This window comes from Trachypithecus francoisi, unplaced genomic scaffold, assembly GCF_009764315.1.
Source record: "Trachypithecus francoisi isolate TF-2019V2 unplaced genomic scaffold, Tfra_2.0 Lachesis_group0, whole genome shotgun sequence".
NCBI classification, from domain to species: Eukaryota; Metazoa; Chordata; class Mammalia; order Primates; family Cercopithecidae; genus Trachypithecus; species Trachypithecus francoisi.
Window position 1 is genome coordinate 13,032,882 of NW_022681453.1, and position 72,089 is coordinate 13,104,970.

At 41.3% G+C, this 72,089-nt stretch overlaps 1 protein-coding gene and 1 long non-coding RNA gene across 2 annotated transcripts; one reads left to right on the plus strand and one right to left on the minus strand.

The window, feature by feature from the left end:
* The first annotated feature begins 7,659 nt into the window (after positions 1-7,659).
* On the plus strand, positions 7,660-43,013 carry MINDY4B (MINDY family member 4B). The gene is made up of 12 exons (XM_033204460.1): positions 7,660-7,772; positions 8,010-8,037; positions 9,693-9,860; positions 19,001-19,120; positions 19,878-19,969; positions 22,202-22,367; positions 22,921-22,986; positions 27,975-28,045; positions 29,640-29,712; positions 30,346-30,507; positions 40,077-40,257; positions 42,209-43,013. Exons 1-12 carry the CDS (start codon positions 7,660-7,662, stop codon positions 42,349-42,351), a joined length of 1,383 nt encoding a protein of 460 aa, XP_033060351.1. The 3' UTR covers positions 42,352-43,013.
* On the minus strand, positions 41,908-48,005 carry LOC117080009. The gene is made up of 2 exons (XR_004435676.1): positions 47,911-48,005; positions 41,908-42,995 (listed from the first exon to the last, which is right to left on the minus strand). It is a non-coding gene; the product is annotated as an uncharacterized LOC117080009 (long non-coding RNA).
* Between the last annotated feature and the right edge of the window lie 24,084 nt (positions 48,006-72,089).

Below are 72,089 nucleotides of genomic sequence, written 5' to 3' on the forward strand. Positions count from 1 at the left end.
CAGAGAGGATAAGTAACTTACAAAAGATCACACAGCAGATTTGATGAACCCAGATCTTGTTACTCACTGCCTCATAACATTTCTGATACCTAAGCAGCTTCTAAAACAAGGCAGAAAATATCTCTAAGCAGGCAGATGGACAGATGTGAAACGCCAACATGATGAATCAATGCAGAGTCTTCGCTTCCTTCTGTCCACAAATTTAAATAGATAATTATGTGTCATTGCACAATTATACGAAAATAGGAGAAAAGGTAGCATTTGTTAAAAGAATAAGGAACAAAAAGAGACCGGGGGATCACAAGTTGATGGAGGCATCCAATGGCTGCCTCAGACACATTGCTTGTAGAATATAGTTCTTAGGTTTAGTGGCTCAGCTGGGGCTCTGGAAGTGCACGCGGGATGTCTGTTCTTTGGAAGAAAGAAACAAGAAATCACTCAGGAATGTTGTATAGTTTGTCTGAAGCAATGGTTGTCTTTTCCCCCATCCTAATTAATGATGTAATAAGATTTGGGGTGTATTTTTTATTATATGAATACATACAGATACACGTTTTAAGTGAAGAGCTACGTATTGATTATAAAATAATCTGTTATTATTTTTGGAGCAAACCAAACACTGCCCTTTCAATTTTCCACCAAGTGCTTTTCCCTATAATACCCCACGTATACTTTAGGCATGCAAGATGGATAATGAGGTCCAAGGCAACAAGGACTAGAAGAGAGGCTTCAGGAAAGCTGAGCAAGCAAATGCACAGACCTGAGATGCAGGACAGCTTTTGTACAGAAGAGTAAAATAAAGCAGCTGACAGTATTCCAGGGGTGCCTGGCTGACCATGTGTTGAGGACATGGGAGGGGGAGGTTGACTAGATGGCTTCTGTGATCCCTGCAGCAGCGACAGTCTGATTCAACAGGAGAAGACCACACGTATTTTCAGAAATAGCTCTTACATTGTGTTTATGCTTTATTGGCAGAGAGTTCTAGTCTTGGTGTTCATACTGTAAGAGTACAGTGAGCCTTTTAAAAAATATATATATATTTTTTAAAAATATATATATATAAGCAAACATCCACTACCCAGGCTGGTAACAGCTTTTCCATTTTCTGTTGGAGAGCTATTCTTCCTCACCCTTGGTCAGGGGGTCTAATGTTATCCTCCAGCTCTAAGAGTGAGCACAAAAGCCAGGCCTGGCCAATTAGTGCTTCCCATTGCCCTGGTCACAGAGATTGGGCAAAACACTCAATGAGAATCAATCCTGGGATTTTGCTAAATTTTCCAATAGGAAACAGGGGTATTCTTGCTGGAGTGGCGTATCTGATACAAGTAAGCCTGGAGCTGTCGTCTTTCCTGTCATGGGCAAGCCTTCCTAAAAACAAAGTCCACACAGAAGCAAGCCAGCCCAGAGGTGGAGAGAGACTAGATTCCAACAGCGTCATTTGAGCATGTGTGTTCAGTCATATCCAAACTGAGTTTCTCCTTTGAAATCACATCAGACACTAAATTCTCTTTCTACTTAAACTAGTTTAAACTGAGTTTCGTCCTTACAAACAAGAGTCCTGGTTAAACAAGAAAGACAAAATAAAATGAAAGACAGACCCTAAAACAATAATCCATCTTATTTGCATAGTCCTTTTCAGTTAGCAGAGACCCCCCAGGCCCCTGGAAGATTTATAGCAACCCCAAGAGGCCAACCAAGCAGGAATTGTCCCTATTTTGAAGATAAATAGCAAAAAGTAATTGCACCCTTGCTATGTGCCGCTGTTCTAAATGCTTCTCTGGTATTAATTAATGACTCCTCAAAGTGACCTAGTGAAAGAGCTGATATTGTTATCCCCATTTTATAAGAGTAGAAACGGAGGCAAAGAGGTGAAATTGTTGGCCCAAGATCGCTGCCAGTAAACAGATGTGGTGGACACACTCTAGGGTGACCCCACCCCAATGCCAACCAGTGATGCTTCTGTGGAATCCTCTCCCCTGAGTGTGGGCAGGACCTGTGTGTGTTTCTTGCCAGTGGAATATAGCAAAAGTGAGGAGATATCACTCCCATGATTACATGTGGCAAAGATGAAGGGATTCTGCTGATGTAACTAAGATCCTTAATCAGTTTGACTTTGAGTTAATCAAAAGGGAGATTATCCTGGGTGGGTCTGACCTCATCAAGTGAGTTATAAGAGCACAGAGGTTTCCCCAGGATCAGAGGCTTTGAGCGGCAGAGATTCCCTCTTTCCTACTGGTCCTGAAGAAACAAGTTCTATAGTCACAAGGAAATGAGTTCTGCCAAGAACCATGTGAGCTTAGGAAAGGATCCCAAGTCTAGACATGACTGCAGACCTGGACAGCACTTTCACTGCTGCCTTGTGAGACCCTGAGCTGAGGGCCCAGCTAAGCCTGCCCAGACTCCTGGCCCCTGAAAGCTGTGAGGCAACGTATGAGTGGTGTTAAGCCGCCAAGTCTGTGGTAATTTGTTACACAGAATGGACAACTAACACAGAAGAGGAGCAGAGATTCCCACCCAGTGTGACTCCAGGAACCGTGTGACAAATGCTGGTTACCAGGTTCTTTTGGATACCAACAGAGAGAGGTATTTTACCACAACAACCAGTTTTCCAATCCCCAATACTAAGTAGGTGTCCTACAATTCAATTCAATCTGACACTACCCAGAGTTAGTGTCGCACTCCCCAGGTGTGAGGGCTCAGTCCCGCAGACTGACTTCACTTCAGATGCCAGTTGCAAGGATCATGTCACCAATACCTCTGACAGACTGGCTGTGAATCAGGGGTTCCCATGACCCCCTGACAATTTGTTAATTTGCTAGACTGGCTCACAGAAGTCAGGAAGCCCCTTTATTTACACTTACTAGTTTATTATAAAGGATGCAAATAAACAGCCAGATGAAGATGTACACAAGGCAAGGTCTGGGAGGGTCCTGAATGTAGGAGCCTCTGTCCCTGGTGGAGTTGGGATGCAACACCCTCCTAGCATGTGGGTGTGTTTGCCAACTTGGAACTTCCCTAAACCCTGTTAATGGACTTTCATGGAGGCTTCATTACCTAGCCATTACTGATTAAGCCATCGGCCATTGACGATTAACTCATCTCCACCCCTTCTTTCTTCCCCACAGGCTAGGGGCTGAGCTAAAAGTTCCAAACATCTAATCAAGGCTTGGTCTTTCTGGGGATAAGACCCTGTTCTGAAGCTGCTTAGGGGCCCACCAAAAGTCAGCTCATTAGAATAAAAGATGCTTCTATCACCTTCATCGCCCCGGAAATTCCAAGAGTTTTAGGAACCAGGGAGAAAGCCCAAATATAGATTTCCTATTAAACCACACTAATCTTTAAGGCTTTTGAAGATAATGACTGGGATCCATACCAATGACTAGGGGACCAGCCAAAGGTCAATGACTGAGGTACTGAGTTGGGACCAATGCCTATGTTTCTTCACCTCAGGACTTCTGACTTCCGACCCTGTCTCTGACTCATACTGCCACCCCTAAAGTACACAAAGGCATAAAAGATAAAATGGGATTTTTTTCTCCAGAAAAAATAAAATGTTTAAAGGAGAAGTTTAACATATAAGAGCCAAGAAAATATTGATTAAAGGTTAGGAGTTTTTATATAAGTCGTATACATCATGACTCTATAAGTCAAAGAAGTGTGGAAAGTGAAATTCAGAGACCCTAAGTGACTTCTCCAAGGCTACACAGTCATGGAAGAGGAGCTGGAATTTTACCCTGGGTCTGACCTCCACCTTCTTCCTCCTCCCTATAGCACCAAAGAACAAAGGGAGAATATTTCAGCCATCTTCTAGTTTCCAGTGGATTGGCAGAATTCCTTTAGGAAGGGATATAATCAGGAAATTTCCATCTCCATAGAAAGTACTACTAAAGAAAATGCATGGTAATTAAAGCATAAAGGATTTAACTTAATCCTAAGGAAGAGCTTTCCAGGGATAAGGTTAATTAAACGCTAACGAGATTTTGTTTTAAAAAAATCAAAAGCCTCGAAAATTCTGCTTTCAGATTTCTGTTTATGAAACATTACATGAAAACAGCAAGAAGAAAGGTTGGGGATGATTTTGTAAGCTAGTCAAAACGCTTGAAAGCCCAAGGTTTTCAACTTTGACTATAAGGCTGAATTGAGTAAATAATTGTAAAGATCAGTCAGAGCTTTCTGGGAGACTATAGCAAATGTTAATGGCATTAAATTTTACATATTAATTTCCAGGTTTGAAATACATACTAGCTTTTCTGATTATATCATTCATATTTTTTAAAATTATCAACAAAGAAAACAAACGGACTCAGCTGCAGATTTCTGCACTCACACAGTGCATTTCCTTTATAGGTGGATGATTTCGGACACTCCACTATCCCCCATTGTGGGGTCACAGAAACTCTCCTCCACCACGGCCTCTGCTTTGTACTTGTGCTTTCTTTTTGCTGCTGCAGGCACTTTGCTGCCTGATACCCCGTATTCAGTACCAATCCTTTGCTGCGTCAGGAGCAGTCTTGGGGCAAAAGCTTTAGATGACTTCATATGCTGTGAGGAGGGAGCAAGGGCATAAAAACAGAAGAGGGAAATCTCAGATTCCACATATTTCTGTACCCTCCCTTGCCCCCTCTCTCCAGACTTGGTCCAGGACCCTCCAACCCCACCTCTGCTTCCCAACCTCTTTCATAAACTCAGGATTCCTGCTCTAAGTCTTTTAATAAAATGCCCCCAAAGAATGTCACTTTTCTCTGGATATGGCTGAATTGCATGCTTAACCCTTGGTGTATTCCAGAGACCAGCCCTTTCCATATGAAGGACCTAACTGAAAGAGGAGAGAAAGGTGGGCGAAGGAAAGACAGCACTTTATTTATTGAAAAGTGAGATCATGAATTCCACCCTGGGATAAAAGTAGTAAGAGGGCTGGGCAAGAGATGATCACAAACAGTGTTGAAACCTGGTAATTTGTGTCAAATGTCTTTAGATGACCACATTATCTGATTCAGTATTTCACCCCTGGGGATTAAATCTAAATAAACAATGGGAAGATAAATAAGATCTAAACAAATAGAGTGATATACAATGCTCATAAAAGTCTCAATATGGTAAAGATATGAAATTATCCCCATTTCATAGATGAATAAACTGAGGCATAGAGAGATTACATAAACTGTCTGAGGTGATATAGCAAGTAAGAGGTGAAACCTAAGCAGTTTGGGGCAGGCGCCGTGGCTCACGCCTGTAATCTCCGCACTTTGGGAGGCCAAGGCGGGCTGATCACGAGGTCAGGAAATCGAGACCATCCTGGCTAACGCGGTGAAACCCTGTCTCTACTAAAAATACAAAAAATTAACCAGGCACAGTGGCTGGCGCTTGTAGTCCCAGCTACTCGGGAGGCCAAGGCAGGAGAATGGCTTGAACCCGGGAGGCGGAGCTTGCAGTGAGCCGAGATGGCGCCACTGCACTCCAACCTAGGCAGCAGAGCGAGACTCTGTCTCGAAAAACAAACAAAATAACTAAGCAGTTTGGGCCCAGAGCCCATGCTCTTAACCACCCCGCTCTCTTGCCCATCCACTGTGCTCCCGCTGTTCCACCGCATTTTCCTCCTGCGTGTTTATTTCTTGCACTAGGAAGACCAGGAACCACATCTGTTTCACCTTGGGACCTCCAAGTCCCTGGTATGTAGGGAAGAGTCAAAATACATTTATTGAACTCAACAGGACGGTTTATTGGTAAGTTATCTAATCATTGGGATTTATGCTTCTATCTTTACAGATTTCTCTGTAAATCAGGGCACAGACGTAGCCAAAAATACAGATTTAATAATGAGTCTTAAAAAAATAGCTTATTTAGCTGCTCCGCTTTTCTGGTTTTGGGTTGTTAAACAATTTAAATGGCAGATCCAGAATTTATTTTTTAATATGACTTTTTAAATAGGAAATTCCAGAACATTTCTCATCATTATATTATTTGAGAACAAGAATTACGTAATTTCTTATTTTTTTCTACACTGTGGGTGCCCAATAAATATTAATACTGATGCCACCATTAAAATTATAAAACTATAACAGGAAAACAGTAGTGAAGTGCCTTTTTTTTAAAAAAAAAAAAAAAAAAAAGAGGTTTTATGGCTAGTGAAGGCAAATAAAAACTTATTTAGGCCTCTTATGTTTATAATAAAAATAGTAAATCTGACGGACATTTATGAGACCTGTGGAAATGAGGTGGTTAAACCACCACCAAAAATTAGTTGAAGGAACCAGTGGTGGAGCACTCCTAAGCAAGACTGTGGACACCTAAACCCATCTCTGGTTTCTTTAGTGCCTTGCTATGTTTCAGGGTCTTTGCAATAGTATAAATAACCAGTCCCCTCAACCCTGACCACTCTACTAGTCATAATAAATCCAGATAGCCTCTTTGTCTTGACCTCTTGGCATTCCCAGGATTTTATATAACTCATGATTAGAAATGTTTATAGAGAAAACGACCTCCTGTTGAAGAGGTCCAAGATTTATATTCAACCAAGGCAGAAGGAGCAAGAGAAACTGTTACTGGTAATCAGTACTGTTTTTGAAAAACACCATTATATTAGGGTTCTCCAGAGACATGGAGCCAATAGGCTATATATACACATATATACGTGTATACAATTATGAGTGTAGTCATGCAATTGTGAGGGCTGGCAAGTCCAAAAATGAAAATTGCAGGGCAGACCAGCGGTCTGGAGTCCCAGGGAAGAGTTGATGTTTCAGTCTTGAGTCCAAAGGCTGTCTGAAGCATTCTTTCTTCCTTGGGGGACCATTTTTAAGGCCTTCAAATGATGAGATAAAGTCCATCCACATTGTAAAGGGTAATTGACTTTATTCAAAGTCAACGGATATAAATGTTAATCACATCTTTTAAAAAAGACCTTCACAGCAACATCTAGATTGGTGTTTAGATGGGTGCCATGTAGGCAACTCAGCCTAGCCAAGTTGACACATAAAATTAATCATCAAAACCATCAATATTCGTTATTATATCAGTGACTGCAGCTACAATTCACTAAGCCAACAAGAAGAGATATAATGATATAACTTTTGGATTTCTCTTTGAAACAAATCAGACCAGTTCTTCGACTGTGCAAGATTTCTGTGTACTAAACTCTACAGCAAATGCCAGTTGGCCAGTGTCTTTTTTGGCCTATGTATTATCCAACAGTAGTTGATAAAGTTTTCTGATGTCAGCAGGATGGTTTTTACCCACTTTGGCTATGTATTTCTGCTCCACAAACACTTCCAAGAAGGCATTACAGCATAAAAAACCATCACATTCCACCACCAGCATAGTATCTCTCACCAATTAAATTATCTCAATTGCTCTGATACAGATAATTGCAATCCCTTTGTTTATAAATCTGTGTCTTGGATTAAACATTCATGGTCCCTATATAGTGAACAAAAATACACAGACTATTTTACCTCTAATGAAAGTTTAATCATGATCTGAGAGCAGAGGCTTACAGTGCACTCAGAGCAGCCATTGTGTGGAGTGATCTCTTTGCTGGTCAAAAGAAAGGGTGGCACACTTCCTCTAGCCATCTGTTTCAGCCACCTCACTTGCTTCTCTACAGCCTGACCTCTCTCCCATCATAAGAACTTCCCGTTTTCAATTCATCCCATTATCCAAATGGATATGGAGGTCTCGGGCCAGGAACAAAGCTCCAAACAGCTGGATTTAGAGGAGATCTCAAGGAAAATTTCATTCCTTGACAAATGGAGGGAAATCTTTAGTTTTCACAGGTAAGGTGTTCTCATTTTCTCATTTCTTTAGAAACAAAGGGATTTTCCGTGTTTAAGTAATCAATTTATAAGCTTGCAACATGAGAAATTTCCTTTATAGATTTACCTCTAAAATGCTTCAGACATAACTATTTGTGGACAGAAACTTCCCTAGCAAGGTTGGGGTTTGGGAGGCTTGTGGATGTGAGGTTTGATGAGAGTGAGTAATTTACTTGATGTTTTCTCTTTCATTTAAAGGTTGGGAACCAATAATACAACTCCTCAGGTAATTACTTTTCCCAAAGCCAATGTGTTCTCCTTTAGTTGCTTCTTCAAACAATCACATTAACAGCATAATCTGCATTTATTCTTTGCACATAATGTCACTCAGGCACTGGCATTTAACGTGTGAAAACATAAAACTAGAAAGCCTGTCGAAGATTTTTTTCTTGTGCTTTTTTATGGATTTCTCTTTCTACTTCTAAGAGCTATGTTTTTATCATTAAGAGCATCATATGGTTATTATTTTAGAAAAAAAGGTAGTATCAAAATCTAAAGTTCCCACATTTGTGAAATAACACTGGATTCTGACAACGAAGTGCTTCTGTGTCCCTGAAGAAAAGCAGTTTTGAAAATAGTTATCATCTTTATTCAGCTTGAGAAAAATCATTTTCCTTTACCATTTTAAAATAAGAGATAGATGACTGAATTCTGGTGCTAAAAAGGTATTTTAAAATCTGATATACAATATAAGATGAAAGATGTTTGTACCTCATGTAAACTGAAAAGGTTAGAAGGTAATGGACTTTGTATTTCAGGTATTACTTCAATCACTGAGCAAACACAGGATAAAATATTAAGGTGGTTTTCATGCCAGTAGTATATATGATCAAGCAATTGAATCATTAATATTTTAACTAGAATGCTAAAGCTTCTTGCCTCAAGTAGCCTATGATCAAAAGTCTTATTTACGCTAAAACTCTCTTAACCATAGTCTACATTGGAATCAGAGCAATAATGCTTCTATTTTAGTCTTGGAAGTATTAAATGGAGATATCTATCATTTGGGGGGATAGAACATTAAAAGATAAAACAATCTTGAAAAGAAAAAAAGTCAAGTTATGCTTTACACAAGGTGGGGAAAACCCATTGGCACAAATGTAAAGATTTTCCGTTTGATTTACAAAATGCATCTTAGCTGATCAGTAGTCTGTGACTTGGATGCTGTGCTTCTGAGATAAGAAAGAATCTTTGCCTCTAGGAATACAGAAAAACTAAGAAGGCAGTTTCCCTCATGTTTCAGCCACCAATAGGACAGATTCATTTCATGACATTAGTATATAAGCTAAGTAAATTTGAAGAAGAGTTGATGCTAATTTATAGTGACATGTCATGAGAATCAGTCAAGAAAAGTGAAAACAAATTTTTTTAAAGGTAGAGGGTGGATTTTTTTTTTTTTTAAGGAAAAAGAACTATTATACTCACTTGTTGGGGAGTAGGAATCTGAAAGAATTAAAAAGAGATAAGCTGACTTCATTTATTGGCCAGTTAACAATGTAATGAGAAACACTTTGTGTAGACTGGAAAGATTCCTCCAAAGTTTATAAAATGTTGTCTTCTCAAAACAAGAGACAGTGACATTTACATTCTTCTCTAAACATAACTTCAAGTCAAGGTCTTGATGGCATTAATTATGTTTCCATAGTTACATTTAACCTCTCCAAGTCACATAAACCCTTATGAGAAACCCCTTTGACACAGACACTGGGATTTTTCTGCCTCTTTTATTACTATTTATCACAATTTTCAGACATCTTTAAAAGTGAGACAACATTTTCTGAACACTGGTATTTCAGAGAGACAGAGAGAAAGAGAAAATTTAAAACAAGGTCATCACCAGCTCTGTTTGCTTTGTCTTTGGTGGGGGTGGTATTTGCACAGAATCATGAAGGCAACCATATATCTACTGATGAAAATGAAGATGGGACAGGAATACCTCAGCCCAAAGGACAAGGACATTTGCTATCAAGTGGCCTTTGTTCTATTCCCAACCCTTCTATCATCTCTTCAAAATTGGGCGGCCTTCCTATCTCCCTAGCAATGGCCACGGTAAGTATAGCTTGTCAATTAAACATGAAATGAAATGTAATCTTCCCAAAACAACAAGCCTAGGGAATCTTATCTGCTGTCATGTGAGAGTATTATTGAAGATAAGACTACAGATGGTTGTTATTGGTAAAAGGAGAATATAATTAAAATGACTTACTTATGGTATTCTTCAAGGACACTGGTGGTAGTACAGCCCTTTCCTCCCAAACTCTGAGTCTCTCTTTATTCACTTCCTCAGTTTGACAGTGAAATTTGAGGGAGTGAGTGAGTTACATTCAAATAACTCACTATAGAAGGTAGGATAGGATAGACTCTCTAAGTGGCAGACTGTGGAGTGCTGTGGAGTGCAAATGCATAAGACAATGTAGATGTGTAAGAAAGTACCCCGCCTGTATGCATGCAGGAAGAAGAGAGCTGGGGGAACTTGCCAAGCCCTGTCCTGGGCAAGTAGCTAATCTCAAGAAAGAAACAAGTTTTCTGGGGTTACCAATACGCAGATTTGAAAAGAACATGACATAGTGGCCGGGCGCGGTGGCTCACGCCTGTAATCCCAGCACTTTGGGAGGCTGAGGTGGGTGGATCACGAGGTCAGGAGATCGAGACCATCCTGGCTAACACGGTGAAACCCCGTCTCTACTAAAAAATAGAAAAAATTAGCCAGGCGTGGTGGTGGGCACCTGTAGTCCCAGCTACTCAGGAGGCTGAGGCAGGAGAATGGCGTGAACCTGGGAGGTGGAGCTTGCAGTGAGCCAAGTTCGTGCCACTGCACTCCAGCCTGGGCGACAGAGCAAGACTCTGTGTCAAAAAAAAAAAAAAAAAAAGAACATGACATTTCAGGATCCAAATCACCAGGATCTGTAAGCTACTGCTCCCGGGGACCATTTGCTCAATTCAAGACTTCACCAGGGTGGGGGCCAGGGGCTGAGGCAGAGATCCAGCCAGGAGGCAAAACTAAAGTCATCTCATTGGGTCAAATAGGCCAAAGCCGGAGGCAATGCCTTGGCAAATGTCCAAAAGGACCAGCTGTCATGGGCAAAAAGATGCCATTGGAAACTGGGGAAGCAGAGGCAACAGTCAAGCCAAGGCAAAAGTACCAGAGAGACTAAGATGCCCCTCCCATTGGATTGCCCTCCAGTGTAGCCCTTGAAATCATAATGAAACGCGGGGCTTTTCAAGACAATTTCCCCATCATCACCCTATCTCTTAAACCTCCACATTACATCCTAGAAGCTCAGGCAGGGACCTCTACTCAGGGCCTTAAGAATGAGAGTTGGAAGAGGGACCTCCTTCCTGAGGACGTGCTGCCACACATGCATGTTTGTAGAAACAACCCAGGACCAGCCTAGGCATCTGGGCAAAGACCAGCAACATTGGCCCTGCAGTCAGGCCTGCATTGTACATTGAGTTGCACAGTTTGTGCACTGCACACAAGATCCCAGCTGAGAGGATGCGTGGGGACTAAAACCCTTTCTGGGGAACCCACATGAAGCCTAGCACAGAGTCTCCATCTGCTTTTTGAGCATGAAGGCTGGTGACCTTGACTATGGTATTTCCAGCTTCGATATAACCTTTCCTTAAGCGCCCTGAGACAGGACACAATCAGATGCAGGGACCACACAGCCCCTGGATTCCTTTTTATCATACAGAACCTCCCAGGCTTCACCGAACAACTTTCTCCACTGTCACACTTGGAGTACAGATGCACTGGGAGGCCTCACTTGCTCTTTCTTGTTGTCGAAAATCTGTCTGGAATCCCAGCACTTTGGGAGGCTGAGGCAGGTGGATTGCTTGAGGCCAGGAGTTCAAGACCAGCCTGGCCAACAAGGCAAAACCCTATCTCTACTAAAAATACAAAAATTAGCCAGGCGTGGTGGCACATGCCTGTAGTCCCCGCTACTCAGGAGTCTGAGGCAGGAGAATCACTTGAACCAAGCAGGCAGGGGTTGCAGTGAGCCAGGATCCCGCAACTGTACTCCAGCCTGGGCAACCGAGTGAGACTCTGTCAAAAAAAAAAGAAAAGAAAAGAAAGAAAATCTATCTGCCTCAATCCACCTTGCTTCCCTCTTTTTGTCCAAATGCCAGAAGTCACAGGAAGATGGGCAGGTCTGCAGAGCTCCTGGAACGCTGCACTCAGCTCAGTGGCCTTGAAGCCTCTGGATGGAGCCTTAACTTGTATGTTATATAGATACTTAATCGCTGTCCTTTCAAGCAATGAAGACAGATAATACGTAATCCTGCCAGGGCCCCCAGGCCTCAGTGATTCTGCTGCCTACACTGTGGTATAGACCAGAAATGAGAGCAACTGTCTGCATTTTACTTGACAAGGAAATGTTTTTAATGAAAAACTTTATGGCTTCTGCAATGAATTTCTTTGGAGGATGTCACTTTAAAATGTACGTGTATCTGAAAAATCGGCTACCTTTTATGTGAAAATGAGAGACAATTATGATTCTATATTGATACTTGCCTGTAAAAGAAGTAATTCCAGAAGGCTTCCTAAAACACAACAGTGGGTACAAGGGAGACATGGAATGGCAGGGCGTCTTCACTGCATACCTTTTTTGTCTCTCTGGATTTTGAACCACAAGAATATACTATTTTTTAAACACACACACAAATTTTAAAACTAGAAAAAGCATTCACAGATGTTTGCAAAATCTTCTCGTCTTTCTCTGTATTGGGGAGGCAAAAAACTCTCAGTCTGAATATTCCCACTTATCTACAAACACAAACATGATGCAACTGGGGACCGCCCTGTGACTACGCCAAGGTAATGTGCTCCCTTTGGAAAAGGCTAGGAGACAAAAGATTTAGAAATGAAGTTGATGGAGTGTTAAGAAAGTCCCAGAAATAGAGATAATTGATTTTTCTTTAAAAAAAATAAATTTGGATTTATTCCCATTATATGGGCCAGATGATCGTGAGTCCTTGAAATAGCAGTAGAATTAATTAAACACATCCTGGGAATTCAGGATGACGAGCTTGGGATTCTAAATATGCTTGTTCTAGGGAGGCAATTTGGAAGCTTGACCAATTCTAATCGATGTTTCAGCAATGCAGCCACCTGGCAAATTGTCAGAGCTATTGAATCCTAATACCACTCCAGAATGCCTTTTGCTGTCATTCTGCTATTCTTTTCTCTTCTGTTTGGATTAGGGATGCATAGCATTTCCTGACATTGGCACACACTGTCTCTTTGCTGGGAGTCTTCTCTGAAAGTGGGGGTTGGGTAAAGCACCCTACGCACCTTTGCTTTCCTTAGCTCTCCTGTTTCTCACCTTTTGCTGCCCTCTTTCCAATACTAAAGCTTTCTTCCTTCCCCTAACCTGACATCTTTGAACATATGTGGTGGAACAAACTCTGGCCAAGGCTGCTGGCTCAGGTGAAATCGTGGGAAAGGTGAGCATTGTCTCTAGGCTCTTCCACCAGCCCCACCTAATGATTTTCCTTTTCTCCAGGGCAGTTTTGCACCCTCTCCCACTCCCAGGCCCTTTTCTGGACTCAGCCTTGAACACATTTCTGTAGCTGCAATATCATCCAGAAGAATCACAGTAAAAATGTAATACCAAGAGACCAAAATATTCTGGAGAGACTCGAATGAAGCTCTAAAATGGGATAATAGGCAGGGTGTGCTTTTTGGGAGAAAGAAGCACAGCCTGGTGAACCCCCATAAGGTCTAGCTCATAGATGGGTCTTGATAGGTGCGAATTAATTAATTCAGTGCCTCTGGATAATCCTCTAGTGCACCTCAGGCTAGAGTAGGGGTGTCCTTCGTGTGCCCCTCCAGATGCATGGTCCACTCTTCTCCAACCTACTTTCTGCCCAGTAGAGAGGCTGACCTGTAGCAAGACTAACCTCCATCATCAGGGTGCCCTCCTCCTTTGTCTTCTTGTTGAGTTTGAGCAATGGTGAACCCCGAAAGTAAACTGAAGGGAGGGAAGAGAAGAGAAGTTGGGTTGCTTGTGGCTAACTGAGCTCCTCTCCTCTCATGGCAGTCCTTTCCCCAGGACTCTCTCCTTTCTGGTTCAAGTCACCATTCCTTTATGTGCTCCTTCAGATCTAGGGGTCATAATGACTTCCCACTGTTGCTGGGACACTGCATTAGCCATTGTGGTGTCACCACACCCAGCCCACATCTTTATAAATAGTTGCTGTCTTAAATGTTCCTCAAATTAATTATCTGACTTGAGAATGCCATCTGTTTCCTGCTGGGACGCTGGCTGGTACAAGTTGAAAGGCTTGCATTTGGGTCCTGGCACTGTCATTTACTATATACGTGACCTTGCATGTGCCACTTAGCTGATCTAGGCCTCTAGTCCTTTCACTGTAAAATGAAAGAGTCAAATTAGAATTTTAAAAATTCAACAAATAGCTATTTTGAGCCTACTACATACTAGGCAGTATGCCAGTTGCTAAGAAATTGATGGTGAACATGATGGAACCAAGAGTCTACTACTCTGTTAGTTGGTCTAGGATAGAAATGTCTTCTTAGAACATCTTGGAATCTCTGATTCCATGATGGTCTAGTAGTTCCTAAGGCAAGAAGAGATTTAGGGAAGGAGCTTTAAAGAGGATTAGTCTACCTCAAGTTAGGCGTGGGCAGGTGGTCACAGGGAAGCTCTAAACCCAGGGACAAAGTACAAGGCAGTCAGGGTAAGAACATGAAACCTGTTGGAAAGAATGATTCAGGGCCTCTATCTATGAATGTGTGTATAAAATGTGTGTGTGTAAATTATGATCACCATCACTGTCATCATAGCAATCAAATGGAACAAAGTGCCAGGAAAGAAAGGAATTCTTCACAAATATAGAATACTAGCAACGCACAAAGAGAAAAACTATAAACCATGCTTGATTATGTTAATAATAATCATGGCAGCCACTTATGAGGACCATTTACCATCTGTTTCTAGTTACTAGACAGCACAACAGCACATGTAATTATGTGTCAGGTTAATCTCATTATAAATAATATCTGATATTTGAAAGTAAATTTTGCACAAGTAAGTTGGGTCATCTTTGTCACACTGGCCAATAGGGCCTGGCCAGACAGACCTGCGGCTTCTCTGTTCTTAGGCCTCCTCAGAGGGACAGTTGGAGAGAGAAGCTTCTAAGTTGGAGGTGGGAACTGGCAACAGAAACAAGAGTGTGGTTTGGCTTGCAGAACTTTTAAAATTGAATTAAAATCTAAGCCTTCTTAGTCTCAACGGTCTTAATCTTCCACATTTATACACAGCTTTTCCTCTCTTATTGCTGCCAGTCTCTGGTCTTTTTCCATCTGTGTTGGGACTTTCTTCCATACGGCACAAGATGTTCCTGCATAGACAGGCTGTGTTTTCACAAAGGTAATAACACCCTACATTTACTTAGCACTTATGGTTCCCAAAGCCCTTTGCCATGCTTCTCTTTCAATAATAGCCAGGATGTGGACCAAGCAGGGGTTACCCCATTTCTGGATAAGTAAATTAAGTCTTAGAGAGGTTCAGTAATTTGTCCAAGTTCACATGGTCCGTAAGGAGCAGAACTGGGGCTTCTTTGCCCTTGAGTTGGGAGCAGTCTTTCTGTGCTGTGCAATCTCAATGTCAGGGAAACATTTTCTATTAGTTTTCAATGCCTGTCCTGGGGATGTTCTGGGTCTAGGGCTCTCTTTGGCCATAGCACACACCAAGTCTGTGTCCTCCAGAGCAGCCTCTGTGCCTGTTCGCTGTCTCTCCTTGAAGTGCTGTTGCATTGAGACACAGAACACGTAGTTTTTCTTCAAGTGGGTTACTCACCCTGAAATGCACCTGCCCTCTTTTCTGCGTAGAGACAACCTTTTCTTTTGAGGGTGGAAGTAGAGATGGCTGGGAAATAAATTCTAATCTTAAACCAGCCCCTGGGCCAACATAGGAAGAACGTTATAGGTGCATGCTTCTCCTGCGTCCTTCCTTTTTAGAAACCAGTAGAGCCTGCTCTCGGGGCCGGCTCCATGCACAGCTGGGAAGAGGCACCTCAGCTCTGGGCCTATTGAGCTCCATGTTCCATTTGTCCACATTCTTTGAATGGCTGCAAGTGCCTGAATATGATATTCAGAGTCATCCAGGGTCAGGCCCAGGGTACTTTGCAATCTGAGCTTCTACTTTTCTTCCTACCCCTTGGCCTACACACACACACACACACACACACACACACACACACACACACAGAGAGTTCCAGTCACATTGAACACTTACTCCTCATCCAAGGACACCCCAGGTACTGATGTATGCATGTTTGCAGATCTTTCTCTCTGTCCAGCCTCCCCTCTGTTACAGGTAACAGGCTGGTGTGTGGCATGTTCCAGAGTGTGAGATGTGTGTCTGTGCTGGAACAGGGGATGCTTCTAGGGATATGGCATTAAGTAACGTGTTACATATCCTTGAGTTACCTAGTGAGAAAGTGATCCCCTTCTCCACTCTGACAGGTCAGAGAGAAGGACAGTACAGTAAAGGGCAGTACACATTCACACCTCTTTAATACTTCTTACCTCCCTTTTAAATTAATAAGAGTACAAGACCCAGTCAGAGCTTTCACCGGCAGCAGTTTCTAGCTGTAATTTATAACATTGTTTTATTTTCATTATATTTTTATCATGTGTGGCAAATGATTTTGATTTCCATTTAAGGAAGTTATAGAAAGTGTCCTTCTTAAATAAATAGTTTCTAAGTTACAAAATGTGTCCCAAGCTAGTGAAAAGTATTAATTAGAGACATTTCACCACCCTGCCACCTCCACCAGAACAGGTGCTGGTATCCACGGCTGAGACACCCACAGACAGTTCACGTCACAGGACTTTTGTGCAGGCAACCCTCAATACCGGCCAGGAGCCTGGTAGACTTGCTGGGTGGCAAGAGAAATAAGAATCACTGCAGCTCTCAGGAAGCCACGTCCATAGGAAAAGGGGAGAGCACTATATCAAGGGAACATCCCGTGGGACAAAAGAATCTGAACAACAGCCTTCAGCCCTAGACCTTCCTTCTGACAGAGCCTCCCCAAATGAGAAGGAACCAGAAAATCAACTCTGTTAATATGACAAAACAAGGTTTTTTAACACCTGCCCCCCCAAAAAAATCACACTAGCTCACCAGCAATGGACCCAAACTGAGAATAAATTCCTCATTTACCTGAAAAAGGATTCAGGAGGTTGGTTATTAAGCTAATCAGGGAGACACCAGAGAAAAGCAAAGCCCAATATAAGGAAATCCAAAAAATGATACAAGAAGTGAAGGGAGAAATATTCAAGGAAATAGATCACATAAACAAAAAACAATCAAAACTTCAAGAAACAACGGACACACTTCTAGAAACGCAAAATGCTCTGGAAAGTCTCAGCAATAGAATTGAACAAGTAGAAGATGTCTTAAGCTCTCGAAGACGAGGTCTTCAAATTAACCCAATCCAACAAAGACAAAGAAAAAAGAATCCGAAGATATGAACAAAGCCTCCAAGAAGTCTGGGATTATGTTAAATGACCAACCCTGAGAATAGTCAGCATTCCTGAGAAAGAAGAGAAATCTAAAAGTTTGGAAAACATATTTGGGAGAATAATAGAGGAAAACTTCCCCAGTCTTGCTAGAGACCTAGACATCCAAATGCAAGAAGCACAAATACCTGGGAAATTCATGGCAAAAAAAGCATCACCTAGGCACATTGTCCTCAGGTTGTCTCAAGTTAAGTTGAAGGAAAGAATCTTAAGAGCTGTGAGACAAGGCCAGGTGTGGTGGCTCACGCCTGTAATCCCGGCACTTTGGGAAGCTAAGACAGGCAGATCACCTGAGGTCAGTAGTTCAATAACAGCCTGGCCAACATTGCGAAACCCTGTCTCTACTAAAAACACAAAAACGAGCCAGGTGTGGTGGCACACACCTGTAATCCCAGCTACTCAGGAGGTTGAGGCAGGAGAATCACTTGAACCCAGAGGCTGAGGTTGCAGTGAGCCAAGATCATGACACTGTACTCCAGCCTGGGCAGCAGAACGACACTCCGTCTCAAAACAAAACAAAAAGAGCTGTGAGACCAAAGCACCAGGTAACCTATGAAGGAAAACCTCTCATATTAACAGCAGATTTCTCAGCAGAAATCCTACAAGCTAGAAGAGACTGGGGTCCTATCTTCAGCCTCCTCAAGTATTAATTAGATAATGATTGGTACACCAAAATGATAGAAATCATAAAGATGACACATACATGATTAAAGTAGGGCAGGTGTTAAGAGAATGGGTAAAAACCCAGCTGTGTCTACTAACTGGGTGAACAAAGGCAAATACTCTAACTTCTTTGGCCTTCGGTTCCCTCATCTGGATAAAAGCTGGATAACAGCACCTACTTCATAAAATTAAATGAAGGGAATAAATGGGAAGCACTTATCCCAGTGCCTGGTGCATAGAAAATGCTCAGTAAATGCTAGATGCCATTGACCAGCCTCATTCAAATGCCAGCTCTTCCATGAAGCCTTCCTGAGTACTTCAGTCAGAAATTCTCTCTCCTCTGTTTTCTCATAGTACTTTTTACTTGTCTTATGGAAAGTCACATGTTCTGTCTTGTACATAGCTGTGGGGTATTAGACTTTTTACATAACTATATTAAATGATCAGTCAGTCTTTGATTTTGAATAGATTCTGCTTTTTTCATACATTTGGTTTATAAAAAGTCTTGTTCCCATTTTTCTGGGAAGTTGTAAAACATCCTCTTGAATCTCAATGTGCTGCAGAGTATAGGAAAACCTCAAAGACCCTGGGACAGAGAGAATGCTTGTTTAAATCGCTACTGTACCAGGCTGGAAACAAGAGATCCTGCCTGTTCCTTTTTTCTGGAGTGAGAGACAAAAGCCCAAAGATGGGAGAGGCAGGGGTTACAAGTCATGGCTATGGGGCAAGAGCTGTAGGCACAGAGCAGCCACGGTGAACTACAAGGTAGATGGCTGGCAAAGGAAGGAGAGACATGAGGGACAAAGATTGTCTAGTCATCTTCTGCTCTGGACTTCAGACAGTTAAAACCGGGGACTAGAGTAATATGTAAACCTGAAAGTAGAAGGGAACGAGGCCCACCTCCTTGACCCCACCATGAGGAATATTTCTAGGAAGAATTCTCTTTGTTTGAATCATTTCTTTTCCCTCTTTTCAGAAGCTGCGGCAGATCCTGTTTGGAAACACAATCCGTGTCTTCAGCTATAACTGGAAAAAGGCCTATTTCAGGTTCCATGATCCTTCTTCTGAACTAGCTTTCACTTTGGAAGTGGGAAAGGTAGTAGACAGTTTATAATTTTAAAAAATCTTAATCCCATGTTCCTTATCCATATAGCCTTCCTGTCCACATCCATGTAAATGCATGTTTTCATTATAATCATATGTAGAAATATATTTATAAACTAAAGTTTAACCTGAAATGATAATAGACTATTTAAAATTACTTTGTAACAAATCTAAAAATCTGATATGGGCCAGGTACGGTGGCTCACACCTGTAATCCCAGCAGTTTGGGAGGCTGAGGTGGGTGGATCACCTGAAGTCAGGAGTTTGAGACCAGCCTGGCCAACATGGCAAAACCTTGTCTCTTCTAAAAATACAAAAATTAGCTGAGTGTGGTGGTGCACACCTGTAATCCCAGCAACTCGGGAGGCTGAGGTAGGAGAGTTGCTTGAACCTGGGGGGCAGAAGTTGCAGTGAGACAAGGGTAGGCCACTGTACTCCAGCGTGGGAGACGGAGCAAGATATGAAGCAGGGACATGCCTGATATGAAGCAGGGACATGGTGAAGGCAGGATGGAGGAAGACATACATCCGCAGTCACCAGTCCACGGGTCTCCACAAAGATGCTAGGCATTGCAGAATCTAGCCCAGCCACAGCACCAGCCACGGCCGCAGGGAGGAGTGGCACAAATATAGCATGGTGTCCCTTCACAAAGCTCAAGGGGATACCAGGAGGGAAAAGCCTGCAGAGAAGAATAGATAACATTGATTTCCAAGAGTTCTTCACCTCATCATTCATTCTCTTCATTTCAGGGAGGGGCCCGAAGCATTCAGATGGCTGTGCAAGGGTCCATCATCAAATACTTGTTGTTTACCAGGAAAGGAAAAGACTGTAACTTTGGCAGGTAAGAGGACTGTGAGAAGTACTTGAATTACCCATTTCACTAGAATCTTTATATGCTAAATAATCATAACTGAAAAATTCAGGTTGTCTCAGAAAGGAAATCTACCTCCTAAGACAGAAATGGCCCTGTCTGTCCCAGAGATGCTGGATTCCGCTACTGGGAGGGTATCTGCTGGAGTCATTCTGAATGTCCAGTTGCAGGGATAGTGTTGACAGGTTTTATGCTCTACTGCAGACCATGCTGTTAGGTAGAATAAAGCACCAGGTCTCAGATGGACCTACTTGTCCATATTTGATGGAAAGCGCTAACCTAATAATTAGGGAAGAACAAAGGGGTGATATAAAAACCCGATAAGTGATCAATCCTCCTTTTTTTTTTTTGCAATGAAGCCTCGCTCTCGTCCCCCAGGCTGGAGTGCAATGGCATGATCTTGGCTCACTGCAACCTCCGCCTCCCAGGTTCAGGTGATTCTCCTGCCTCAGCCTCCTGAGTAGCTGGGATTACAGGCACCTGCCAGCACACCTGGCCAATTTTTTTTTTCTTTTTTTTAGTAGAGACAGGGTTTCACCATGTTAGCCAGGCTGGTCTCGAACTCCTGACCTCAGGTGATCAGCCTGCCTCGGCCTCCCAAAGTGCTGGGATTATAGGTGTGAGCCACTGTGCCTGGCCAATCCTCCTATTTAACCAGGCTGATAAGGTATGATGTTTGGTTTTTGTCTATTTTTAAAGGTCAGCTCAAGTTTATTCAAATTACTTTATTCTTAGAAGTTAACAAACCCCTATCATGTGCAAAGCCCTATGCTAAATATTAGAGGAAATATAAATACTTCTGCCCTAAGGCAGGTAAAGTTATTACCCCCAAAGATGAACTAAATGTATAATATATTCTAAGATTTTGAACTGCCAGTTTCCCCAGAAGCAGAGCCCATGATGGGGATACTTAACACAAGTGATTTATTAAGGGAGTGCCCTTGGGGGAGAAAACCATAAGGGAGTGAGGGAAGCAGAACAGGGAAGGGGAAGCTGAGGAAGACTGTGGCTTCCAGCAATGTCAGTCTGATGCCATGGGAGCTCAGGTGCATGGACTGCACTGCAGAGCCTGCCCCTCTTCAGATGAGGGAACAGGCCTTCTGTACCTCTTGCTCCAATGAGGCACTGGCTGTGGGCCATCCTTAGGGAGGAGGCATAACTCCTGGTCACTTCTGGGCAAGGTGGCTTCAATCCTTCAGAGAAAGTAGAAAAGTGGGAGCCACAGTACCCAAAGTAGCTGGGGGATGAGTCCATCTCCTAAGTAAAATGAATCACAGGGAATTCAAATGGAACACATACGTTTGCCACATAAAGTTAAGGCACTTAGCACAGCACTGTCCCTGGCCTATGGCAAATATTAAATAAATGTGAACAAGTAATTACCTCTGTAGACACGCTGCACGAAGCCTTCCTGAGCCCCCTAGTCACAATGTGTCTACTTCCCATGTTTTCTCATAGCACTCTATTATTCTCATTCTATCTTGCAATACGGTTTTGGAGTATTAGGCTCCTTGACTCTTTTTTTTTTTTTTTTTTTTTTCTCTGAGATGGAGTCTCACTCTGTCACCTAGGCTGGAGTGCAATGGCATGATCTCAGCTCACTGCAACCTCTGACTGCCAGGTTTAAACCATTCTCCTGCCTCAGCCTCCCGAGAAACTGGGACTACAGGTGCCTGCCACTATGCCCAGCTAATTTTTGTATTTTTAGTAGAGATGGGGTTTCACCATGTTGGCCAGGCTGGTCTTGAACTCCTGACCTCAAGTTATCCACCTGCCTCAGCCTCCCAGAGTACTGGGATTACAGGCATGAGCCACAGCTCCCGACCTTTTGTTACTCATTTCTGTATCACCACAGAGCTAGGTGGATTGTATAAATCATTGCTGAGTTCATAAATCAATCTTTATCACGTGTTTCTTTATAAAGACTACAGTTCTCAATGTTAAGTATTTAGAAAATAAGCAGAGTAAAGGTCTCCCACTGTGTAAAGACTGGCTCCCACTTCTTGAGAAGGCTACACAGACCCTGAGTGTATTCAATGCAGTATAAAAGTCAAGGGGAGGAACTTGGGAACCAGGTGAGCTGGGTGTAAATTACTGCTCTCTGACTTTGAAGATGAATGACCAAGAGCAAATTACTTCACATCTCTGTGGCTAGGTGATGTTCATTCCAATGGTTTCCTACTCCTGCCTTCTGCATTATAGCTTATGTGAAATAAGCAAGAAGGAGCAGGAGCAAGCCCTGGCTGCGGCGCTTGCTGGCATCCTGTGGGCTGCAGGAGCAGCTCAGAAGGCCACCATCTGTCTTGTCTCTGAGGACATTTACATTGCGTCGACTCCGGACTACTCTGTGGACAATTTCACTGAGCGAGTGAGTGCAGTCCTCCCTGTCCTGGCAGATGAAAGGCCAATGAAGCCTGAACATGTAATAGACTTACCATGGATATGCATGTGGGGCCCCATCCATGCTCCTGATGTGACCGGAGGTGCCTTCCAAAGAGGCAGGTACCAGGGGCTATAAGTGATCCAAGCAGACGAAACAGAGAGTCCTATTGTAAATTCCTGCTTCTGGAATTCACCAGGATCAAGAATATCTCCCATCTGAAATAATCATAAATGGTATTTCCATATCCACTGTCTGAAAGACAGCTAAATTTCACCTATTAGGGGAAAATCTCTTTCTAGTTTTACTGCTCAAGATATTACATGATTTTAAACTGAGGAATGTAAAAGTGATGCTGGTAGCTACCCAGTTTCACTGTGTATGTTTTGCATGGCCTTGTGTAAGATAATATGTCAGTTTTTAGTAATGTGATTATGCAATGAAACAAAAAACCTACTTGCAGTAATAACAGTGAGTTGACATCTCTTAGATGTAACTTTCATCTTCCTTTTCATTTTTATCTTCTGTTCCTGATTTATAGCTCCAGCTGTTTGAATTTTTAGAGAAAGAAGCCGCTGAGAAATTCATCTATGATCACTTACAATGTGTAAGTGTTTAAGTGTTGAGATAATTCCTTTACGTTACCTGATCTTACAGGGATCTTCTTCCTTTTATAAAGTCGGTTTCTAATGATGCCTTTTAAGAAAACCAGGTCATTTTGAGGGCCAAGAAAGGGCAGAATTAGACAACAAAAAAGATCTGCTCTTCCTCCTCACAACCTAAAAAGAGGCCAGATCACACACAGACCCACTCACAAATGCATCTTTTCTTTGGTTTATCAAGACCAGAGAATAATACTTCAGAGAGTATATACCAGTATTTCTTTTGCAGCAGGAGAGAATGCTAAGCAGTCCTGTCTCATCTAATGAATAGGAAACAAAAATGGTGAGCAAATAAAATAAAATAAGGTTTTTTTTTGTTTTTTTTGAGACGGAGTCTCGCTCTGTCACCCAAGCTGGAGTGCACTGGCCAGATCTCAGCTCACTGCAAGCTCCGCCTCCCGGGTTCACGCCATTCTCCTTCCTCAGCCTCCCGAGTAGCTGGGACTACAGGCGCCCGCCACCTCGCCCGGCTAGTTTTTTGTATTTTTTAGTAGAGACGGGGTTTCACCGTGTTAGCCAGGATGGTCTCGATCTCCTGACCTTGTGATCCGCCCGCCTTGGCCTCCCAAAGTGCTGAATAAGGTTCTTGTTTAAGCTGCCAAAATAACCATTCACATGGACTCCAAGTAAGTGGCTTCTTGAAAAGGTGGTCCTGTTTCACCTGTCTATCAGTACCTTCCACACAATGTCCTCCACTGCAATGATTCTTCCCTACCCCCAGGGTGGAAAGGGGACAAAAAAGGGTGCAGTGATGGTAGAAAATGGAAGACATTTTTAAGAATCCTCTGTGGAGAAAGAAATAAAAGCTGATTTTCTGAAAAATCAGAAACCTACAATGTGAAAGCAGAGGGCAATTAGCAGGATAACCATGAAGTGATACAACTGTTCATTGAATGGAGCAGGGAAATGTGATCTCATAGGTCTGTTGTTAACTTGTGTGATAGGCAGAGGACTAGTCTCCCTAAAGATGATGAAACTCTATACCCAGAACTTGTGAATATGTTACATTACATGGCAAAGGGGAATTAAGGTTGTTAGTCAGCTGACTTTAAAATAGGGGAAGGATCCTGGATGACCCAGGTGGGCCCGGTGGAATCACAAGGGTCATTAATATGGAAGAGGAAGTCAGAGGGAAGTGTTAGGAGAAGAGTGCCCCCTGCCATTGCTGGCTTGAATCCGCTTCGATGATGGAAGAGGAGAGCCATGAGCCAAGGAATGTGGGCAGGGCCTTTAGAAACTGGTAAGGACTAGGAAACAGATTCTTCTCTAGCGTTGCTAGAAGGAAAGCTGCCCTGCTGACATCTTGATTTTAGCTCATTAAAACCCATTTCAAACTTGTGACTCCTAGAACTGTAAGATCATAAATCTGTAGTGTTTAAGCTATTAAATTTATGGTAATTTGTTACAGCAGCAATATGAACCTAGTAAAACCTGTATGATAGATTTTAAGTACCTGACATGAAATGTTGAGCTAGAAGCCTGCTTAGGGATTCTTTGTTATGGGCAGGAGACATTGAATGGGATTACACAGATATAGAGGATCCATTTAAGAAATGACCCTTTCAGCAAAAAGAGGCAAACCCCTCCCTCCCTGTCTTCCGTCTCAACCCAAATCTGGGAGAGTCTGACTCCAAAGGAAGAACCCCCTCCCAACCCATATCTGCAAGAAATTCTTAAATGTAGCCACGGTTGAGATCAGAGGATCAGAGCTGAAGCCATACACAGGCTTTCCCAGTCAAAGACTAAGGGTTGAGCTGGAATAATCAAGGCCCTACACAGAAGTGGACTCTGCAGCACAGGTGGGCTTGGCATGAAAGTTCAACATTACCTTTAGCCACACTGGGGAAGGGCTGATGCCATTTCCTGAGTGAGAGGAACTTCGTGGTATATATATATATATTCCTCTCAAGGAGCTCCCCTAGACGGGGTCGCACGTTGTGATCAGCACCCCATCCAGAACTTTACCAAACCCACCTCACTATCCAAATGCATCAATCTTGTGTCTCGCTCCATTTGGCAGAGATCTCAAGCTAGAGGTCTGAGGGCTACTGGTGAGCAGCAAATCTTTTGTTATGGGTTGAATTGTGTCCCCCCAAAATGATATGTGGATGTTCTAACCCCCTCCCCTGGTACTTGTGAATATGGATCTTATTGAAAATAAGGTCTTTTAGATGTAATCAAGTTGAGATGAGGCCATACTCAATTAGGTTGGGCCCTAATCCAGTGACTGGTATCTTTATAAGAAAAGGAAAAATTTGAACACAGACACACAGGAAGAATACCATGTGATAATGGAAGCTGAGACCAGAGTGATGCTTCTCCAAGCCAAGGAACACCAGCAACCACCAGAAACCAGGAAGATGCAAGGAAGGATTCTCCCCAAGGGCCTTCAGAGACAGCATGGCCCTACTCTTACACCTTGGTTTCAGACTTCTAGCTTCCCAAACTGTGAGAGAATACATTCCTATTGTTTTAAACCATTCGATTTTCTGTAACCTTTTATAGCAACCCCAGGAAACAAATACACCTGTCATATGAGATCTGCAGCATTAGCCCACAGTGTTGCTTTTTACAAATTTGAATCAGTGAATGTCAGAAGTATTCAGGAAATTCCACATAAAAACCTAGATTTTTGACTTTTATCAAAAAATCAGAAAATCTGGCAACACAGGGCCTATATTCTTGCGTGTCCTCAATTAGCTGACATAAGGGGCAGCTACCCTCATTAGACAAGTTTTGATAGATTGAATGATGTCCACATCCTAATCCCAGAAACATATTAATACAGTAGTCCCTCTTTATTCTTGGTTTTGCTTTTTGCTGGTTCCATTACCCTGGTCACCCATGGTCTAAAAATGTTAAATAGAATATTCCAAAAATCAGCAATTCATACATTTTAAATTACATGCTATTCTGAGCAGTGGGATGGAATATCTTGCCATTTCACTCCATCCCACCCAGGACATGAATAATCCCTTTGTCCAGTGGACCCACATTGTAGACGCTCCATACCCGTTAGTCACTCAGTGGCCTTCCCTGTTATCAGACAGTCATGTTGTGGTATTGCAATGCCTGTGTTCAAGTAACCCTTATTTTACTTAACAGTGGTACCCAAACAGAAGAATAGTGCTCCCAGTATATTGCTATAAATGTTCTACACTATTATTATTGTTGTCAATCTATTACTATGCCTAATGTAAAACTTTTTCATAGGTACGTATATATAGGAAAAAACATCATATATACAGGATTTGGTACTATCCATAGTTTCAGGCATCCACTGGATAATGGAACTTATCCCCCATGGATAAGGGAGACTACTGTATGTTACCTAACTGACTGAAGGGATTTGCAGATGATCAAGTTAAAGACCTTGGGGTGGGGCCGGGGGCGGGGGGACATTATCCTGGATTATCCAGATGGGCCCAATTAATCAAAAGAGTCTTTATAAGGGAAAGAGGGAGGCAGGAGAGTCAGAGAGATGTGACCAGGGAAGCAGAGGGAGGAGGGTTATGTGATGTGGGGCCACTAGTCAAGGAATGAGGATGGCTTCTAGAAGCTGGAAAAGTAAAGGAAACAGAATCACCCCAGAAACTTCCAGAAGGAACACAGGTTTGTGAGCACTTTGATTTTAGCACAGTGAGACCCATGTTGGACTTTTAACCTCCAGAACTGTGAGATAATAAATTCATGTTGTTTTAAGCCACCAAGCCTGTGACACTTTGTTACAGCAGCAATAGGAAATCTATACATAAAAGCATCCATTTGCATCAGGCCCCACCCCGCCCCATTTCTCTCACTCATTTCAGTACCTATCTGGCTCCTATGGCACTAGAATTTATTCTGCTACCTGAGGGCCCTGGCCCCTGTCAGGTCACACAAAGCAAAATGGATAAATTAATCCATAAAGGGAAAAGCATATGCATTTTAGCAAAGTCTTCCTAAAGAAGACTTGGACTCGGGAAGGGGAACATCACACACTGGGGCCTATCATGGGGAGGGGGGAGGAGGGAGGGATTGCATTGGGGAGTTATACATGATATAAACGTCATGCACATGTACCCTAGAACTTAAAGTATAATAAAAAAAAAAAAAAGATGTTTTAACTCCGCACCTAGAAATCCAGCCAGGGAAGCTACTCTACTTGTCAGCAAGTAGAGTGTTGACATCGAGCTAAATAAAGCCAACTGATGAGAGGCCCTGAATGTTTATTAAATAGTTTAGATTCGACCTAGAGATTGCAAGGCACCTTCAGAAAATTCTAAGCAGAAAAGAAACCTGTCCAAGAAAAGACAAGGGAGAAGTGCATTAGAGAGGGACACATATTCATTTTGCTGTGGATCTACCATATTCCAAGAACCAAGGAAGTTTCAAATAATTAATTACTTCATTTAACTTTTGCAATAAACCTGGAGAAAGGTTCTTTTTATCTGTGATTGTGGATTAGATTGAAACTCAAAGAAGTTAGTAAGTAGGAGTTAGAAAGCAGTAGAACTAAGGTGTATAACTCCAAAGCAAGTTCTACAAAGCCTCTCTGCTCCCCGTCAGTTTAATGGTGCAATGAGAAGGACATGAGGAGAGAGGAGGCTGGATAAGGAGACAGCAGCCAAGGGCAGCAAAGAGCAGCAGTGAAGTGGGCTAGAAAGGCTATACTACACCTTGGCCAAGGTTTGAAGAGAATCACATGGTAGAAGTGCAGGACAAAAAGATAAGGTGAGGGCCAAGAGAATGACAGTGCCATTGACAGGCATGAAGCAGGGAAAGAGAATAAATTTGAGAGTAGGAAGACTTAGGGAGGCAGAGGAACTCAATCCTTTCGGCAGCCAGGGGGAAGGAAATTCTGTCAGCCTGTAAATCCTTGAAGTCATACCCACAAATATACGTGTCTGTGTTGCTTTTAGACCAACATACTTTTCTTTTGTTTTCCAAACAGTTCAGAGGGGAAGGAAGCCATGGTGTCATCCTGTTTCTGTACAGCCTGATCTTCTCCAGAACATTTGAAAGGTAAATTCTACAGATGTTTGCACAGGTATTTTTCTATAGGATTGGGATCACATAAACAATGTAATCTTGTGTTGAAAAATCTCCATATTGGAAACATGAATGCAATGTTTTTTTCTAGTAGATTCTCTTTGGTTGACACGTCCTTTCCTATAGTTGGTTTGGCCATCTTATTGGGCAAGTGGATGTCGTCAGTCAAGTTTGAATCTGTTCTTATAGTACCCTAGTAGGTTCCTCCTTCTTGTGGCTGTAAATATTGGTGGACAGCACCAAAGCTTGTTTGTACAAGTTTCATAAAAAAATATATTTTATTATTTAGATCCACAATAAGGTATATCCTCAAATATGTATTTTGTCTCTATGATATGCAAAGTTCTGTTCTTGGCACCATGGAAGGCACAAAGAAGAGAAGATATATCACTGTCCTCCTGCAGAGTCCAGGCTGGGAAAGACTGGGATGTACACAGAGATGCTAGGCAAGTCCCAGGAGGTACCTGATGTGCCAAATGAGATGTAAAAAGAATGAGTCTCTGTGGGCTCCAGAGGAGAAAGTGCCCTCTGCTGACAGGGTGGTCAGGGAAGGCTTCAGGAAAGAAATAGACTTTCTTCTGAACCTTGAAAGAAAGGTAACTTCTGGAGAGTCAGAAATAGAGGACTCTCAGGAGGGAAGAATTACGAGTCCTGTAGCAGTAGTCCCGAAGCTTGTCTTTTATATACCACCATCACATTTTTATGGTGTATGTTATCATTCGCTTAATAGTTAAAAAAAAAATACACATTTAAATATCAACCTCTTCCTAAATGTTAATGTCCTTTAAATCATGTACCAGGCTAAAGGTAAATGTATTAAAATAAATATATCATTATTAAAATTCTAAAATGTTCAAGTCTATACCACCTAAAATCATACCACCCTTTGAGAAGCATTATCCTGAGTTGTATCTGATGCCACGATGGTACTCACCATGCTTGACCCAAGTCTTTAAGTCTCATTCACAGAAGGACATAATCTCCAGTTCCATGAATAGATTTGTTCAAGGACACATACAGTTCACATACTAGTAAGCAGCAACTCCCCACTAAGTGACAGCAGGAGCCACATTCCACTGTGACCTTATATTGTCAAGGGTGAGACCATGGCCCCTGACATAACAGTAGAAGCTGTCCTTCTGCAGCCAAGAAATGGCCACAGTGGTGTTTTCCATTTGGACAATCTGTTGATATCTGCCTTGAACCAGCACCCTCTGGTGTGGTCATGTGTCACCACCCTGAGCCAAGTGCATTCCTTGTCACATAGAACAAAGAGCTTCTCTACTGAGCCCAGCATCCACCCAGAGCACACACACAGGGATTCTAACATTTGAGACATCTGCACCTTCTCTCTTACCACTTATTACTCACTTCCCCCAACTGCATCCACCTCTGCAACCCCAGTCCTAGAGGCTTTCCCTGTGAGAGATGGAAAAGTGCAAGTGAGAAACAGTGACTAGGAGAGCCCGTGTTACTGCTGCTTTGTGTTTTGGGGGAAAAGAAGCTATAGGCTCCCGGTGCAATCATTGTCTCTGACTGGATGCCAATGGCTTCTCCCATTCTGCAGGCTTCAAATGGACCTAGATGTCACCACTACTCAGCTGCTACAACCAAATGCTGGAGGCTTCCTGTGCAGGCAGGTGAGCTGGAAGATTCTGCCTTTCTATTGTAGAATCTGAATTAGTTGAATGCCACATGCAGAGTTTGAAAAAGAAAAACAACCTGAATTAGTCTTGTTTTCTAATTAAATATATTCTCTCCTTAAGTAAAGAGCAATCCAGTTATCTTTGAAAGAGTATGAAGACACTACCCTGGGTTGCGTCAAAATCTACCATCCAATTTTCATAACAGTCCTCCCTAGTTTACCTCCGAGAGCCCTTCATCTCTGAGATCCTAGCAACAGCAGAAAATATCTTGACAAGACCCACCAGGAATCCCTAATAACTGAAAAAAAAGTGCTATAAAAACATCTTAGCTTCATGCTTCTTAAATCACAACCATGGAAAACAACATTTAAAAGATCTATAAAGGGAGGAAGGGCATTAAGATGAGAGTGGGGTACAGAGGGAGTTATGGGGTAAGGTTTAAGAAAAAAAGCTAATAAATGATTGTTTTAACTCTACCAAATATTTAGGACATATTTTTCCTGAAATATGTATCATGTGATTTCATTTTCACTAAAATAGTAATTTTTAATGATTTTTAAGAGAAAAAATTAAGTCATTGTTTCATTGCTACCTAAAATGTAAGTATCTGTAAAATATGCTCTCTAGGCAGTTCTGAACATGATTTTAACTGGAAGAGCAAGTCCCAGTGTCTTCAATGGCTGTGAGAAAGGAAAGTCTCAGGAAACACTACATGGAGTCTTGACCCGCAGTGACGTCGGCTATTTGCAGTGGGGTAAGGACGCCTTGGAAGGTGACAGACTCTCACAGGCAAGTGAGTTCCAGTCCTCAACCACACAACCAGAACGTCAATATTTTAACAGTTTAGAAGTCTGTCTGTTCAGGCAATTCAAACCTGAGCCTACTTTCTCCCTGACTGTCTGCCTGTGTACCTCCCTCCCACCACACATAGACATTCAGGGAAATTTCCACAGATGGAAATATCCCCGTCTACTTGCTTCATATTTTATTTTACATATTTTATGTATATAAAAAAGGTAATAAAATACATACATTTTAAAGCAATATTTGAAATATACAGATACCCCATTTAATGAGGTTGACAAACATATATATATATATGTTTATATACACACATAGATAAAGGAAAAGTCCTCTGTCATCCCCATGCAGCTACACAACCCCTTCGCAGAAATAAATACTGTTAGCAGTTGATGGGTGTCCTCCCAATCCTTCATTTATGCAAATGAATGCACACAGCCTACATATTGCTCAAAGCTTAAAAAAAAACCACTGGAAAAAAAAGGGGGCCCCTACATTTGAAGCTCCTGTCAACAAGCTTTCCAGCTCAGGGGATTTATAACTTCTGACAACCAGAAAGTAAAATGTCCTGTTGAAAAGCACAACCAGGGAATTAAGTAAGATGTGATTCTGTGAAAACAAACAGAAGAGTGACAAAGCAAATATACCCACCCCAAACCACAAATCAAAGCTGCTTCTGTGATATTTCACAAAAATTTCATCCTAAAATCCAGGGAAGATGAGGCAGATTCTGTAACAACACTTTTCTGGAATGACCTTGAAACCAGTTCAGATGTCATTCAATTTGATGGAGGATGTAAACCCCCACAAGCCTCCCAACCACCTCTCCCAGATACCAGCAGCAAACAAGGCCTCGCTGCTCAGCATCTGTCCTGTCCTCCAGCTCTCCTGGTTCCTGCTCCAAATACCTTTCATGTATATAAGGCTTCATCTGTCCCTCTTTCTACTGTTGTCTCCAGCTACTATGTTATTCATGAAATCAGCATCTTGCAACACATACATATCATATGTCTGATGCCATCAAAAAAATAGTGTCTGACTATAGCAGAATTGGCATATTTTGTGTACAAGTGTGCTTTAAAAATATGCGTATTATTCCTTGAGTTTGTATTCTTTGTTCATCATAGAAAAATGTGAAGTGACAGACAAGGTAAAAGTAAAAGAAGTAAAACAAATTTCATTACCCAGGGATCAATCTTCTCAGGAATGTTTTCCAGAAATACTTTTTTTCTTTCTCATATCAATGTCTTTTTTTTTTTTTTAAATAGAGACAGGGGTCTTACTGTGTTGCCCAGGCTGGTCTTGAACTCCTGTGTTTAAGCGATTCTCCTGCCTCAGCCTCCCAAAGTGATGAGATTACAGGTGTGAGGCACTGTGCCCGGCCATATCAATGTGTCTTATTCTACTCTTCTGAAACCTGCTTTTCTCATTTAACACAAATATCTCATTTAATAACAAATATGAGTATATGACCCTTTATTTATTTTTGAGACAGAGTCTGCTCTGTCACCCAGGCTGGAGAGCAGTGGTGCCATTTCAGCTCACTGCAACCTCCACCTCCCGGGTTCAAGCGATTCTCCTGCCTCAGCCTCACAGGGAGCTGGGACTGCAGATGCACACCACCATAGCCAGCTAAGTTTTGTATTTTTAGTAGAGACAGGATTTTCGCCATTTTGGCTAGGCTGGTCTCAAACTCCTGACCTCAAGTTATCCACTCACCTTGGCCTTCCAAAGTGCTGGGATTACAGGCATGAGCCACTGCCTGACCTCTCATTATATTTAGAGGCTGCAAAGAGTTCTATTGTGTGGATGCGAAAGACTATACTTTGAATACACCCTGGACAGAGAATTGATTATTGCTGTAAAGCTCCTAACCACTTTTTTCAGATAATCTGGGAATTCATCTTAAAATCTGACTCGTATAACAAAGAGTAAAACTAAGCCAGAAATAGAGGATTTATAGATTTCATTTTACATATTTTCTTTTCTTCCTTTTCTTTCAACCATGTGTGGTCACTTGGTGTCCATGGTCTAACATTCTATAACTATAAGGACCCAGTAATATACCAAGACTTGGTTTGAAAATGGGGTGATATGCTGGAAACAAGTTCAAGTGGTGGTGACACAAAAATGCAATAATGATTTTAGTGTTTTGTCTATTATTACAAAAGCTCTTTCATAAGATTATTTCACTAGATCCTCGCTATAAACTAGAAAGATTTAAAATAGCATTTCTCATATTTCAGTCATTTGAGTAGGTAATTCCGAAGGTTTTTCATGTCTCTGTGCTACCCCTGCTATTATTTGCTTAATGATTTTCTTTCAATCAATTCACTTAAAATGTGGTTCTAACCTTTTCTGCAGCAGTAATAGAAGCGATGGGCTTGATGTGCTGATTTTTTTTAATCAGCACATTAAAAAAAGTGCTGATTAATTAAACCATATTTAATTAAACATTTGGTTTTTGTGCCATCCACTTCTTCTCCTACACAAGTCTGCTTGTGTGGAAGTATCCTTGTGCCATTCGCTTTCATGCCACATGCCACCAATGAGCATACGCGCACCCATACACACACACACACACACACACACACACACCACACACGGGAACCTGGCATAAAGGTGAGGAAGTTCCTGTAGCATGTGCAAAATAACCCTGGCCTGGAAATCAGCAGGCTTGGCTGGAGGCCTCGCCATGCCATTCACAGGTGTGTAACTTGCACCAGTTTTACCCTCTCTGAGCCTCTTTCCTCACCTACAACACAGGTGCATTCATTCCACAAGCACCTGCCCTGCAACCTGATCAGATTAAGGACTGACGTGAAGAGCAGAGGAAATCATGGATGTTGAAGCTCATTGGAAGGCCAGAATATTCTATAGACATATAAGACTTTATAATAGAAGATAACAAGGCATAATGTTATAGTGTTTTATTCAACTATGTCCGTTCAGCACAGCTAAATGCTAATTGAATACTAATTGTCAGGCTCTGTGTCCAGATAAAAAGATGAGCCATACTTGACCATACATACACTGATTGCTACAGGAAGGATACAGGCAATAAATGCTAGAGAGCAGTGATGTCAACCCTGACCGCACATTGAAGTCACCTGGAGATCTTTTACAACTATCAATGCCCAGGTCATCCCCCGGAATAGTATCAGCTTTATAAGAATGTGTAGTCAAACAGGGCCCCATACTTTGTTTAATGTTCTAGTGTCTGGTGTCACTGTCTTGAAATTGTCAATGTTTGAACGAGGGCCCCTACATTTTCATTTTGCACTGGGCCCCACAAATTACATAGCCAACACTACCCAAAGACTGCTTCATTTGGTCTAGGAAGCATCTGGGCAACTGAAGTTTTTAAAGCCCATAGATGATTCTAAAGCGCAACCAGGATTAGAAACCTCTGTTGCAAAGCAGGGCTTCTCGACCTCTGCAGTACCGAAATTTTGAAGTGGTTAATTGTTTGTTGTGGAGGGATGTCCTGTCCACTGCAGGCTATTGAGCAGCATTCCTGGCCTCTGCCCACTAGATACCAGCAGCACTGGCCCCAGTGTGGCAATAAAAATGTCTCCAGACATTTCAAAATGCCCCCCTGGGGAGCAAAATTGACCCTAGCTGAGAACCTCTGCTTTAGAGGAAGGAGAAAAAAATCTCTTTAGGCTTAGCTGATTAAATCCATGGTGTGCAGAATTGGCCAACTAGCTATTTCAACTGAACTTACAAGAAAGAGTATATCTTCTTTCAATCAGTATTAGAAAGGCCGACAGCTTTCGGTTCCTTCTTAACATTTGCAAGGCTTTGGAAACAAGTTGCAGGCTTTATCTTAAATTAAAATTAAACAGGTCTTTGTGAAATAGCTACTAAGTTGTTGTGAGCAAAGGGACTATATCAGAGAATATGCCATCACAGAGAGTCAAGAATTCACAGCGATCCAGCACTGCTGTTTTTTCTGGATCACATTTCTTTCTACACAAGTCTGCTCAGACCAATAGAACTGCTAAATCATGCTCTAAAGAAAATTACCTGCAAAGCCTAAAATATCCACCAATGATAAAATGGATTTTTGCCGGGAACTTACAGTCAGTCAAGAGGCCACAGCGTAAGGTAAAAAAAAATAAGGGCTTTCCTGCTGGGAAGAGGGCAAAACATACCAGACCACAGGACCACTACCCAAATGCCTGCTCACAAATTGGAAATAGGGCAAAGGATGGAAACTGCCCAGGCTAGCTTTAAAATCCACATAGAAATTAGATCTATAATGCTTCCATCTTTTTGAAAAGTGACTAATGTGGCTTTTCATCCTTCTTTCTTGGACTCGGTGTTCTCTCCCCAGAGAGATACCTGTGAATCCTGCCCTCAGTGAAAATTGCCTGAAATTGTACACTAATGGCTTGAAACCCTGAGGATGTTTATTATGTTGTCGCTGTCATGCACTTGAAATTTGGTTTTAAAAAAAAAGGTATTAAAGAGCAAATACAGGCTGGCAGTTAGTTTTCTTACTTGAACTCCTGGCATGTATGAATATGTTAGAAACATGCATATCAAGATGATTTTACCTGAAGATGCTTTTTATATCAGCTCATTATACAGAAAATATGTATGAAGTATATTTATAGTCAAGTTTATTTATACTTATATACTTAGGTATATTTATATTCAAGTATATGTGAAGCTTATTTATTCATTGTGCTAATAGCTTATTTATAACCTTGTGCATATAGCACCTATTGTGTTCCTGGCCCTTTAGGGGTCATTTCATTTATTTATTGAATCCCCACTTCCACTCCAAGTTGTAATCAGTATTACTTTAAGCTCAAGCTCTATTGCTTGGTCATTCATTTTAGAGATAAGAAAGGCCAGGTTGAGGAATGGGGACTTACCCAAAGCTAGCAGCTAGGCAAGTGTCAGAGCCAGGGATATGAACCGAGTTCTATCTACATTCAATGATCACATTCTGTCCACTGGACCATGCTGCCTGCCATTATCATCTTTGCTTATTTTCTGATAAAGAGGTAAATATAGAAATGCCAGATCTTGGAATTATACTCTATCATCAGTAGTTTTATCATCTATTGTATCTATATATAGATATATTATATGGTCTATAATATCTGTTATAGGTATACTCATGTTGGTAACATTTAAATGGTAGCAAATCACAGCATGGCAGTTGTGCTCAACAAGCTGGAACTCAATCCACTGACTTCTAGGTTAGAGTGGTTGTGAGTTTGTGTTGATGGTGAACTGCCCCCACTTTACCTCCTGGTTTGGCACATCTCACTTGTCAGGTGTATGGAAATCCTAACCCTAGGAGACCAAGCTCAGTGGGTGCTCAGAGACATGCTAACCAGAAGACCATTTGACTGCATTATCCCCAGAAGTCGAATATTTCATAACATCCTAGCATAGAACTGAAACACAGTGCAGAACAGAAGTTTATTCAAGAAAGAACATGATGTGCTTCTGGGACAGTGCACTAAGTATGACTGGACTGAAGACCCCTGCAGCCACTACCTTTCCTTTCTGATTCTGTATGAGACCCGTGAAAATGCCAACTAGGCATATAAGTGCTTTGTGGATATTTAGTAGCTTCTGCCTATGGTAGGTGCAACGAATCTGAAGGTTATTTTTATGTACTGATAATAAAAACCTAATATCAGAAAGATTTCTTAGTTCAGAAGAAAACCAACATGCTGCCTGACAGGTCGATTCTGCTGTCAAGGTGAAACCCATCCTGTAATGCTGCCTCCGTCTTCCCTAAGTAAACCTCATATTACTCTGTGATAAAATTGCAGAGATTGCAAAAACATGTGTCTTTCAGTCCCAATGTCACAACCCAGTGGGTGAGACTTAAAAAAAAAAGATGGTATTCTCATTAGATGACATGACAAGCCCCCCAGAGCCCACCAGACTGATGGTTCCTGCAGAACACAGCCAGCTACCATAAGATGAGGCACTATTTTGAAGCCTCCCTGTCACTTTTCTATTTGAAGGTACAGATTTGAGTGTGAGGTTCCAATACCTAAGTGAGAACATAAAGCAGTTTGAGTCTAACACCATCTGGAAAGCCTTGGGAGGTTCACATTATCTTCACACCTGCCACTGAGAAGAAAAATCCACTCTGATTTTTCAGGGACTGAAGCCATTTAGGTCTTGCCAGAATTACTCCTACGGCAGCCCTGGCAGCACACACCACTATGCCAGTCATACCTTCTTCCCCCTTTACTTTTTCCCTTTAGAGAGTCTGACAGGAAGAAATCCAACCATAGAAGTACCCAGTGAAGCGGTACGCACTGCACTCTGCCACTAAGTCACTGAGATAGCGCCCTGCAAACATGAACTAATTTGTCTTTACAACATACCTGCAAACTCAGTGAGAGAAGTTACATCAAGTCTGTATTCCAGGTGGCAGAGATGAGAGCCAGACCATTAACAGTTATGCACAGGAATTGTCACCAGGAATCAGCGAAGAAAGCGAAGAAAGCACAACGTTTCAAACACCTTTCTCCTGTTCAGATTACCAGCCTGGGGCCTGGGGACTTGCAATATCATGCTCATTATGCAAAGGCATGTTCTAAGCCCCATTGTTCTAGACGGCATTCAAAAAAAGAATTACATGGACTCAATTCTTGCACTCTGATATGTAGAATTTGTCCATCCTCCTTGCTGTCCTTGTAATTTTACATTGGTTTAAATGATATATGTTATGAAAAGCTTGATTGCTGCATTAATGCTGAAAATACTGGGCTTATTACACAATGAGTGAACTTAAGGAGAAAGGTATTTTATTTATAGCACCACTGTATCACAATTTAATTTCCTTTTTACCATGGCAACATGAAGCAACATGCACAAATTCAGCATTGATGGAATCTCACCAATAAAACATATTTAGAATCCTGCTTTTGGGGAGTAGCTGGTAAACTGTTTTTATCCAAAAGCAATACAAATGCTTAAAGTGAAAAATGCCAGTCAAACTGCTTATATGGTGTGCCAAGAAGAATGGGGGATATAATCTCTGTCTGGATTCAGTTGGAAGGTGCTTTGTTTTGTTTTTTGCAAGACTCACTTTAAGCCAGATGTGTTCTCAACTGTAATCTTAAGGCTTGCCTCTTAATACTCAAAGTGCAGCAACAGTCATGCATGACATTTCCCGTTTCATCAGAATCTCTCAGGGCAAGCGAGGTTCTGCTTGCTCACTGTGAGAGCTCTGTAAGGTCACTTTGCGGGGTTGAAGGTGGTTGCATTTTGACTACTTCATTTTCTTCCTACTAGAACAAAATCTTGAGTGTCTTTGAGCTCAGGAAAGAAAACTGTTGTACTGCTGCATAAAATAACAATAGTGTGTCAGTCAGCACCTGGCAGAGTATGTTAGTATCTGAGTGTCAGGTGAATTTCATCTACATTACAAATATTCTGTGAAACAATATCATTTATGTGTATATTCTATTACACCTACCCAGACTAATTTATAGGGAATATCATTAGATTCAAACTGACCAGAATGTCCACTTGAAGTTCCATTGGAAGTACCTTTTGCAACAAACAGCTCTCAATCTCCTAGTTTCATTCAAGTTTTTCAACCTTGATAATTCCATGACTTCCTGTATAACATATTTTGATTACATATAAGCTTAATACAGAAGGGTGCCATAGCAAGAAGGCCTAAGAAAGAAAGTGCTTATTTTATAACTAATAAATAGTTACAAAGTTATTTGGAAATTGGTGGTGGATATCTGGAACTAAAACATATGCTACTGCTTCGATGGCACATCTTCACTGTTTTATTTCTGATGCAGCCGGTGGGCAGACTTGCCCCGTGTTTGGTATGTGAAATGCCCACAATATATTCAGCCTGGAGGAGCTAACTCCAGCAAATCCTGTACCCACTATGCAGATGAGTAAATCCTGCACCCATTATGAACATGTCCTGATTGGGTGCTAGGTTTCCACCCTTTTGTAAACTACCAGCTGAGGTCATTTCTTTTCAGCACAGCAATGTAAATTTTCTGTGGTAGCTAAAAGTACAGACAAAAGCATCTCTGATTCACCCACTCACCCACAGCTGAAGAATTTAAACTCAAGGAAACAAAGAGATTTGAATAGAATTATTGAGAAATCAAAATGTCAAGTTATTAGCCTTTAATACTTGGGTTGATAAAGCACGTGATAATTTTTCAAAGCTGGATTTCCACAAAACAGAATTTGTTCCTGAACAAACAGTACAACTCTGAGGACTGAGAAGAAAAGAAATAGAATGGCAACACTGGTCCCTTCAGTTACAGGAAGAAAGGCCAAGCTAAGGGGCCCAGGAATTCTCCTTAGCGTCACGTGGAAATCATGGATTTGTCCATGTCACTCATGTTTCTCTCTTTAGGTTTATTTCAGGTTGAAATAACTTTTAACAAATTTTTTAAAATTGTTGCAATAAATTTTGATGGAAAGCTTTTAAAAATATGTGCTTCCCTGCCTGTGTAAACAAACTGATGGTTATCACTGATAGAAACGCACTAGAAGTGTGCGGGACCGCTGCCCTTTTACTACATCCCCTTCCCCGCTCCTACCCCGCAGGGCTGGTTTTTGCAAATCTCATTTACTAGCTATAAGAATTCAAGGCCAGGCCAGGTACAGTAATTCCAATATTTGGGAGGCCAAGGCAGGTAGATTGCTTGTGTCCAGGAGTTTGAGACCAGCCTGGGCAACATGGCAAGATGCTGTCTCTACAAAAAATACAAAAATTTGTCAGGCATGATGGTGTCCACCTGTAGTCCCAGGGGCTGAGGTGGGAGGATCATTTGAGCCCAGGAGGTCAAGGCTGCAGTGAGCCAAGATCACACCACTGCATTATAGCCTGGGTGACAGAGCAAGATCCTGTCTTAAAAAAAAAAAAAAAAAAAAAAAAAAAAAACAAGGCTAAATTGATTGACAGGTACTTAAAAAAAAAAACAGATAACAAGTTGCTGTCTAGGAACATCTTCACAATTGATCTGCATGTTAACCTGTAGATATATGTGTATACGTGTGATGTGTGTATGTGTTTCCCTCATTTTCCAGAAGCTATTTGATATACCTTCAATATCCTTTTAGCTATGTTCTAAATAGTTGATGTTGCCAGAAGTCTTACCACCACCTGCTGAATGAATTATTGCCTTATCTTGGGAATGGCAGCAGACATGCTAGTCTCTAGAATAAGAGAATTAGAGTTCTCTTATTCTACCACCACATTCCTGTTTTAGTTTATCTATTTATTCTTTACCTCGCCTCAAAACCAAACTGAAGTTGTTTTACCTCCTCTATGAGGTCACCAAAAAAATTTTTAATATAATCCATTAAGATAAAAATGGAAGCATCACTACACCAGATCATTCATAAATGCAAATTTATTCATGACGAAGCCTTCATTTGAAATCTTACTCTATGTACAATGCCTTGCACAGCGACAAGTGCAACAAGAAACCTCAGAGCTCCTTTTTGGTCACGATCAGGTATTGGCATGTGTCACAATGTTTCAAAATCTATATGTTTATCTGCATTCCCCTTCCTCCTTCCAGGTGGGCAGCATGCTGAAGACTCCCAAATTACCTATTTGGCTGTGCAACATCAATGGAAATTACAGCATCCTTTTTTGCACAAACAGGCAGCTCTTATCAGACTGGAAAATGGAGCGTCTCTTTGATCTGTACTTTTACAGTGGCCAGCCCTCACAGAAAAAGCTTGTGCATCTTACAATAGGTGAGCATTTCAGACTCCAAGTGTTGTGGACTTTAATATGCTCAAAGAGATGCGGCTGCCGATGTTTAACAACTGTGTGGATATTCGTGCTAGCTCTGCAGGAAAGTGCTTAGGCTCAGGTTCTGAAATGAAGCTCACACATGAATCCCACAGCCCTAAACCCAAGTATTGCAATGTGGGAATTCTAAACTTGCTTTACCTAGGAGAAGGGGGGTTAGAAATAGCACAGAGGAACCCACAACTTTTAGGTAAGAGAAAAACAAAAGGTATGGAGCCAAATTTCCAAAAACCATTCTCCAGGGCCTTTGAACTTGGAGCATGAGGTATTTAATACCTGAGGAAATAATTGGGAAAACCCAGGGGAGAATTGGCTGATGCTATCTCACGACCAAACATCAGAGAATCATCCAGTGACAGAAGTAACTAAACTGATAGTACATTTCTGTTTAAATGAGCGCAAAAGGCATTTTTGAGGTCCTACTGTGTGCCAGGCACAGGGCTAGACACTGGGAAAACAATGATGAATATGGCACAGGTCTGCATGGTGGCTCCTCTGTAGTCACACAGACTGGTTTCTTTTATTCCAAAAAGTTCCACAAACCGTTAGAGAGGTTCCAATCCAACAGGAGAAGCAGACAACCAAACAGGTCATTTCAGTGACAAACTCCTGAGGGAAAAAGACTAACCTTAAAATGTCTTTAAACATTGACCTCTGGACAAGGTATTAACACTGGACAAACTGGGATTTTGTATCCATAGCCTTAGCTGCATTTATGAAGCATTACTGAATCTGACTTTGCACCACAAGCCTGGCGTTAAGTAATCTCCCATTATTACGTGTGGAAAAGCATCTAGTGACTATTTTATCTGTGCACTTCCTAATTCTCTTTCTTTAATTATGAGAAATACATATTAACCCATTTAATTCAGTATAACATTGACAATATGTTCCTTAAAATATATTGTTGTTTCTACCTCAACTTCCTTCTTTGCATAAAGCAACATTTTTCATTGGCTCACAAGAATCATCTGCTTTCTGTTCTGGGCATTGTGTTGAAAACCTCACAGGCATTAACCCGTAACATTCCCAATAGCCACATGAGGTAAGTACTAGGATTTCTATTTTTATGAAGTGGAAATTATGGTGCCCAACAAGTAACTACTAATTGAATAAATGAAGTTTAGCAATAGATGCTAAGTACCTTCTTAAATGTCACCTGGCTAATATGAGATAAACTCAAGCCCCAAACCCAGTTCTTGCCTACCCCATTAGAATGCCTTGCCCTCCATCCAAAAATGCAAATGTATTCTGAGAAGCATTGAGAAGTGGGGTAGGTTGGTTGTTTGGAGATGGAGTCTCACTCTGTCGCCCAGGCTGGAGTGCAGTGGTGCAATCTGGCTCACTGCAACTTCCACCTCCCGGGTTCAAGTGATTCTTGTGCTTCAGCCTCCCAAGTAGCTAGGATTACAGGCACCTGCCACCACACCCAGCTAATTTTTTGTACTTTTGGTAGAGACAGAGTTTCACCATGCTGGCCAGGCTGGTCTTGAATTCCTGACCTCAGATGATCCACCCGCCTCGGCCTCCCAAAGTGCTGGGACCACAGGTGTGAGCCACCATGCCTGGCCTCTTTTGTCTTTTTTTTTTTTCTGACAATATTTAGTAACCTATACCTTGTTCTAGGTGTCACATCATGTTTCCAGAAGGTGTATTACACAGCTTACCAACAGTTATGCACAACAACCCAGGTTACCACTGACTTATTCGGTCTGGGGCATTTCAGCACACCACCTGTTTGAATCCTCCTCTGCTTAACCAGTTGTAGGAGCACAGCTTGCCGAGCTTGCTGAGCCTGACTCCTGCCCACCCACCCTTCTGTCCTTCTTTAGTGGCTTCCTCTGGAATGGTGTTCATAGGCTTGGATCTAAATGCTGGCTGTTCCTTCTTCAGATACTCACTCCCATCATTGGGAAAGAGACCAACAGGAAGAGAAACATGGACCAAGACGGCGGTTTTCACCAGTGGAGATGGCAATCAGAACCAAGTGGAGCGAGGCCACCATCAACTGGAATGGGACCATTCCTTTTTTCTAAAGGGAAAACTAGGCCATGCAACAAAGTCTGAAGTGTCAGAACTGCTGGGATGCAAAAGCCTAATGTGGGGGGAGACCACTCATTTCTATATTTCTCATTTATGAGCCCCACAAAAAAAAAATACCATTAGCTGTTTTTTCATTTTTAAAGTATCTGGTAAATCCCTAGCTGTCAGCGTTGTAGGAGAAACACAGGCCCCTACACCAGGGCCTGCATGGTGGCGCCTCTGTAGTCACATAGACTGGTTCCTTTCTTTTATTCAAAAGAGAAAATGAAGCCTCTCTCTTGAATGTTTTTCCAAAGTTGTCTTTTCTTGGTATAATTCTCCATGAGGATTATGGAAGCAGGCTGCTAGCTTTCATTTGGGGATGAAGTCATTGGTAATGAATCATCGGATTTTTAGTTATGGCAAGAACTCAAGCCTTCTCAAGGACTTCCTGGTATGGACAGCATTCCTTTCCAAGGCTACAGTTCATATGCCCACATTAGCAAGTTCTTGTCATTAAAATAGTAAATGGGCTTCTTGGGGTTTGAAGCAGGGGCTATTCCTGGTAGACTGGCAGCTATAGCAGTTGACGTGGGTTTCAGTAGCCACAAGGAGACATTCTTTTTATTAGCAGTATGTTTGTTTCTTTTCTTCAACACTGGATATAAATACACAAATAGACAAACTGAGAAAAATTCTGATTTCTACATAAAATTATATATAAGAATAAAATCTCTTGTGTCATTATTCAGAGGGGAAAACAATTCTTTTTAGAATATACTCTTTCCCTGTCCTGATAAATGCCTATGTTCTTTCCGAAGAGATACACAGAGTAGACACATATTCCTTCTAAAAGAAGTACACGAGAATAATGTAGACACCGCCACCCACCCCACTAAACTGCCACCTCACAGATGTAGGGCTCTGTATTCACAATCCAAAGGTTAGTTTCCAAAGAACAATCTTTCTGCATTCATTCAAATTAATTGATTAAATGCATTTGCATTTGGCTCAAAGAATAATGTTTTAACTTAAGGACCATGTAGAAAATGAAACTTCAAGGTGAATAATAAATTATGTCAGAAAAGAAAGGCAATTTGACTTGGATTGCAGATTATAATATCTTTATCATTGGTGTCTTCATTGAGGATTTTAAATACACCAGACAAATAAGTAGATCCCTACAGACTCTGGTCTTATGTGGTCTTAATCTTACTTATATTGCGCTTTTCCTGAGGTGTGGGCCTGTTTTTTGTTTTATGGACACTACATTGTTTCTTACTGAATGTCTCTTTTGGAGTTGACTGCTAGAGCTGAATTAAAAAACGTACCAAGTGCATTAGTAAGGAACCGCTCAGCTGCAAGTACGAGATCTCACTAAAAGTCGCAAACAATAAAAATATTCCTTTTAACAAGAACTGTCTAGCTAGGCGATCCATGACTCAGATCAATCATGGTTTATCCTCTGAGTCTGAGCACAGGGCACTTGATATTAGAGCAAAATCAGGGTTTTGTAGAAGGAAGAAAAGCAGGATGACTGTTGGGTAGTGTACTGGTTCTTACAAAAGCCCTTTTTTAAATTGACCTCATTCTTGTATCCATTTTATGTTTCTTCCCTTATTCCTCCTTTGAATTTTTAATTTGTTTATAATTTATGTTAGTTTGCCATATTTTATATGGTGCTATAATTTGGGTTAAATTATTCCTGGAACAAATCTATAAATAAGTAAAATAATGGAGGAAAGATTAAGTATCTATGTTTTAGATGTAAAAGTATAATTTTGATATATAAAACTATTAATTACTTTGTATGTCAATGTTCAGTGAAAATAAGTTTTTATTTTATCTTATAAACAGGGTACCCAGTAATGCTTGATTTTTTTCTTCAGAGTGGAGACATGTTATTTAAAAATAACTAGAAGTTTCTCAGAGCCATTAGTTCACTTTTAAACTTTCTGTTTTGAGCAAAATGACTTTGATTTCTCAGCTTCTCAAATATAAAGCAGAAGAAAGCTGTTTGCTTGAAGATGGGGATATTAATTTTTCTGAATAGTCATCTAAACTGACTGTGTCGTTAGTTGGAATGAACCCTTCAGGAGATGGCCACTATTTTCCTTTTTCAGATATCAAGTTAGACTGGAACATTCCCCCGAATTATTGTTTGCTCTTAGACAAGATGTGTGAATCATTTTTCCAAGAACATTCTCACCAATGTCACAAGACTGGTAGGAGCAGGCCAGGGTCGGGGAGGCCTGAGATTCCCTTCACTTCACACTGTGGAAATAACCATGAATAGCAACTGGCTGAGACTGGTCTTGAGCTGTCCAGGTTGTAGGCACTCTTCAGCCACACCTGGGCCTGCATTTCCTGTTGATGGTTGTAATTTCCTTGTCAGGGCCTTAGAGACATAATCATTCATTCATTCATTCAATGTTTTTTATTTTATTTTTATTTTTATTTTTGAGATGGGAGTCTCACTCTGTCGCCCAGGCTGGAGTGCAGTGGTATGATCTTGGCTCACTGTAACCTCCAATTCCCGGATTCAAGCGATTCTTGTGCCTCAGCCTCCCAAGTAGCTGGGACTACAGGTGTGCACCACCACGCCAGCTAATTTTTTTGTAATTTTTGGTAGAAATGGGGTTTCACCATGTTGGCTAGGCTGGTCTTTAACTCATGACCTCAAGTGATCCACCCACTTGGCCTCCCAAAGTGCTGGGATTACAGGCATGAGCTACCATGCCTGGCCATTCAATGTTGTTTAACATGCCCTATGTGCAAGGCACTATGCTGGATGCTGGGGAAAACCAGCACAGAGACCAAAATCAGATGTGGCACCCCCTCTTTTCTTATGAAACTTAGGCTCTTCTTAGGAGATGGCAATTAATCAAAAAGCACTTTAATAAAGATAAACTTGAAAACTGAGGGAAGAGATTTTGGGTGTATCAATCTTATAATAAAGAACAGAAAGAAAAGGAAAAGTCACCTCTGAGGAAGAGGTGGTTAGCTGAGGTAAGAAGACTGCATAGAGATAACAGGGTGAAGGGAAGAGGGGTGAGCAGATGTGAAGCCCTGTGGTGAATGCGCCTGAGGAACAGAAAAGCCTGTAGGGCTGGAGAGCGGTTGTGAAGCAGCTGGAGCAAAAGGTGGGGCCACCGCAAGGCAGTGTAGACTATGAGGTATGAGAAACCCTGGAAAGGTTTTAAGTGGCCTGGTAAGAGCTGCATTTTGAACACATGCCTCAAAGTAGAACATGCATTGGAGAGAGCCCCAAGTGCATACGGAGACTAGTTAGGCAGCTGTAACAGTGGTGTGGACAAGAGATGGTCAGAATAGAGTGGAGGCAATTAAAGTAGACCGAAGTGGGTCTCTCAGGAGATACCCCTTGGTAGGTAAAATGAAGAAGGCTGAAATAGGTTGCATGGGGAGGGAGATGAAGAAGAAAGAAAGAAGAATCAAGGATGACTTCTAGGTTTCTGATTTGGTAACTGGATGGACGGTTGTACCTTCACAGAACTTGGAAACACTGAAAGCACACCAGATTTTGAGGGTAAGAAATCACATGTCTAGTCTTAGACATGAAACATTCAAGTGGAAAGGTAGACTAATGGATCAGAAATAAGGATCTGGAAATCAATGGAGAGGTTTGGACCAGAGAAATAAATACACCTGGGAGTCACTAAGGGTAAGTAACATGGTGGCCTGAGGTAAGACTGCCCAAGGAGAGTATGAAGCAAGAAGATAGCTGGGCCTGATGCTGAGCCCTGAGGAATTCCTGTGTCAGCAGTCAAGCAGAGTGTGAGGAGCCTGGAAAGTAGGCGCAGAAGAAACAGCCAGAGACAGAGGAGAAAAATGAGAATTGAACTGTGTCTAGAAACCATGCCCTGTACATGAGGGCAGGCATTTCCTCTGTCAATCATCGTGGGAGCAGGAAGGAGTAGGCCTAAGGAGAAGGAAGAAAGGCTCTCCCCACCCCAATGCCCCAGCCAGAGCTGGGGGCCTTGCACAGGGCCTGGACCAACATTTAGGGAAAAACAACCAAGTGGCAGAGAACTGCAAGTTGTCAAAAGCCCAAGGGGTTTCTCAAAGCAGAGACACGATCAGAAGTAAAATTTTAGGTTTTCCTGCATTGTAATTCCTTTGTGTTTAAATTAAAATGCTAAACATTCTAGCCTGATATTCCCTGTGCTTTGTTTGGGAAATTAAGAGAGGGATCTGTTTCACATGTAGAGACACTTTCTAACACCTGGAGAAGCCAGTCTTGCGAAGGAAAGAGGTCTCCTGAGAAGCCCAGAGCAATAGAACAGGATACAATGATGAGCTAAAGTGTAAGGAAAATGACGCCAGCAAAAAAGAAAGCGCAACAGAGAAAACCAAATCAGATTCAAGATGGCGGCAAGAAAAGCCCAGTCTCAAAAAAAAAAAAAAAAAGGAGAAAGAAGGGCCGGGTGTGGTGGCTCATACCTGTAATCCCAGCACTTTGGGAGGGAGGCCGAGGTGGGTGGATCATGAGGTCAGGAGTTCAAGACCAGCCTGGCCAAGATGGTGAAACCCCGTCTCTGCTAAAAATTCAAGAATTAGCCAGGCATGGTGGCGGGCCCCTGTAGTCCCAGCTACTCGGGAGGCTGAGGCAGAGAACTGCTTGAACCCGGGAGGCGGAGGTTGCAGTGAGCCCAGATCGTGCCACTGCACTCCAACCTGGGTGACAGAGTGAGAATCCGTCTCAAAAAAAAAAAAAAAAAAAAAGAAAAGAAAAGAAAGAAAAAAAAGAGAAAGAAAAGAAAAGCCCAGTCTCAGAGGATGCAATTCTAGGTGAGTTCGGAACTTAAGTGAGGAATTACCATAAATTCATTTCCATCAGGCTTGATATTATATAAAAAATGCTTCCCCTAATCTCATGAAGATAAGTGGCAAATGCACTGAAAAAATATATTTTGGCATAAAAACAAAAAGTATTATTATGGGTTGTCAGGGGCTATTTGAATAAAAGATACTTTTAGTCAATGACTCTTTATGTTAAAATCAACCAGAGAGGATCTAGTTTGAATGAATTTAACCTGTTATTTTCAAGATAGTCAGTTTAACTTTAACTCTTCTGAATGTATTCCTATCCCCTCTCCTTCCAAGAAGGACTTGGGGTGGCTGATAACTGGTAAACTTTCTGGAGAACTTGTATTGTGTTTTCTCGTAGTGATTGAATCCAACAAAACACACACACACACACACACACACACATTTTTATTACTGTCCACAAGGTGGTGCTATGAGAGTGACTTTTTCAATTTCATAACCGCATAATTATAAAAGTAAACGTGGGCAATTTAATCACAGGCATATATGTAGGCACACACGCCTACAAACCTAAAATATTTATACAAATTGATGTAATGGGTATTTAGTTTTGGTGATACTTAGGATTGGTATCACTAAGCATAGTGTGTAGGATTGCTCTGACCCTAGGAATCATCCCCTCTTCCACTCCAATGCAGCAGCAAAAACTGTAAGTGGTATTCATAGCTCTGAAATAGCTCCATTTGCACTGCTGTCTCTATGATACAGGTACCACTATCTCTCACCTGGACTATTACAATAGCCATCCGACTGCTGTCCTCACCTTCTCTCTTGTCCCCTTCCAGTCCCTTTTCCACACAGCAATCAATTATCTTTAAAAAAAAAAAAAAAAAAAAAATTCAATCCTGATTATTTTATCTTTAAAAAATTAAAGCCTGCTGAAGTATATTAGAGTAATTCATATTATGATCATTTCTATGCACTTAAGACAAAAATGCCAAAATCATCACATGATTTACAAGAGCCTGCAAGGTTTAGCCCAGCTTCAACTCCTGCCACTCTCCTCTCACCGCCATGGTCCACCCAAACCAAGCTTGTCCCCACTTCAGAGACTTTTTTCTGCTGTTTCCACTGCCCACAACAATCTTTACCCCCATCTCGTCCTTCAGATCAGCTTAAAAACCACTTCTTCAGTAGCACCATCTCTGACACCATCCACCATCTAAATTAGGTCTCCTGGTTGATCTCTCTCAGCACCTTGTTCTTTTCCTTTACATCATTCATTGAGTGATATGGTTTGGCTGTGTCCCCACCCAAATCTCATCTTGAATTATAGCTCCCATAATCCCCACGTGTTGTGGGAGGGAGCCGGCAGGAGGTAATTGAATCATGGGGGTGGGTTTTCCTATGCTGTTCTCATGATAGTGAATAAGTCTCACAAGATCTGATGGGTTCTTTGTTTGTTTGTTTTTTGAGATGGAGTTTCACTTGTTTCCCAGGCTGGAGTGCAAAGGCGCGATCTTGGCTCACTGCAACCTCTGCTTCCTGGGTTCAAGCGATTCTCCTGCCTCAGCCTCCTGAGTAGCTGGAATTACAGGCATGCGCCACCACACCCAGCTAATTTTGTATTTTTAGTAAAGACAGGGTTTCTCCATGTTGGTCAGGCTGGTCTCGAACTCCCGATCTCAGGTGATCCACCTGCCTCGGCCTCCCAAAGTGCTGGGATTACAGGCATGAGCCACCGCACCCAGCCAATCTGATGGTTTTATAAAGGGCACTTCTTCTGCACATGCTCTCTTGCCTGCTGCCACCACATAAGACGTGTCATTTCTCCTCCTTCGCCTTATGCCATGATTGTGAGGCCTCCCCACCATGTGTAACTGAATCCATTTTACCTCTTTTTCTTTATAAATTACTCAGACTCAGGTATTTCTTCACAGTAGTATGAAAATGGACTAAAACACCCAGGTTTATCCTTATTTGTATGTTTATGTGTTAAATACCTAACTATCCACTAGTCTAGGGGTTCTCAAACTCTTTTTTATCTCAGGACCCCTTTATGCACCTAAAAATTAAGGACCCCAAAGCACTTTGGTTTATCTGGGTCACACCTGTTAATATTTATCCTATTAGAAATTAAAACTGAAAAAATTAAGTATTTATTTATTTAAAGTAACAAAACCTATTATATATTTACCTAAAATAGTATTTTATGGAAAACAATTATATTTTCCAAGGAAAAAAAATAGTAAAAAGAGTGGCATTATTTTACATTTCTGTATATTTGTTTAATGGCCAGCTTAATACGAGACAGCTGTATTCTCATATCTGCCTCTGCATTCAATATGTTGTGATACATTGTTTAGCCTGAAATATATGAAGAGAAGTTGACTTCACATATATATTTAGTTGAAAAAGGAAAGAAGAATTTTAATAGCTTTGTGGCTATTCTTTTTGATACTACACCAAAACTCTACAAGGGGTAATGTTTTAAGGGTTAGTCGCAAAGTAGAACCTGAAACTGTATTAGTGAATTTTTCAAATCTGTTTCATTAAAATCCATTGGTGTATCTTACACTTTGAATGGATCTTCCCCATGCATTGGTCATTTGAAATATATTGATTCAATGTATTATGAAAAGTATTAAATCATATTTTATAATATAATATCAAAAAACTCACAGTAGTTAGTATCACCACCAATCATGTCAGAAAAGCCTTTAAGTATTGGGAAGCTGTCATTAAAATATGTTACACGACAGGTAAATAAGAAAAATAGACTTCATTCTGGGAAAAATCACATTCTGGTGTTTCTTCTTCTTGTCCCTCAGTTATCTCACCCAGTGGGTTTGCAAATTTTTTAGGAGCAAAATCTAGCTTTCACATCAAATTTCATGTGGAATCCCAACATGCACAACAGATACACACAGAGCTGATGTGGATAAAGCAGAGTCGGGGCTCATGGTTCTGGCCATTTTGTCTCCTTTCTCACTCATGATGCTGCTTCAGATGCCTTCCTTGAACCCATGCCTTCCTACAGAAACTATTTTTGAAAGCCCCTGATAGTCCTGCCTGTGGAATTAGTTAGATTTATTTGGTAGCAGAAACCCAATTTGAACTGGCTTAAACAAAAAGAATATTAGTTGACTCACACAATTAACAAGTCTAGGGGTAGTCCTGCCTTTCCACACAGATGGACTGAGGTGTTCCAACATTGTCATTGGAGCCTGATCTCTCTTCTGTCTCTGTTCTGAAATTTGTCTTCTAAGGCAAGTATCTATTCCTATCAGCAAGATGGCCATGCCTACTAGCCAAATCCTACACTTTCATTCTCTCTTCTCAGACTTCCCTGCAGAAAAAGTAATTCTCCTCCAATTGTATTACCAAGGCTCTGAGTCACATGGCCCTGCCTGCATCCATTTCTGTGGCCAGGGAAACATAATGTTCTGTTTGGCCAGTCTCTAGTCACCTCAGCATCCTGGAACTGGGGATGGATTTAGCTTTACCCAAATCATATTAACTGAGAGAGCAGAAGCGACATTTCCTTAAGGATAATCAGTGTGTTGTTACAAGAAAAGTGACTGGATACTGGGCTGACATGAATGTTCACTTCAGCTGCCTTGACCTCTGTACCCTGATTAAGCTCTCCTCCTGCCCTCCTCCCCCACGAAATATTTGACTACACCTCAATGTGAGCACTCCTAGTCCTCCTGCTTTGATTTTCCATGCCCAGTACTTTGGACTCATGCATAGATGATGATGATGCCTGCAAGGCAGAGCTAAGGCTGAGGCAGAGCCTGGAGCAGGCAGCAGGCAAGTGAGAGCCTAGTTGCAAGAACCAAGACCCAAATCCCAAACCAGAAGTAGGCTGTAAGAGGCACAGGAGCACATGCAAGCAGAGGGCTAGGAAGTCAGCCAGGTGGAAACCATAGAGATGTCTGAAGCCACACATAGAAGTTTCTGGATTTGTGGTGCTGCCCCAGCTGGCTTGCAGACCCTCTTGCTTTAAGATTGCTCGCCCCTACTATAGAAAATACCACAGCCTCATGATTAAAATCAGACTCTGTGATTTTCTTAGAAATGTATCACAGAGAAGGAAAAAAGAAAAAAAAAAAAAAGAATGCTCACCAGGCAGTGGCTAGGTGTCCACACAACCCCAGTTCCTCAACCCATTAACATCTCTCACATGGATACAATTTTAGACCTGAATAGAACTTAACACTCTGATATTTGTCTTGAAATATTTGATATGTATTGGGGGGTGGGGGAAGGGTTGCACAATCTAGTGAAAGTGAAGGGAGAAGAAATATTGTGGTCATAAATTAGCACATGTTGAAAGGCTATTTGTACCTATTTAAACTACCTGAAAGTGTGTGAGGGTTTTCCATTGTTCCACATTATTGCCTGCATCTTTGTTATTCTGGAGGGTATATTGTATCACATTGTGATACAACACATTGTGGCTTCAATTTGCATTTCTCTGGTAACTAATAAATTTGAGTGGCTCTTCATATGTTTTTGGTACTTTGGCTCTCTTGTGAAAGTGTCTGTTCAGATGGTATGTTTGTTTCTCTATTGGACTTTTTTTTGTTTGTTTATTTTTTGTGTGGTTTTTTTTGTTTTTTTTTTTTTTTTTTTTTGCAGTTGCAAGATTTAAGAGAGTGAAAACAGAGCTCCCACACAAAGGGAGGGGACGCAAAGAGGGTAGCAGTTGCTGGCTTGAATGCCTGGGTTTATATCCCAATCATTGTCCCTCCCACTGTGCTCTCAGGCAATAGATGATTGGCTATTTCTTTACCTCCTGTTTTTGCCTGATTAGCATTTTGGTGAGCTCTCTTTACTACCTGATTGGTCAGGTATGAGCTAAGTTGCAAGCCCCGTGTTTAAAGATGGATGCGGTCACCTTCCCAGCTAGGCTTAGGGATTCTTAGGTGGCCTAGGAAATCCAGCTAGTCCTGTCTCTCAGTCTCTACTCTCAACAGGAAAACCCAAGTGCTGTTGGGGAGGTTGGCCGACGACCATTCTAACTGCTTCCTGCTGAATTGGGGCATAGTAGGGGTTGTGTAGTTGAGATTTCCTCAGGAGGGGTGCCTTCGATGTCATTAACTTCAGAGCATGGGCTAGCAGGCCGGTCCAGGGGTCTGCGGTAGATCTTAGCCATGGACTGCATCTGGGGCTCCATTTGAAGAAACATTTGTAGTTTTACAGCTTTGATTCTGGAAGAGACAAACTTCGCGAGGAGGTTAAGGATACAGGGATTGAAATATATAACCTGTAGTATAGGGGATTATTTCTTTGGCACACTTTACAGGCCCTATCTGCTTGATAGTTTTGAAAAGGCCTGGTCCAGTAAATAATGATTTGGCCATCTGATGGGTGCTATCAATGCCTAAGGGAAAGGTTTGGTGAAGGGTTTTAAGTAATTTCCATTGGTTAGCTGCAGGCAAAAGTATTTTTCCTTCTCCTGTGGCTAGTCATCCTGAGGGGAGGAAACTATGCCCTCATGAGGTTCCCCATTCTATTTCTTCTTCTGAGTACTGGGGCTTGGTTTCCCAGAGGGGATTATCTCATACTAGGGGTCCTTCTGTAGCATTTTTAATGGAGGGTCCTGCCTTGCGGCTCTTGTTGTGTCAATATCCACTTGGCGGTCCCCTTCTATTTCCCTTTCCTTTTCTTTCTGATGACCCCGGCAGTGTAAGACTTTCACCTCTTTAGGTTTCTGTACCGCTAATAATAATCTCCTAATGGCTTCCTGATGTTTGATAGGTGCTCTCTCAGAAGTTAGGAATTTCCTTTCTTTCCATATTGTTGTATGGGCATGGAGGACTAGGTAAACATACTTAAGAGTCTGTATATATATTTACCCTTTTTCCTTCGCCTAATTCTAAGACCCGAGTGAGGGCTATGAGTTCTGCCAGCTGAGCACTAGTTCCTGGAGTGAGAGAATTACTTTCAAGTATTCCATTATCACTGACCACTGCATACCCCACTTTTCAAAGTCCTTTTTCTACAAAGGAACTTCCATCAGTATATAAGTTGAGGTTGGGATCAGTCAAGGGAACCTCTAGAAGGTACCCTCGAGTGACATAGGTTTGAGCAATTACTGTTTGACAGCTATGTTCTATCTTTTCTTCATTGTCTGGAAGAAATGTGGCGGGGTTAATAGTTGCACAAGTGCACAGTCGCAGCACTGGCCTTTCAGGTAATAGAGCCTGATATTTAAGTAAACGGTTGTCTGACAGCCACAAGTCTCCTTTACAGTGAGTATGCCATTCACATCATGAGAAGTCCACACAGTAAGATCTCTTCCCTGTATTATTTTAACTGCTTCAGATGCTGAGACTGCTACTGCTGCCACTACCCATAGACAATGAGGTCAACCCTTTGCCACTGCATCAGTTTCCTTACTCAGGTATGCCACGGGTTGCAAGCTTGTCCCTCGGACCTGTATAAGGACTCCTTACACAGAAAAAGACATCCTTAAGGTCCAGGACTGTAAATCACTCTGCTTCCTCTGGATTTGGGAAAGCAGAGTATAAGGGTTAGGTACAGCTGGGTATAGAGGGACAGCAGTCTCACTGATAATCCTGAGATCTTGCACTAACCTCCACTGTCTGTTGGGTTTCTGTACTCCTAAAATTGGAGTATTGCAGGGGCTATTGCATGGTTTTACTAGGCCTTGGGCTTTTAGGTCCTTAACAATTTTTTGGAGTCCTTGTTGGGCCTCGGGTCTAAGGGGGTACTGCCTTTGGTAGGGAAAGGAGGCGGAATCCTTGAGTTTAGTTTGAACAGGACGGGCATTCTCTGCTCATCCATATTGTCCTTCTGTTGCACAGACTTTAGGATTAATTCCTTCCTCAAGCAGGGGACAACAAACGGGCATTCCTTCTCCTATGTTCGGGTGTATAATGGCTCCTGCTTTTGCTAGAATGTCTCTCCTTAACAAGGGAGTGGGGCTTTTAGGCATAATTAGAAAAGCATGTGAAAAGAGTAAAGTTCCCCAGTCACAACTTAGTGGCTGGGAGAAGTATCTAGTGACTGGCTGTCCTAGGACCCCTCCGATAGTGACAGATCTGGAGGACAGTTGTCCAGGACAGGAGCATAAGACTGAGAAGGCCGCACCAGTGTCCAAGAGACAGTTAACCCCTGGCCCTCAATGGTTAAGTATACCCGGGGCTCTGTGAGGGTGATGGCATGGGCTGGCGCTTGCCCCATGCACCCTCAGTCCTGCAGCTGGATCATCTGGTTAGTGGCTTCTGACTCAGAGGACCTTCATCCTCTGGGGCAGTGGGCCTTCCAGTAATCCCTTTGATATAAGGGGCATGGACAAGGAGGCATCTTATTTCTATTTGAACAATCTTTTTTAAAGTGTCCTTGTAGACTGCACTGGAAGAAAGGCCTATTAGGCATTCGATTTGCCCAGCTTTTCCCTTTTCCAGAGCCTCCAAAGTCTGCTTGCCTGAGGGCCATGATTAAAGTGGTGGCCAAATTTTTTTATCCCGTTTGTCCCATTCCACCTGACCTCTATTATAAAAAAACCGAGGTTGCCAAGTTCAATAGAGTTTCTAAGTTTTGCTCTCGGCCTAAGGCAGACTTTTGAAGTTTTTTTCTAATGTGTGATAAACATTTTCTACTGAGTGATAAACTTATCCTTTAAGATTCGTTGGCCTTCAATAGAGTCAGGTGACAGAGAGGTATGTTTTCTCAATGCCTCCCTTAGTCTCTCCAGAAAGGCGGTAGGATTTTCTTCCTTTCCCTGTGTTATGGTGGACAGCAATGAATAATTCATAGGCTTCTTCCTAGTTTTCCTTAGTCCTTCTAGCATGCAAGTTAGCAAATGTCCGTGGCACCAATCTCCATGTTCTGATTTTGTGTCCCAGTGAGGGTCTACACTGAGAACTTCCTGCTGGTCTGTGGGAAGTTGTTCTCTTTCCTCTATTGTCATCCTATCATTGACCTGAGTGAGATACCAGAGATCACCAATCTCTCAGGCTGCAGTTATGGCGGCACTTCTCTCATTTGGGGTTAGTGTCTGATTTGGCAGTAACATTATAGCTCTCCATTTCAGATCAAAGGATTGTCCTAACCCTTGTAAAACATCAATATAGCCATCAGGGCTATCTGAGAATTTACCTAGGTCTATTTTAATTTGCTTCAAGTCTGAGAGATAAAAAGGTTCATGCACTCTGGCTGGGCCGAATTTTCCTCCTCCCGCTGCTTGGAGGGGGCATAATCGGGGAATACTGGCACTCTTTGGTTCATTGTTTACCCCTTTGTCTATCTCCTTTTGGACCGTTTGGGTTGAAGGGGGATCCTTATTAGTTGGGGAAGGAGTCAGGGGGACGCTGGGGTAGGGAGGTAGACTCTGAGGGCTTCCTGTAGGGCATAAATCACACTTTTTTTTTACATAATTGCAAGTTGTCTCTTACTGAAAAGAAAGTTTGTACATATGGCATTTCACTCCATTTGCCTTCTTTTCTACAAAGGAGGTCTAGCTGTAAGATGATGTTATGATTCATACTTCTCTCAGGAGGCCAGGTTTCTCCCCCTTGAAGAGGATTATCGTGGCCAGGCAGTACTGCAGATGAACATAAGTCATTTCTTAGCCTGAGGGTCAAATTGGTCTCAATTCTCCAGAATACATCTTAGGGGTGTTTTTGCCTTGGGGGGACTGTTTCCCACCTGAAAAAAGAACATAGGGATGCCAGCACCCCTAGTCATTTTCCGATGAGCATTTGTCATAGAGCATCTTCTATGGTCCTAATGCTTTTCCTTTCCAGGGTGCGTAACCACCCATGGAGCTATGCTTATCAGATTAGTTACGCTCACCAATGTAGCAGTCCTGCACCCCTTTTCCCACCTCTCTTGACCACAGAGAAAGAGCCCTGGGCTGCTGGATTCTAGTGGTCCTTTACTAGCAATCCCAACATTGCCTTTGTGCTCAGGGGTGAGTCCTAGAGCTGGGCTGGGTTCCTGAGTATTTCATAACAACCCAGCTGCCCCATCAAGATGCATTCGCATAAACAACAGTTCTTATACAAATTCGTTTCAGAGAGGGTGTAGCTAACGTTTTGAGTCAGGATTGAGAAGTATTTTCGATTCTGTAAGTACTTTAAGGCTTGGCTGAGTGCAAACAGTTCAAAAGTTTGAGTAGACCAATTATTAGGCAATTCTCCTAACTCTGCTTCCACAAGCGTCTCCCTATCAAGTACTGAATACCCATTGTGGTTTTTTCCTCAGTCATCTAGAGGAACCATCTATCATCCTGTCCTGAAGGGAGCTCTTCCTAGGTCTGGTCAGACCTTTGTATGGTAATTAAGATTTAAATCACCTGTAAGGAAATCTGTTGGGTTAAGGGAATTATCAGTGGTTAGTGTTAACTTACTTTTTCCTAACAGAATAGCCCTATACTTTAAGATTTTTGAGTTAGTAAGCTACCTTTTTGCTTTTTTTGACTTAGAATAATTCTGAACTGGTGAGGTGTGCTCACAGTGAGGTTTCCTCTAAAAGTTACTTTTCTACTTTCTTCTGTTAGTGAAGCAGTTGCCTCTACAGACTGAATGCATTTGGGCCATCCATGGGTTACTGGGTTGAGGATTCTTGATAGGAAGGCTACGGGTTGTCAGTGGTCTCAGTGTTTTCAGGCTACGCCCTTGTTTACACTGATATCAAGGTAGTATTGGAGTGTTAGAGGGTCACAGAGAAGACCTTCAATTATCTATTATAGGTTTTAAATTTACCCTGGCTTTTAAAGGAATAGGGCACACTTTTTTTTTTTTTTAACTATTTCTATCTTTCTCATTCTTCTCTCTTTGACTCCCTCTTTGTCTCTCCGTCTCTCTCCTCTGTCTCTCTTTCCTGTCTCTCTCTCTCTCTCTCTCTCTCCTTCTCTTAGGCATTACAAACTTGGGGCCCTGGCAAGGGTGGTAGGGAACGGGTCCCACATAACTGCCCATGTCGAGAGCTGTATACCTAAATAGGGAGGGATAAGACTGCCTGGGTTTATAGCCTAGATGCCTAAGGATGCAGTGCAGAGCTTCCTTAGATGCCTTTGGAGATACAACATGCTAGAGGAAATGAAAGTCTGAACCATTAGCACTAGGAGGCAGGGATCAGAGGAAGTAGATTCAAAGGTAAGGAGAATTTGGGGCTACACTTTCAAGAAAGTCATGGTCAGGACCCAGGAGGTATGGGTCAGAAGGAAAGGTAGGGGTGCACACATGGGCGACTGTTGAGTAGAGACTTCTGGCTGTGCCATGATCTCAACTGGCTAATGCCGGGAGTTCGGGATGACAACTTTCTGCCTCTAGTTGGCCCTCGGCTTCCCCAGGAAAATTGAAAGTTGAAGCTGGCTCCAGGCAGACCAATGTTCCCAACCCAGAAGGGTTGGGGGTTGTTAGAAAGCTCTTCCCCAGATAGCCTCACACCTGAGTCTTAAGTGTGACTGCCACGCTAATCATTTTTAACTGGCTGACAGGTGCCTGGTATTTTCCTCCAATTCTAAGGAAGGACAGGACAGAATAGCAAGCGAAAGTGGTCCAATATTACTCACAGCTTTGGAGGTCCCTTTGTGGTTGCCAAAATGTTACCAGGGGATCCTTGTTCCCAGAGCTCCCAAGATGGTGGCGGGCCACTTCCAAGATGGTGGCAGGCCTCGTGTTCTCTGACTTGGGGTTCTTGGCCTCACAGATTCCAAGGAATGGAATCTCAGGCCATGTGGTGAGTGTTATAGCTCTATTAGAAGCCATGGGTCATGGAAGAGAACCGTAGAACCCAGTGACTAGTGTTCGGCTCAATTAGGACGAACCCTGGCACTTAGCCATGCAGGAACAATGGCAAACCTTTAGCCCGATTGGGAGCAGCAATGGGCACCTCACTGGATCAGGAGCACAGCGGGCATCCTGCCGGATCCAGAGGGATGGAAGTCAGTGGCAGGTCTGCGATGGTGGCAAACAGCAGTAGTGGATGGTGAACAAAAGCTCAGCTCGAACCATAACAAACACCGACCAGAAGAGAGTGCAGTTGCAAGATTTAATAGAGTGAAAACAGAGCTCCCATACAAAGGGAGGCGACCCAAAGAGGGTAGCCCCCCCCTTTTTTTTTTTTAATAGAGATAGGACCTCACTATGTTGCCCAGGCTGGATTTGAACTCCTAGGCTGAAACAATTCTCCTGTCTGAGTCTCTGTCTTGTCTTTTTGTTATTGATTTGTAAGTTATATGCTTATTCTGATACAAACACATGTATTGCAAATATCTTCCCTTCACTCTGTGGATTTTTCACTCTGTTAATGGCATCTTTTGAAAAACAGATGTCCTTATTTCCATGTAAATTTGTGCAACCTCTTTGAAAAACTGTGCTGAATATACACACTCTGTGACCCAGCAATTCCACTCCTAGGCTGAATCTACCTGACTGAAATACATATTTATGCTTACTAAAAGACAGGTTGAAGTATGTATATGGCAACACTACTCTCAAAAGCCAAAAACTGGAAACATCCCAAATGTCCATAACTAGTAACACAGATAAACAAAAACTAGAATTCCACATAATAGAATACTATACAGCAATGAGAACGCATGAACTGTTGCTACATGCCACAACATGGATGGATCTTACAAACAAAATACAAAGGGTAAGAAGCTAGACAAGAAGTAGCACATGCTATATAGTGCCATTTATATATAATTCAAAAAAAATGCAAAACTAATTTCTGGTGATAAAGGTCAGGAGAGTGATTACCTTTGGGAATAGTGACTAGGAGAGGTACAAGGTGCTTTGTGAGGTGCTAGTAATGTTATATTTCTAAGTCTGGGTGCTCGCTACATAGTTGTGTTCACTTTGCAAAAATTAACCAAAAGGATACATTTACAATTTGTTATTTCTATATGTATTCTAGTTAGTAAAAAGATTTTTCTGAAATAGGGCATTTGGATCAATGAGATGGCATTGTGGGTCCAGAAATAAGCACTAAAATTTATGGTCAGTTTACTTCAGAGAAATAAGCCAAGACACTTCAATGGGGAAAGAGTAGTGTTTTCTTCAAATGGTGGTGGACAACTGGACATTCATATGCAAAAGAATGAAGTTGGACCCCTACCTCACACCATACCCAAAATCTAACTCAAAATGTATCATAGACTTAAAGGTAAAAGCTAAAACTATAAAATCCTTAGATGAAAATAAAAGAATATATCTTTGTGATTTGAGATGAGGCAATGAGTTCTTAGATACAATACCAAAAACATAAGCAATAAAAAAAATTGATAAGTTAGATTTAATCGAAGTAAAAAAACTTAGGTGCTTCAAAGGATGCTATCAAAAAAAAGACAACAGACTCAGAGAAAATACTTGCAAATAATTTATCTGATAAGACTTGTATCCAGAATATATAAAGAACTAATAACTCAACAATAACACAATTTAAAAATGTGAAATGGTTTGAATATACCTTTCTCCAGAGAAGATACACGAATGGATAAATAAGCACATGAAAAGATCAACATCATTAGCTGTGAAACAGGTTTAATAATGATCAATCCCAAGGAATGATTGCCACTGAATGGAGGACACCAAAGATCATTACTAAGCTAACCATCAGTAATAACAGTCCAAACACTTCTGCCCACTGCATCCTGGGCAGAAGTTTTCCTACTTGTCCAAGTCCAGTAAGACAGAACCCATTCACATGCAACAAGTTATATGAAGCAGATTCATTACTTACAGATAGGCAGCAAAGGACGAAGCTTGGATTCATTGAGAGCCAGTCTCCCAAGGCTCACGAAAGCTGCCTGGGGTGGATGAAGCCTTGACTGCATTCCCAGCTTGCACTCCAGCTGAGATACCTTGAAAAGCAGTCCACCCTGGGCTATATATTTCAGAGGAATATGAATCATGAGGCTAAAACATTGAAGGACATCTTGTTTCTAGGGGAGGGAAACAGAGCCCAAGCTGTCCCAGACAGTTACTCCCTATGTCAAGATGTTACATTTCCTCGTAAGGATAGGGACAAAGTCCAGGTTATTTCAGGCAGTCCTTCCCTATCCCAGGGTGTTTCATTCCCAGAGCATTCACCGGTTATTCTGAGAGCTACAAGCAAGAAGAGGGGGAGAGGCTGGGTTGGCCAAGAGACCATCAAGCATCAGAACTACAAATCAAAACCACATGAGATACAAAGTCACACCCTCTAAGATGACTATAATCAAAAGAACATGTTTAATTGAATTAAGTTTGTCCTAAAGCTGCCTCCATAGATAGTTTAAGTTTGGACTAAAAGTTTTTCCTTGTACAGTGAACTGTAAACTAACTTGATGTGCAAACAGACTGTAACCTACTCTTGTAACAAGTAGCTGAGTCTCAATCACAGCAGCCAACTTTCAGCCAGTCATGAGTGGCCAACTGTTTAAGTTATTATTTTTTTTTTTTTTAGGCAGAGTCTCGCTCTGTTGCCCAGGCTGGAGTGCAGTGGCAATCTTGGCTCACTGAAAGCTCCGCCTCCCAGATTCACGCCATTCTCCCGCCTCAGCCTCGCGGGTATCTGGGACCACAGGCACTCCCCACCACACCCAGCTACTTTTTTGCATTTTTAGTAGAGATGGGGTCTCACCATGTTAACCAGGATGGTCTCGATCTCCTGACCTCGTGATCCGCCCGCCTTGGCCTCCCAAAGTGCTGGGATTACAGGCGTGAGCCACCGCACCCGGCCTTAAGCTATTTTTTAAAAAGGCACATGCTGCGCTGTAACCAATCCAGTTGTTTCTAAGCCTCATTTCTGTTTTCTGTACATCACTATTCTTTTTCTGTCCATAAACGTTATCTGACCATGCAGTTGTTCTAAACGTATTCTGGGTATGGGGACCGTCTGGTTTGTGAATCATTTCTTGCTCAGTTAAACTCTGTTAAATGTAATTTGCCTAAAGTTTTTCCTTTTAACAGATTGGTGTCAGAAGTGGGATCTGAAGTAGAGCTTTCAGTGACTCCCAGGAACAGCAAGTGACCAAGTGAGGCATCCACCAGGCCCAGCTGGGGATTGTGGTTAAGTTCTCAGATTCCAAAGCTCCACAGGTTTGTGTTTTGAGCTATCTGAGTTTGTGTGAGCAAATTTTCGATCCAGACTGTTTGGAAGTTGATTCTGGAATCATGAATAAAAGCCATTCAAATCTTTAAGTTAAATTTGTTGGTATTTTGTCTTTTAACAGTTTGGGCAAACCAGAGGAGACCCAACTTCTGAGACCCCTTGTGGAATGCAGGAGATGCACTGCTGACCTCTTTTGAGGTCCCATCTCTTCTCCATAGAGCCTCAAATGTTGTGAGTTCCTCTCAGGTTGAGCTCTGCTGTTTTCTTGTTAAGCACTCAATTCATTTTTGGCTTTTGAATCCAGGGTTTTGTACTGTGAGAAGGCATATAACCTTTCAGGGTTTGCAGTGAATGACAAGTCACTGGAAAAACTGTGCTAGGTCCAGAGTCAGATTAGATTTGATAGTTAACTGAATTGAACTCAAGAGGCCTTGGGTAACTGACTGGGTTAGACAGAAACTAAATTGAGTTGAGGGTCAAATTAATTGTCACAATTCAAGGAGTCTGAGATGACACCATTTGGGACTCTGGCTAATTTTATGTATCAAAAGTACGAGCCCAAATTGTGTGCATTTTGGAAGAACAGGTTAACTTCACTAGAAACAATTAAAAATCAAAGTGGCCATGCATTAGTCCATGCTTATGCTGCTATAAAGAACCGCCCGAGACTGGGTAATTTATAAAGAAAAGACGTTTAATTGACTCACAGTTCTGCAAGGCTGGGGGAGCCTCAAAAAAACTTACAATCATGGCAGAAGGGGAAGCAAACATGTCCTTCTTTACCTAGCAGCAGCAAGGAGAAGTGCAAAGTGAATGGGGGAAAGCCCCTTGTAAAACCATCAGATCTCATAAGAACAAACTCACTATCATGAGAAAAGCATGGGGGAACCGCTCCCATGATCTAAGCACCTCCCAGAAGGTCCCTCTCCCAACACATGGGGATTACAATTTGGATTACAATTCAAGATGAGATTTGGGTGGGGACACAGAGCCAGACCATATCAGGCCACAGTGTGAAAGTTTTAATTTGGATACAGTTGTTTATTTGCAAGAGACATTAGAAAATAAAGAATTAAAAACTGCACAAAAACAAGGAGATACATTTTTTAACTGGTATGCAGAGGCATCTAAAGATTAAATAAATCAATATTTGCTTTCCTAAAAAAATTTGCAAAAGGCATATAAAAAGCTTAAATAACAACTAAGAATGTAATGAAAAAGGACGATACCCTGATTGCACTAATTCTAGCTGCTTTTTCTCTCCATCTATCTTTACTTCAATACTCTGAGTCCATTAACCTTCTTGTTCAATTACCATTTCATTCTGGGGATAATAGAAAAAGGGGAAGTTAGTAGAGAACAGACTTTTCTTGCAAGTTCCATGTGCTGTGGAAAGCTCACTAAATTTTAGTCAAACTTAGCATCTATCAGTAAGTAGACTAACATCTTATTAAATTCTTTTGTCTTCTTCCAAACCCCACCTAAAACACTGCAGTCTGGGCATGGTGGTTCACACCTGTAATCCCAATGTGTTGGGAGGCTAAGGCAGGAGGATCACTTGAGGCCAGGAGTTCGAGACCAGCCTGAGCAACATGGTAAGATGCTGTCTCTACAAAAAATAAAAAATAAAATAATTAGCAGGCATGATGGCACATGACTGTAGTTCAAGCAATTTGAAAGCCTCAGGTGGGAGGATCACTTGAGCCAAGGGGTTCAAGACTGCAGTGAGTATGATCATGCCATTGCACTCCAGCCTGGGTGAGAGAGTTAGACCCTATCTCAAAAATAAAATAAACAAAACACTGCAACTTACTTAACCTTGATACTCCACTACTGCTGCTGTCTGACAGTGAAGACTATAACTGTGTGTATGTAATATTAGAATCAGTGGCCCCTCGTATTGATTTACAAGATACTCCACTGGATAATCCTGAATAAATACTTTCTGTGGATGGGCCTTATGCCAAATATTCAGAAGGAAAATATCAGGCAGGGAATGCTGTTACAACTCAAACTGCATAGCAAGCCTTACCTGTTTAAGGTGTTTTTTCTTGGCCATTGTGTCTTAACTAGGCCTTTATCTATATCCTTCTTCCTTGGTTTGGGCAAATAATGGTATTTAGACCTAAAGTCTCAGCTCTGTGCTTTTGAGATGGAAGTTTTCTACATTATTTACTAAGCCATTCCTTTGAAAATGCAAATTTGGGTTAAAACTTTTTAATAGTTGCCCCAGCACAGTGGCTGATGTCTGGAATCCCAGCACTTTGGGAGGCCAGGGCAGCTGGATTGTTTGAGCCCAGGAGTTCAAGACCAACTTGGGCAACATAGCAAGACCCTGTCTCTATCTTTAAAATAATTAATTTAAAACTTTTTAAATAGTTATTAAAAATGGGGTAAGTAAAGCAGATAGTGATGGGGTTAAAATAAAGGCTAAATCTACCAAAGATTAGACAGAACAGAGGAACCCCTGCTGGTCTGCCAACATTACAAGATCCCAAATCAATTTACTCTTTTTACCCCAGTTTGGAGAAATTTTTAAAGTCAGGAGGCAGAAATTACAATGAACAACCTAGCTAACAATTCCTTAGGGTAATGATCAAACAGGTCAGTAAAGAAGAGGTCAAATGTCCTTTGATTTAACCCCCTGATGGAAAGGGATAAAAGTTGTTAGGTGAACTTGTCATAGTTCCAAAATTCTTTTTCAGTAAAGTCTTAAAGTCATGATAAATTAAGAGAGATTCATAAAATGCCTGGGTTATATCTAAGTAGGTTAAAATGCTAAAACATTTTTTAAGCAAAAGTTTAATTTTATAAGCTTTGGCATCTTGTTTTTATACAGTATAGAGAAGCTAATATTTGGGTCTGTTAATAAACAAAAATTGTGTTTTGAGAAAATGTTTCTAAAAATTATTTTAAATGCTGATATAAAACAGTTCAAAATTGCTCACTTCCTAGGTTTTCACTAGAAATTGGGGTTACTAATGGTTAAAAATTCTAATTAATATATGGTAATTAAAATTGGAAATAAGAGAAACAAAGTAAGACATGTTTTTGTAAGTGAAACTTAGATGAAAAGTATGTTTTTGTTTTTTTTTAAAAGTAATTTTTTCCTAAAGTAGAAAAAATTGGTTGTTCCAAAATAAGAAAGAGGAAAACTATAGGACAAATGAATTAAAGGATATAAAATGTAGAAAATTCATGAATCTTAGGAAATAAATTTTATGAGTGATCAGGATGACTAAAATTAGAAAGGAATTATAAGTTTTTTAAAACATGGAGCATTAATATCAAAAGTACCCTGATGGAAAAATAAAATTTGGTCCTCTCCATTGAAACAGGATTTCCTTGGAGTAAGCCTCTTCTCTTAATAGGAAGTTGTAAAAGGTATTTTAGGTAATTGGCCTGCAAAACAGAAGTACTGTGTTTTATTAAGATAATTTCCTGTTCTTCATGTTGTCTTCTATTAGATCTTTGATTACTTAAGAAAACTGAGTCTTCTTAATATTAAAAGAGCTCAGTCTTTTGTCCAAAACGATGTAAACTTCTATATTTGCCTTTAAAATCTTTGATGGTCACTTTGCAGATTTTTAGGTTAAGTCAGCCAGTACTGAAATTGCTGACATCTGCAATTTGAATGAACTTTATAAAATTGATCCAATTCAACTTATGTATGATAACCTATCTAATAAACGAGCTATGCACCTGAATTGGAGGGAAAAAATGATATTTTGAAGAATGTAAACCAATGTTAAACATGAATTCATGGAGAGCACAGATGGTCACCTGATCCTTCCTGAGTCTTTCAAGCTTCCATTATAAAAGCTCTGCATACCATGACTTATCATGGAAAAGATAAAATGATTAAAATTATAAAAATGTGGCATGGTGACTGCTCTAAAGTTGCCAACATGGTTTATGACCAATGTTTGGTTTGTCAAACTCATATTCCCGGGGAGACAATCAAAACTTAAGGTACGTTTCTGCTACCTGATGGGCTGTTTGACCATTTATAGAGAAATTTCATTCAATTGCCATTTTCAGCACATGTTTTTCTGGTTATATAGAAGCATTCCCATGCAGGAAAGCTGATGTGATAACAGTAGCTTAAAAGTTATTAGACAAAAACCACATGATTATCTCAATAGATGTAGAAAAGGCCTTTGACAAAATTCAACAGCCCTTCATGCTAAAAACGCTCAATAAATTCGGTATTGATGGAACGTACCTCAAAATAATAAGAGCTATTTATGACAAACCCACAGCCAATATCATACTGAATGAGCAAAAACTGGAAGCATTCCCTTTGAAAACTGGCACAAGACATGGATGCCCTCTCTCACCACTCCTATTCAACACAGCATTGGAAGTTCTGGCTAGGGCAATCAGGCAAGAGAAAGAAATCAAGGGTATTCAGTTAGGAAAAGAAGAAGTCAAAGTGTCCCTGTTTGCAGATGACATGATTGTATATTTAGAAAACCCCATTGTCTCAGCCCAAAATCTCCTTAAACTGATAAACAACTTCAGCAAAGTCTCAGGATACAAAATTAATGTGCACAAATCACAAGCATTCTTATACACCAGTAACAGACAAACAGAGAGCCAAATCAGGAATGAACTTCCATTCACAATTGCTTCAAAGAGAATCAAATACCTAGGAATCCAACTGACAAGGGATGTAAAGGACCTCTTCAAGGAGAACCACAAACCACTGCTCAGTGAAATAAAAGAGAACATAAACAAATAGAAGAACATACCATGCTCATGGATAGGAAGAATCAATATCATGAAAATGGCCATAGTGCCCAAGGTAATTTATAGATTCAATGCCATCCCCATCAAGCTACCAATGACTTTCTTCACAGAATTGGAAAAAACTGCTTTAAAGTTCATATGGAACCAATAAAGACCCCACATTGCCAAGACAATCCTAAGCCAAAAGAACAAAGCTGGAGACATCGCACTACCTGACTTCAAACTATACTACAAGCCTACAGTAACCAAAACAGCATGGTACTGGTATCAAAACAGAGATATAGACCAATGGAACAGAACAGAGTCCTCAGAAATAATACCATACATCTACAGCCATCTGATCTTTGACAAACCTGAGAAAAACAAGAAATGGGGAAAGGATTCCCTATTTAATAAATGGTGCTGGGAAAATTGGCTAGCCATAAGTAGAAAGCTGAAACTGGATCCTTTCCTTACTCCTTATACGAAAATTAATTCAAGATGGATTAGAGACTTAAATGTTAGACCTAATACCATAAAAACCCTAGAAGAAAACCTAGGGAATACCATTCAGGACATAGGCATGGGCAAGGACTTCATGTCTAAAACACCAAAAGCAATGGCAACAAAAGCCAAAATTGACAAATGGGATCTAATTAAACTAAAGAGCTTCTGCACAGCAACAGAAACTACCATCAGAGTGAACAGGCAACCTACAGAATGGGAGAACATTTTTGCAATCTACTCATCTGACAAAGGGCTAGTATCCAGGACCTACAAAGAACTCAAATAAATTTACAAGAAAAAAACAAACAACCCCATCAAAAAGTGGGCAAGGGATATGAACAGACATTTCTCAAAAGAAGACATTCATACAGCCAACAGACACATGAAAAAATGCTCGTCATCTCTGGCCATCAGAGAAATGCAAATCAAAACCACAATGAGATACCATCTCACACCAGTTAGAATGGCAATCATTAAAAAGTCAGGAAACAACAGGTGCTGGAGAGGATGTGGAGAAATAGGAACACTTTTACACTGTTGGTGGGACTGTAAACTAGTTCAACCATTGTGGAAAACAGTATGGCGATTCCTCAAGGATCTAGAACTAGAAGTACCATATGACCCAGCCATCCCATTACTGGGTATATACCCAAAGGAATATAAATCATGCTGCTATAAAGACACATGCACACGTATGTTCATTGCAGCACTATTCACAATAGCAAAGGCTTGGAATCAACCCAAATGTCCATCAGTGACAGACTGGATTAAGAAAATGTGGCACATATACACCGTGGAATACTATGCAGCCATAAAAAAGGATGAGTTCGTGTCCTTTGTAGGGACATGGATGCAGCTGGAAACCATCATTCTCAGCAAACTATCACAAGAACAGAAAACCAAACACCATATGTTCTCACTCATAGGTGGGAACTGAACAATGAGATCACTTGGACTCGGGAAGGGGAACATCACACACTGGGGCCTATTATGGGGAGTGGGGAGCGAGGAGGGATTGCATTCTGAGTTTTACCAGATGTAAATGACGAGTTGATGGGTGCTGACGAGTTGATGGGTACAGCACACCAACATGGCACAAGTCTACATATGTAACAAACCTGCACATTATGCACATGTACCCTAGAACTTAAAGTATAATAATAATAATTTAAAAAAAAAAAAGTTACGAGAAAGTTTGTTTCCTTCATGGGGCATTCCTGGAGAAATCTCCAACAAGAGAGGTACTTGAATTACTGGACAAGTTGTAAGTTAGTTAAATAAGGTATTATACATACAGTAATATTAGGCAAAGCTAACTGAGTTGACTGGATTGCAAGACATTGCAGATTGATGGCAATAAGATCCACTTCTACTGAAAAAAATAAGTTGACCACTTATGAAATAGTCACTGGAAGGCCTACATCCCTAATAATAAAACTTCGTATATCTTCTGCTCTTCTAAATTCTGACTAAATGCTGCGAGGCTGTGATACATTATGCCAATGTGTATTGTCACTTAGTAAAGGAGGCTTTTTGTGATTCACCACTGAGGACATCAAACTGTTCATAATCTAGAACCTAGAGACTGGGTCTTATGGAAACAACTTCAGAGAAAGACTACCTTTGAATCTCATTGAAAGGGATCATACCAAGTTATTCTTACAGTCCACACTGCAGCAAAATTTCAGGACCTTGAAACCTGGATCCCTAAGCTCACAACTCAGAAGGGTTTCTCCAGTTTCTTGGAACTATAACACCCATTGGAAACCTTAATGTAAAGCTAACCAGGAAAGTTACCCCTTAGAAGCAGATGACATCCTAGATGTGGACAGCCTTCCCAAGATCCCAGATCAAGACTTCTCTACCATCGTGAACTGTCACTTCTCTTATTAATTTTTCCTTGCTTGTGCCTACCTCTTTCACTTCGCAGGATCATGCTGAAATTTAAATTTCACAATTAGTGTCTTCTGGCGGTTACTTGATGAAGTGTTATATCTGTCATGCCAAACACAGATCTTTACATGACCTAATGGATCCTTTAGTTCTCCTAGCGGTTAACTTTAGCAATATTCCTGACATGACTGCTGTTCAAATTGTACTAATGGTAAGATTTCTAGGCCCACTTTTTCTCACTCCCTGTTTTAATTTAACCCAGTCATGGAATACAAAAACAAAAGCAATGAGCATATCACAAGACAGGTTTGCCTCAAAAGCCCAAATGGGGTTTCTTGCAAACTGACATATGTCCCAGGGTACTATAGCACTCTTTAACCTGTAATAACACTGATTCAAACCCTTGGGTAGAAACTGCTCATTCCACCATTCCAAAGAATGTGTCCATGAACAAGAGAACTGGAAAAGGAACCTTATGTGCACCCATGGGGTATACTTTTATTTGTGGAGAATTTCATGGCCAACTTTATGTGTCGGCAATCTAGTGCTTTGATGGATAGAAAATGAAGGCCAACATGGGCTAGGAATTTTAATGGTACCGTTGTTGCTCCATAATCAGTCAAAAACAAAGCATTTGTCCACTATTCAACCTACATCATAGATTAAAGAGAACATTGCCAGGAAACATTAACCATTCAGAAGGGACATTATTTGTTAGGTTCTTTCCCTCATAATTGGCTCTATAGCAGATTCTACTGCAAAGCTACAGCTGCACAAACTTCCTTAAATCATCTTGCTAAAATTGTACTAGATAATAGAACTGCTTTAGACTGCCTACTGGCTGAACAGGCAGAAATTTGTACAGTTGCTGATACTTCTTGTTACACGTGGATTAATACATTAGGTATTAGAGAGACTCAGTTGCATAGGATTAAAAAACAGGTTGCTTGGTCAAAATGGGTAGACCCCCCATCTGGCTCACTCTTTGATCTACTCGATTTTATTTAGTTTAGTTCAACTGGCCCCTCCCTCTCCCAGAGGACACTCAAATTCACAATACGCTTTCTCCTTCCTCTCCTTTGTGGTTGACCATCTTGGGCATGAGATGTGCTACAGGAAGCATGCAGGTTACCCCTCAGCAGCAGCCCAAGATGCCCATATTGTTCAAGAACTGATCAGACTTGGCCAGGCAGAAAGACAGGGAAACCCTGATGGACAAAACAAAGGTAGCAGGTAAGCAACGACTTGACTGCTACTTAAAAGCAAGACAGATCCACTAACTAAGCAATTTAAAACCAAACAGAGAGACAGGAGGTGTACAAATGAGGTAGATAAGCAAACTCAATTGTCACTGTAAAAAATAAAATAGGCCTTCTCATTTGGTTGTTCATAGGACAGTCTCAGAATACAGCAGTGCTGGATCTCTGATGAGGTATGTGCAAACTGTACACTGTGAATTATTTTCAAATTGTGAATCCAGTTCAGAGTAACATCAAATATGTTATACCCCAGGGCATGAACTTTCAGGGTAATAAAAAGACCAAAAACTTGCTATATACACATGGCTACAATATTTGCTTAAAGCTATTTGTAGCAGCCCCATGTAAAATGTAAAATTAAAAGCCGATTTGTCATTACTTCCATAGAGCAAAATTTTCCATTTTAGAAAGGAAATGGTACACCATGGAAAACACTGTGTTCCTTGAAGTGACCAGGTCACCTTGCCCTGAATACTTAAGTGGAGGCTGCTAGCACAAGGGTAAGGATGAGTTAGCCAAGAACAGTTCCCAGTATGTAAGGTATGACGAATCTCCTTGTTCTGCCCTCAATGTGATACCCTTTTCCAAGAACAATCAAAGAAATTTTGTGAACAACAGTCATTCTAATCTACTGGCCACGCCCAGGCTGTGTTTATTTTTTGTTGCCCACTCCCCACTGCCGGCACCCCAAGTTCTTCTCTCCAGAAATCCTCACAGAGCTTCTTGATAGTTTTGTTTACATGGAGTTTGCCACTACATAAATAACTCTGAAACCTATCCTGTCTCTTCCATTTTTCTGTGCTCCTCCTTTTCATAAACTGCCTTGTGAGCCATGCTTTGTTCTAAGAAGCAAATTTAATCAGTCCTTAGGGGTTGATAGAAAGGTATCTTTTGGTGAGCTAATTGAAGAGTTTCCTTTTTTGATGGAAAGAATAGGGAATAAAGCAGGGATGGTGTGTGTGTGTGTGTGTGTGTGTGGTGTGTGTGTGTGTGGTGTGTGTGTGTGTGTGAGAGACAGAGAGAGAGGGAGAGAGACAGAGAGAACCTCCAAAATATCTCAACACAGACTGGTAAGGGGCAAGCTGCCCAGAGAGCAGAACTGATAAGGCAGGGAAGAATGCAGCCTAGGAAATACACACATTCTATAGAAACCCATAACAGATACCTGTTCAGTCAGAAAAGTCGACTTCTTGTAATAAGTCCGGCTTATCATTTTGTGTGAGACGAAAATAATATTTTCTCTCTGCCTTCAGCTTTCTCATTCTTAAATAACTACAGCTCCAATCTATTTGCAAACAGTGTTAGAACTATAGCAATACTTTTTAAGTCCTTTAGTCTCCTTCAGACAATAACAAAATAATTATCAAAGAAAGAAAAAATGATCACATTTTAGTGGAAATCTAATGGTTAAGAGTTTGGCATGTATTTTTTTTCTTTTCAATCAATTTAGAAGTTTATTTTTCCAAGGTTAAGGACATGCCTGGGAGACAGGTCTGGGCCTTTCTCCAAAGATGATTTTGAGGGCTTCAATATTTAAAGGGGAAAAGCAGACTAGACAGGAAAGAGGGAGGGTATGGTCATATTACTGAATCCACATGTTGCAAGAGAAATGGAGTAGGTAGGAGAATAGTCAATTATGTATTCATGACATGCTCAGTAATCCGCACTTTACATAAAGATAAGGTGAACATAGAGTGGTTACCTGTGGAGATAGTTACAGGTAAAAGGTTAAATATCTGCTTAGGAACAAAAGGAAAGGCTTACACGACTCAGCTTTCAGCTTTATTTTTGCTTTTAGCATACTGAATTGGGTTCCCGAGTTATTTTCTTTTTACATTTCTCCCCACTTTTATTTTTAAAATATTTCAGAGTAAGCCATTTTGGAAGAAAATGAATCTCTGGCCTTGGATTTTGTCTGATCTCTCATAGCTAAGAGAGTTTATGCATAGAAGAATGGGCCCATGTTGTTAGGAAAGCTCATTTTTAGCAGGTTGTGAAGTCTCATATCCTATGAAGAAAAAATAGGGGGAGGCCCAGAGAAAAACAAACAATAAACAAAAATGGGCAACAATCCTAGAAAACTGATATAGACTATGATACTCTGAAGTCCATACATCAGCAGGCAGGTATGAAAGTGGCTTATGTATAGGTTGTTGTTATTTTCCTCCAAAGTTTAAGTGGTCACGCTTCAGTTTGCAGGGTTTTAAGAAAAATACAGCTTAATTTTTAGTAATTTCAAATCAGGAAAAATGGAGAAAAAAGGAGAAGAGAGAAGGAAAAATTGAAAACATTATTTTGGAAACTTGTAACCAGGAAAAGTTTTAGAATTCAGTCCAAAGTGTAGAAAATAATAAAAATGTGTGGGGAGGGCAAGATGCCTACTAGACACAGCCAGGTGGAAACAGCTCCCACCAAGGGACAGAGGACTGGCGTGCTCCTAGGGAAGACAAACAAGAGTGGACTGAGAGAAGACACAGAAGCTGGGCTGAAGGGGG

What these genes read in the sequence shown, in the direction of transcription:
- MINDY4B (XM_033204460.1), top strand. Translation starts at nt 7,660, where the DNA reads ATGGATATGGAGGTCTCGGGCCAGGAACAAAGCTCCAAACAGCTGGAT. An exon ending in AAAGACTGTAACTTTGGCAG is followed by an intron (nt 19,970 to 22,201) that starts GTAAGAGGACTG and finishes TCTGCATTATAG; the next exon opens with CTTATGTGAAATAAGCAAGA. An exon ending in TGGACAATTTCACTGAGCGA is followed by an intron (nt 22,368 to 22,920) that starts GTGAGTGCAGTC and finishes CCTGATTTATAG; the next exon opens with CTCCAGCTGTTTGAATTTTT.